Genomic DNA, 72,089 nt, shown 5'->3' with positions numbered 1-72,089 from the left:
CCTCCAATTAAACAAGATTGGCCAAAATCATCGACCTAAACAAAAGCCTTATTACCCTAGGCATACCCCTGTAGACTTATTATTTGAAGAGCCCTAATAATGAGCCAACAGCTATGATGGAGCCTCCCTCTATGAATGGAATTTAGATGGAATATCAAATTTACAATGTAATCTACAATATACTCATGTACTCTAATGCCTGCAAAATTAGAGGAAACTCTGAAAGGACAATAGTTTCCCTTGTAGTATCCTCATCCACACGACAATTAAGAGGATGGTGGGACAATTACTTTGCCCAACACCAAAGAGACCTAATAGTAGGAGAAGTTAAAAGGGATTCTGATGGAATGGCCATAACTTACCCAAATGGGCAAACCCTAGAGGACTTTGTAATGTCCTTGTGCCTAAACATGATTAATCATTTTATTGGAAAAATGGAAGATGTGAATAATAAAATAAAAGAGCAACTTATAAATTTGAAATACAGAACTCTTTCAGAGTTCAGATGGTATAAGGATGTCTTTCTCTCAAAAATCTATAGGTTATACAATCCTAAGGAAGACTACTAGAAAGAACAATTCATATCAGGATTAGCTTCGGTCTTTGCTAAAAATGTTAGAATTCACCTACGAAGTGAGGGAGGTGATCAAATAATTTATCAAAATTATACATATGGAGAATTGATCCAATAGATTAACATGGTAGGTCTAAATCTTTTCAATGACCTGAAAATAAAGAAGCAATTGAGAAAAGAAAAATCTGCCTCAAATAGGGAACTAGGGAATTTTTGCTATTAGTTCAGGGTCAAACCGCTAGCACCCTACAAGTAGAAGAGCTCAAAAGGTTACTATAGGAATCAAAAAGGAGATTATAAAAGATCTAAAAACCATTTCTTTCAGAAAGAAAAACCAAAACTCACAAAAGCAAAGATGGTTTGTTTTAAATGTAAACAAGCAAGGAGTTATGCCAACAAATGCCCAAAGTTTAAACCAAGGAAACTGAATGAACTAGCAGAATTAGAACATGAAGACCAAGGACTTTCTACAGAAATCCAATGCTGTGAGCAGACCAATGGCTTGTGTATTTATGGAGACTCTAGTAATAAGTGAAGTATTGAATCATCAGACGAGGAGTCAAGCATAAACATGCTAATCACTAGAAGAAAAATTCTTCTTTCACATGATTGATGACATAGAAAATCTTGAAATTAAGAGGAAGCACCTAACTTGGGCCATTCAACAAGCCAAAGCCCCTAAGAAAAGCCTAGATGAAAAACAAGAAAATGTTTATTCTTTCAATGAGCTTATGAAAAGGGTAAAAATTGATAAACCCAAAACTACAACAATTGATGACCTAAAAACAGAAGTTAACAACCTAAAACAAGAAGTCAAACAATTAAAGGATAGGATAACTATCATAGAAACACTTAAAGAAGAAGAAGGGATTGATCCAAAAGAATCCGAAGAAAAGAATTTGTTTATATGATGGAACAAAAGCCTCCAAAATGGTATTCGAAGATTTTCATAAATAAAAGATATCACTATGAATATAGTAGCCCTAAATGATTCTAGGGCTGACATAAACTATATAAGAGGAGGGATAATTCCAGCAAAATACTTTAGTAAAATGGCTCAACAAGTTAGTGTTGTAAATGGAAGGAGGCTAAGCATTCAATACAAAATCCCATCAGCTCGTGTATGCAATCCAGGAACCTGCCTAAAAACCTCCTCCATCATGGTCAAAGGACTAAAGCAAGAAGTAATTCTAGGAACACCATTCCTACTATTTAACCTACCCTTTCAAGTAACCAACAAAGGAATGGCTACTTATATAAAAGGCATAGAAGTCATATATGAATTCTGCGAGAAGCCCAAGATGGCAGAACTAGACTGGCTAAAACAAGATTTGGGACAATAAAGTCAAGTTCATAACAAAAATCCAATAGGAAATACAACTAGAAAGAGTGTCAAGGATGTTAGGAGAACCTAAGGTGAAAACAGAGATTAAGGAATTCCAAAGAAAGCTAGAAAGAAAAATATGTGGTATAGGCAAGCCCATTCGATAAGCCTTCTATATGAAGATAATTTCAATGAAAGCCAAATCCCTACTAAGTATAGACCCATCCAAACGGTAGACCGACTATTAGAAATTTGTAAAAAAGAAATTCAAGAATTATTGAGTAAAGGTCTAATCAGGCCCAACAAGTCTGCTTGGAGTTGTGTAGCATTTTATGTAGCAAATGCAGCAAAAGTAGAAAGAGGAGCTCCTAGATCAGTAATATACTATAAGCCTTTAAATAAGGCACTAAAATGGATAAGATATCCTATACCCAATAAACAAGATTTATTGAATAGATTATATGATGTAGTAATATTTTCCAAGTTTGACATGAAATCAAGATATTGGCAAATCCAAATAGAAGAAAATGATAGATATAAGACAACTTTCACTGTTCCATTTGGACATTTTGAGTGGAACGTCACGTCATTCGGACTAAAAAATGCCCCATTAGAATTCTAGAGGATAATGGACGAAATATTTGTTCCATATACTAACTTTATTTTAGTGTACATCGATGATATTTTAACCTTTTCTCCTACAATAAAAAGTCATTGGAAGCACCTAAACATATTCCTAGAAATTATTAAGAAAAATGGATTAGCAATATCAGCTAAAAAGATGAAACTGTTTCAAACAGAAATAAGATTCTTAGGGTATAACATAACAAAGGGAATGATTTCATGTATCAAAAGAGTAATCAAATTTGCTAACAAATTTCCAAATGAAATAAGAGACAAACAACAATTACAGAGATTTTTAGGATGCTTAAATTATGTAGTGGACTATTACCAAGACCTAGCCAAAGACAGGCAAGTTTTGCTCAAAAGGCTTAAAAAGTCTCCCCCTGAATGGGCAGAAGAATTTATTATAGAAGTAAAAAGAATTAAATAGAGAGTTAAAACATTGCCATGTTTGAATATCTCTCACCTAAAAGCATCAAAAATAGTAAAGACAGAGGCATCCAACATAGGATATGGAGGAATACTAAAGCAAAGTATCAACGGAAAAGAAGCAATAATAAGATTCACCTCAAGAACATGGAATGATTGCACATTTGATGAAAAGGAAGTTGTACATGAAAGCGATACACTCGAGATGAAATGGGGGAGCTGCCTGGGGATTCTCAAGGTGCTCCTTCCTTTGCCTTGGTGGTTGTTGCTACTGCAAATCCTTTTCCTATTGTTCTTGATACACCGGTGGTGGATATTCCTTTGAAGGTACTTCCGATCAAATGGGGAGAACCGGCGGTGCTGTTCTCAAAAGAAGATATTGAGAGATCTCTCTCCCCTCTCCAATTTGCTTTGCTTGGAAAATATTCATATGGTCATCCTTCCCTAGCGGAGATGAGGGAATTTCTGGTAGGTACTTTTAGACTCCAAAAAGCCATTGTGCTCACTGCATTAGATCTGAGACATGTGCTTCTCAGATTTGAAAGTGAGGAGGAATACCTTAGGGTTTGGCTGAGAGAGGTTGTTATTATCAAGGATTTTCTACTAAGATTTCTAAAATGGACGCCTAGGTTGGAGTTAGGTTGGGAACCGTCAGTAGTTCCTCTTTGGATTTCTCTACCAATGTTGCCGATTAATTTGTACAATGACAAGTACCTAAGATCAATTGCACAGGTAGTAGGAAGGGTGCTAAAAGTTGATCCGGCTACTACTCGTTTGACCAGAACAACCTCAGCTAGGGTTTGCATGGAGGTGGATCTGCTGAAAGAAAACCCTGGTCGTGTTTGGGTTAGGCTCAGCAAGGAAGGTTTCTGGCAGAAAATTGTTTATGAGAACCTCCTGAAATATTGCACTTTCTGCTTCAAACATGGTCATGGTGAAGGGAATGCAAACTAAAACTGAAGAGAAATTCAAAATCTGAGGGAGAAGTCGCCAAGTCTAAACCCACTTCAGCTAAAATGCCTGGTAATCTTGAAGCACCCAGAAAAAAAAACAAACTGTGAAGCAGGTTTACCAGGAGATTCGAAGAACCCTAGCACCGGTACTAGAAGTTGTTGTGATAGAAAACACATATACAAAAGAGATCCAGGATCAGCAACCTAAAATCCCAGAACATCTAACATTACCTGCAGAGGGGGTGTAGACGTCTTTTGCTACTAAAGATGATATTAGTTTGAAGCCTATTCAGCCAATCAATCTGGAGACAATTATTTTCTTGTAGGAAACCTGACAGGATCTGGAATCTAGCAGAGCTGCAACAATCCAAGTTGGAATTGGACGAGAGACTTTCTCGTAAGGAGTACGACAATGGCCTCAGTTCTGATGCCGAGTTGCTCAATAAAATTACTGAGAGAGCTCAAAATTCTTCATATGCCTTATCTGAGAACAAAGCTGGGCTAGAAGTGGAAGCGAACTGGACATAGGTGGTTCGCAAGAAAAGGCCTCAGAAAAATATGTTCGAAGTTAGAACAAACCAGTTACCAGATCGCAAACTGGCCAAGGTATGACTTCTTCTAGATGTTCTCAATGAATGGTCTTTTTTGGAATATTAAAGGGATTGCATATGATCTCTCTATCACTCATCTGAAAAAACTTTGTAAACTGCATAAGTTAGGGGTAGTAGCAGTTTCGGAACCCATGATTGGGGATGATAGACTTTCCTAGATTTATAGGAGACTCAATATGACTGGTTTTATGGTGAATATCAATAGCAAAATTGTAATTTTTTGGAATAGTCTTTTCTCTGTATAGTTGATTGATGACTATGATCAAATCCTATCGATGAAAGTCACCACCACTACCAATGAGAATTTCATTCTTTCCGTGGTTTATGCCAAATGTGATTGGCTGGAAAGAATGTCTCTTTGGGACAGAATTCGGAGCTTAGCCTCTGGTATTTCTGAACCTTGGTTGTTAGCTGGAGATTTTAATGTGATTACTTGTAGAGAGGAGAAAGTGGGGGGGGGGGGGGGGGGGAAGAAATCTTGATGTGTCTATAATGGAGGATTTTGTGGATCTAATAAATGTTGTAGGACTGATTGATTTGGGTTTCTCTGGAAGCCGATTTACTTGGTGCAATAATAGAGAGGGCTTGGACTATGTTTGGGCTCGTCTAGATCAAGTTTTGGTTAACTCAAGCTGAGTGCAATCCTTCCCTTTAAAGCCTATGACTCATCTTAATCTCACCTATTCAAACCACTACCCTCTAGTTTTTACTGTGGAAGAGGAAAGACAGACAAGTCCTAAATGTTTCTGGTTTCAGCAGATGTGTCTCTCTTATCACTCTTTTCGCACGATGGTCAGGGACTGTTGGACTGAGGAGGTTCATGCCAATCCATTGATGAGTTTATTTCTCAAACTACATAAATTAAGGAGTAAACTCAAGCAATGGAACTGGGAGGTCTTTGGGAATGTTCATCAGGCTGTCAAGGAGGCAGAAGATAGGGTCCAACAGGCTGAATTGAATCACTTACAGATGAACTCTGCAGCTAGCCTCACGGAGTTAAGGGAGGAGATGAAGAAACTTCATGAAGTTCACAAACAGGAGGAAATTTTCTGGAGGTAGAAATTGAGAATTAAATGGTTGAAAGAGGGGGATAGAAACTCAAAATTTTTTCATATGCCTATTAATTTGAACCGAATGCGGAGCAGAATTAGCAAGATTAAAAATTCCACAGGTGGTTGGATTTCTAACCCAGAGGAGTTAAAACAAGGTGTTGTAATTTTTTTTTGTAGTGTTCTCTTAGAGGAAGGAGTAGTTGGTGATGAGGAATTGCTGGATATCATTCCGTATGTGGTTAATCAGGAAGACAATGCCAATCTTTTGGTTGTACCTTCTGAGGCAGAAATTAAAGAGGTGGTCCATGCCATGGACAGAGACATTGCGCCAGGGTCGGATGGTTTTACATGATATTTTTTTGTCTCGTGCTGGGACATTGTTGGAGCAGATGTGGTAGGGGGTGTCCAGTTCTTTTTTAATGGTGTCCAACTTCCGATGAGTTACACTTCCTCATTTATTTCTTTGATACCAAAATGCAAGGTCCTTGAGAGTTTCACAAATTTTCGTCCCATCAGCTTAGGTAATTTCTGCTACAAACTTATTGCAAGGATCTTTACTAAAAGACTGGCAGGTATTTTACCTAAGCTAATTTCACTAGAGAAAGGTGCTTTTATTCAGGTGTGAAACATCATGGATAATGTAGCTTTGGTACAGGAAATGATAATAGATATTGATAGAAAGGTTGTGGGGGGAAATGTTTTGCTGAAACTGGATATGGCCAAAGCTTACGATCGGCTAAATTGGGACTTCCTCTTCAAAGTCCTGAGACAGTTCAGTTTTAGGGAACATTGGATTGATTTGATTAGAAAAATGGTTGTGAACTACTGGTTTTCAGTTCTTTGGATGGAGGAGTCATAGGATTTTTCAGTTCTTCGGAACTGCTGATTTGATTAGAGGCTTGCGGCAAGGGGATCCCCTTTCGTCGTATTTGTTTATCATTACAGAGGAGGTACTCAATAGAAACTTGTCCAAGCTAGGTGTACAGTATCCTATAAATGCTTATGTGACTCACAGGGGCTGTCCTCCTATCACCCACAGCCTCTATGCTAATGACACCATTATCTTCACAAGAGAGTCCAAGTAGGTGTTAGAGAAAGTAATGTCAATAATCCAAAGGTACGAGCAATGTTCGGGTCAATTGGTGAACAAGGCGAAGAGTTGTTTTTTCAATTCAACAAAAGCCTCTCATAGCAGAATTTAAATCATAACTTTAGTCACGAGCTACGTGCTCTCCCCTTCACCTACCTTGGGACCCCCATTGGTAAGGGCCGAGTGAAAGCAGAAGCATTTGATGGGATTGTGCAGAAAGTGGCACCAAAAATTTTGGGCTGGAAATGGAAAATGATTTCAGCGGGAGGTAAGTTGGTCTTAATTAGACGTGTTGAGCAGTATTCCGATATACTTGATGTCGGCAGTTGCAACTCCCAAGAAGGTCATCAAACTCCTGGGTCAATTGATGAAAGGATTCCTTTGGTCTAATTCGGAGACAAGTAGTCATAACCATTGGATAGCTTGGAGGAAATCAGCATATTAAAAACTTATCTGATGTCCAATAAGCACTCAAGTTGAAAGCTTTGTGGCGAGTGTTGTTCCAAAATTCATTGTGGGCAGAATTTTTTAGAGCCAGGGTGCTGAAGGGTAGTCATTTCTATACAGCCATCTCTCTGTGCTATACTTCTCATACCTGGAAGGTGGACATGGAACTAAGAGATGATTTAGTCCTTCTCTCGAGGTGGTTAGTGGGAAGGGGCAAAATCAGCTTCTGGTTGGATAATTGGACCATGGATGGTTCTTTAATTGAGGAAGTCATTCAACTAGATGGTCTTAATTTGTACTTGAGAGTTTGTGATGTTGTTGATGAGGTAGGAATTTGGAGTCTGGATCAGGTTAGGGGGTTTCTTGAGGATAAGGCTCTCCGACAGATTCAGAGGTCAGGTGTGAAGCTCTATAACAACCAAGACAAGATAGTTTGGCTTCCTGAAACAAAAGGAGAGTTCTCTGTTAAAATAGTTTGGTCCTTCTATAGGGATGCTCATCCTACGATGGATTGGTACAAGTCAGTTTGGAATGCTCTATTGCCCACCAAGATAAGCTTCTTTGTCTAGAAACTTATGGTGGGGAAGGTAGGGGTGGAATCTGATATAAAGGAGTTGGGGACCCCTTTTGTATCCAAATGTGTCTGCTATCGTGATCACTCAGAGGAGAATGTTAATCATTTGCTGGTACATGGTTGTCTAGCTCAAAAAGTTTGGCTTTTCTTTAGCAGATTGTTTGGGCTTCCCTTCAGGGGTAATGAGAGTATTAAGGAGATCCTCTCTGTTTGGTTTTCAGAAGCCTCAGGAAAAAACCAATGGGCTATTATAGTAGGGCTGATTGCTTGTTTTGCAGTCTAGGAAATCTAGAAGGAAAGAAACAGGTGTAGAATGGAAAATAAATTCAGATGCTCTAATATGGTGATTTGGTTAATTGTGCGGTGGATTCATGAGGTATCCTCTCCTCTACACCTCACCCATAGAGTGAGTTTTACTCAACAACTCTCTTTACAGGGTTTGGGGTTATGAATTCACCCAATTAAAAATAGGTACATCAATGTGGTGCATTTATTACCAATTCTGGAGGGTTACTTTAAGTTGAATGTTGATGGTGCTTCTAGAGGAAATCTTGGCCCCATGTGGTGGAGGGGGTATCATCAGAGATGGAAGAAATGGTTTCATTAGTGCTTTCTCTAACACCTATGGTTTAGACTCCAATTTAGTCGTAGAGGCTATGGCTTTGCTGGATGGCTTACACCTGGCGGTTGCTCTTAATCTAGAGAAGATAATGGTGGAATCAAATTCCCAACTTCTAATTGATATTCTCAATGGTACTTGTACAGCCCCTTGGAAACTTTGGTTTTGGTTGTCTTAGGTTCAGGAGCTTAGGAATAGATTGGAATTCTTTTGTGTCCATATTTACAGAAAGGCTAGCCAACCATTAGATGCTCTTGTGAAGCTAGGTTGCTTAGAGTCTCAAAAAACTGTTTATGATTGCATAGATACACTTCCTTCCTATGTCCAACACTAGATTACAGCAGATTGTTTAGGTCTTCCTTTTTTGAGAATTCGTTGATTTTAGGTTGCCTGGACACTTAATGTTTATATGAGCCAGGCTCCCTTTGTATAAAGCGAGGGGTAAGGTTTCACGTCTCCCCCTCCATAGTTTTCTTCATATTAATAAAATTTTAGTGGTCAACCCTCCACCAGGAGTAAATTTTGGGGTTCAAAAAAAAAGGAACATGGAATGATTCCCAAAAGAACTATTTGAAAATAAAAAAGGAAACACTTAGTATAGTCCTTTGTGTGTCCAAGTTCCAAAGCGATCTAGTAAATCAATACTTTATCCTACAAATAGATTGTAAATCCACAAATGAGATCTTAGAATATGAAAAAAAAATCTAGTCTCATGACAAATATTTGCTAGGTGGCAAGCCATATAAAAGGAATTGATAATTCTTTGCTTGATTTCTTGAAGAGGCAAAAGGAGAGAACTTATGGAAGAGGCAAAAGGATTTAGCCCCTTTATTCATTCTAATATAGACACGGTCATCTCAATTAATCAAGATGAAATAGCTCCCATCTTAGAAAGTCCTGATCAAGGGCCTGAAATCTTAAAGGTGAATCAAAAATACTTTTAGGAGAATCACTTCCCAATATGCTCCTTAAATAAGGATCAGAAGTATTATGGAGCCATCCTTATAGAAATAGGATCGGCCCGAATTCAGCATTGCTATAGAAATTATCGAGGAGACAAAATAGCTTATTCTAAGCTTGTCATAATAAAATTCATAACCATGGCAAAATGGGGATCCCCAAATCGGTGTAGATTCTTTCAAAGGCCTTTAGAACAAAGGACTAAACACTTTAATTATTGGGATTATTAATCTACTTGGTATAAAGTATTCTTAATACAAAATACACCCATTAAACATTCATGGTTTGTCCGATTCTTAGAAGATTTTCAGCATTGTTACTCCCAGTGTGTATACACGTGGTGGTGTCAGTGGGGAGCAACTGAGGAAATTCTGCCTAATGATAACCTGTTGTAAAGATACAAACAATTTTGAAAGGTAGAATACAGTTTTGAACACATCAAGCAAATGGAATTATACAGCTCTTGTGAGAAATAAGTAAGAGAAATATTCCCCAACCTATCTCTGGGAAGTGCGCATCAAATGGCAATTAAGGCCATTAATGAGGAGAAAGACTTTGACTCAGATGACTTTATCTCCATATCTAGACAAAGTAATTAAATTAATCACTAAAAGACAATAAAAAGGCACCACCCTAAAATGAGAGCAAAGTAATAGTAAAGTTGACAGATAGCAAAAAGCAGAAGCATCCAAAGCACCTGGATGCATAAAAGCAACAACCACGCCGAAAGTTACAGAGCACTCATGATGATATACGTAAAGCTACCGAAAATTACGGGGGCTGTCAGACTAATGGACATAAAGTCAGAGCACAAAGCCAAAGCCACTACATAGCAAATATATTTGCTCTTATAGGAGGGTCAATATAAATAAAGGCCCCTCTTCCAAAGAAGGTGTGGAGTTGGAGTGAGTCTCACTACAGGAGGGTATGTTTTCTTAAGTCATTCTAATGTGTTACAGTGTTTGTAAAAGTGATGTTTCGAGTTCCCGAGTCCTTATAAGTGTGCGACTTAGTTATTATGAGTCTGTTCACAAGTTCCATAACCACTATAATATTCTCCCCACTTGTAATATTATAACCTTGTTTAATATTATAATTTAAATTTTATTGTCATTAAATTCTTTTTTATTTCTCTTAATATTAGTTCCATCCTTTCCTTTCATTACTATTCATTGTTATTGTTCATCGGCACTGTTCACTATTACTATTCACGATAGTTTTATTTCTCTTACATTTGTTCTTTTCCTTGATGCAATTTAGCTGCATTTTTCTCATTTTCTAGGACCTCGTTTCTTATTTAGTTTCATTTAGAGCTACACCAGAGAGACCTAATATTAGGAGCAATTAAAAGGGATTCGTGGAATGGCCATAACTTACCCAAACGGGCAAACCCTAGAGGACACTGTAATGGCATTGTGCCTAAACATAATTAATCATTTTACTGGAAGAATGAAGGATGTGAATAATAAAATAAGGGAGCAACTTATAAATTTGAAATGCGGAACTCTTTCAAAGTTCAGATGGTATAAGGATGTCTTTTTCTCAAAATTCTATAGGTTAGACCCATACGGGGGCCCGTTTGGCTTGATTACTATTTTTGTCCATATACATGCACTTATTATCTCTTTTTTGTTATAATAATAATTGTTTATTCTCTTATGTTTATTGCACATTTGCTTATTGTTTTGTTTCTACTATTTGCTTATATGTTCACCTACTTGCTGCACATCACCCTATGTTAGATTTAGCATCTCATTGTCCTATAGGAGAGGGCCATACGCTTAAGCCTTAGGACCAAAGTACCCGTAAGCTATGCTGAAATCCCTCAACCAGCCACCAACCTAAGAAGCCCATTCATCCAATAGGTGCAGGTTTGAAGGGTGGCGACCTTCTTGGAGCCTTGAGTCTAGATGACAAACCCACCCCTCATACATCACACTCTACATGTCAGCCTAGTTAGTTAGGGTGTCATCCACCTTAGCTTTGTTTGCTTACATGCCATTTGTGGGGCCCACATAAAATATTGTCATAAAAAGAAAAGATGAAAAATAATTAAAAGGTTAAGAGTCCAATAAAACTAAAATAAAAAACAACATAACATTAAAAAATTAAATAAATAAAGGTAAATAAAAAAAGTTAGAAAAAGGAAAAAATTAAAAAAAGAGAGACAAAAATTAAAATAAAAAGGCGTAGGAAAGGTTAGTCAAATACACATGAAAGAAGATTAAAAAAAATTAAAATGATTAAAAAGCCAACAAATTGAAAAAGAGAAAGAATAGAAAAAAGGAAAAAGAAAAAAAAATTAAAAGGAAATAAAAAATCAATAAAAATAATCCCAAAAGAATTAAAAAATTAAAAAAAAAAGTAAAAAGATAAAGTGATAACAATAAATCCAAAAAAATTAAATATAGAAAAATTAAAGGTGAAATCTTTAAAAACCAAAAAGAAAAAGAAAAATATATAAAAAATGTAAAGAAAATTAAAACTAGAAAAAGATGAAAGTAATAAAAAATTTCTAAAAATCCAAAAATAAAATAAATTGTAAAAAAAAAGAAAGAAATATAATATAACAATTACAAATAGAAAATAAAAAATTACAAATATATGGAAAATCAAAATTAATAATAAAATAAGAAATACAAAAAAGAGAAAAAAGAGAAATACAAAAAAGAGAGAAAATGGAATAGAAATGGAAAAAAAAAGAGTGAAAAAACAAACAAAAAACAAAAAAGGAAAATTTAAAAAATAAATAAAAATGAAAATAGAATAGAATAAAGTTAAAAAAGAACAAAAACAATAATAAATTATAAAAGAATATGTACACAAAAATCAAAAGCAAAACAAAAAGAGAAGATAAAGAAATGAACAAAAATTAAAAAGAAAAAGAGAAAAAGGAATGATACAAAAGAAAAAACAATGAAAGAAAAGGAAAAACAAGAAAAGAGAAACATAAGAAAGAAAAAAAAAAGAAAAAGAAGATGGAAGAAACAAAATCAAGTAAATAAGAAAAATTCTACATATTTCTTTTTGATAATTAAGAAAAATTAATCATAGCAAAAATTAAAAGAAGAAATGAGACAAGTGAAGGAAGTGCGTAATTTGGGAATGATGGTCTTTAAGGAATTATGCATGTATCTAGATACCAAGCAACTTGAGAAATTCAAGATACCCAATTTTGAGAAATATGATGGAAAAGGTTGCCCGCAAACTTACTTGGAAGGTTTTTGTGGATATATGTTTTAGTATGGTTTTGATGACAAGCTCTTGGTCCAAATGTTTCAGAAAAGCCTAACTGGAAGAGAAAAAAAATCATGGAAAGGAGTATTTGAAGCATTCTTAGACCATTTTTCTTACAACATGGAATTAGTGCTAGATCGAACAGATCTTGAGTCCATGACTAAGAATCCTAGAGAGTCTTTCATAGATTATGCCTATCGGTGGCGTGAAATGGCATCCAAACTATGTCATCCCATGCCCAAGGAAGAAATGGTTAGACTCTTATAAGACTTTGAAAGATCCCTACCATACTTTGTTGGTTGTACAACTGCATAAGGATTTTAGCGAAATAATGAAATAAGCTGTTAGAATTGAAGAATCTCTTAGGCATGGACTGATTAACCCACTGATGATTGGAGTAGGGGCAACCACCTCTGATCCAAAGAAGCCTGGAACCAAGTATCAAGGAGAGAGTGAAATACAATTTATACGATGCCCCATGCCATCCGTGACCCAAATCCACATCTAGACCTAGATTTAAATTTTAAATCCAAACCAGATCTAGATCTTACTTGTTACCTAGATACAAATCCAGATCCAACCCTTAACACAAACCCATGTTTAGATTCAAACCCAAATCCAAATTCAAACATAGATCCAAAATCCATGATCCAAGTATAAACACAAATCTAAACCTAGCCCTAGATCCAAGATCCATGACCCAAGTAAGACAAACCAAACCTAAACCAGATCCAAACCTAATCCCAAACTTAGATACTGATCTTAGATACAAACACAAATCCAAACCTAGTTCAATATCCAAATCCAAACCTAGATCTAGATATAAACCCATATCAAGATCCCAGACCCAGACCCTAGATCCATGACTCAAATGCAACCAAATATTTAAACCCAAACCAGATCCAAACCTAAATCCAGACATAGATACAAATCTTAGATACAGACACAAATCCAAACCAAGTTCCATATCCTAATCCAAACTTAAATCTAGAGATCCAGACCCCAAACTCAAATACAATCACAGATCTAAATCTAGGCCAGATCCAAACCTAGACAAAAATCTTAGATACACATTTTTGTTTTTCCCATTATTTTGTTGCATGCATATGAGTGTCTATCATTTGAAGTTCAAAGCTCCCTTAAGATAAAAAAGGGGGAGATAAAGAATAGAAGAAAAACAAGAACAAGGCAAGGTTAATCTAAAGGTTTTTGGACATGTTGCTATTGCTTTATAATAACAATAATATAGGCGTCCTATTTCTTTGATTGCTTAGTCTTATTTAATAAAGATGATCACCTAATTTTTTACTATCCATTTTTCATTTTGCATAATAAATTCTCTGGTGTTTTATTCAGAGAAATATTTGTTCCCATGGATAATCACTTTGTGACCCAACAAGAACTTGATGAGCTCAAGCAGATGATGAGCGCATTGGTTTCTAAGGTTGATTGAATGATCACTCAAACCAGGGAAAACCCACACAAGACACCCCCATCAGGCATACCCTTACTCTTGTCGGCCCTCACAACATCCACACCTACACCCATAACCTTCAAACCCCCACCTCAATTAGTGTCCTCACTCTACAAACCATCAACTTGTAGGTGTTCACCTGGTACAGTTGAAATACCCAAGGGACCATTCATAATATCAATTCCACCTCAAACAACTCCACTATATGCATCACCATCTAAGCTGGCTCCACAGACATTATCATCATCTTTGGCCCAAGCAACCCCAAATAGCCAACCATCCCGAAAGAAAGAGAGAAGGGTTCTCAGCCATTTACCATAGGGGTGAACACTATTCAGTTAAAATCAAAAAAACAAAATGAAAATTTTGGTTTCAGTTTGTTTGATTCAGTCTTTTCGGTTTTTGGTTAAATAGGTTTGGTTAATTTGGATTTTGACTAATTCAGTTTTTGGTTTTGGTTTTTAGAATTAGAAATTTGGTTAACCAAATTAACCAAACTTTCTATTATTATATGTAATATATAATATATAATATGTAAGATATAGTATATAATATGTAAGATATAGTATATAATATGTAACATATAATATATAATATATTTATATATTAATATATAATTAATAAAATTTGATTTCATAATATATATTTTATAATATATATTATATATTATATGTTATAATATATAATAAAGTATATATTATTAGAATTTGGTTTTAACCAAAATAACCGAAAACCGAACCAAAAATTTTTATTTCAGTTCAGTTTTAATTTTTTAGTTCAGTTTTTTAAATTTGATTTATTCGGTTCAGTTTTTAATCAAATAAACCAAATGCTCACCCCTAATTTACCATGCTCTTGTGCTCAATTCTACCCTTGCTTGTTATAAAGGGATACCTTTGACCAATAACCTAGAAGCCCTTGTCGGAGCCAAAGCCAAAAAATTATGATGAAAATGCCTTTTGTGCTTATCACCAAAGACTAGGGCACACCACTGATCATTGCTGGCGATTAATGTTTGTTATCCAAGACTTCATCGATAAAGGTATATTTGATCTTGCTAGTGAAATTCTAGGCATGGAACCACCACTACCAAAGATGTTGCTTCACTAGAGACTTTATATCACATTTATTTTACTACATTAGGACCACTAAATAGTTATTAAATTTTGTTTTGCTTTTATCTTTTTAGAAAGGAGAATGATCGTCGTACAAATCATCTTTTAAATCAATAAAAGTTTTAACTTGTTTGTTTCATTTTATTTTTCTACCTTTTTCGCTTTTGATGGTGTAGGTGCGGTGGTAAGGCGATGGAGGTTAGTTAAGTCTCTGAAGGTCCAGAGAGGATGACGGGAAAGAGAGAATGCGATGCAGAATATTGGTTGTAGAGGATGGTGGGAGAAGAGCATAGAAGGGAGTGTGTGTGAGAAATAGAGAGACAGAGTGAGAGAGACTTCTTTTGAAAAACCCGAGTGTCATGGTTATATGGTAGTGTTTCACATGGGGGAGAGTTGCTCTCCTATTATAAATGGGATCTCGAGGCTATTAGAAGAAGATCCCAAAAGAGACCTTTCCCTATTAGGAAAGGGGATCTTTATCCTCATGTTAGCTATAAGTGAACACTACTAAGGTTTCGCCATGTGTCTATCAAGATTCTCTAGGGATAGAGCTTCCTTTCCCTAAGGATTCTCACATAGCACATGTCAGCTACACCCCCTCCTAGGTTTTCTTGTAGACATGTGTCAGGACTTATGATCGACTAATGCGTTTGGATGTTTTTGTAAGTTATCTTTGAAGCATTCTGTTGTGGCTTGTTGCAACTATGTAGAACACGATTTGCCTATGAATATTGCTAGATTTGTCTTTGTTTATCGCTCATCATGGCGTGAGCTACCATTCTATGCTCACCGCAGGATGTTAGTAGTGTATTAAGTTCGTCAAAGAGTTGCAACATCATTCTGGACTTATTGCTAGTCTCAGATAGCACATTGTGCTCATTGCATGTCCCAAAAGGCATTTCATGCTCATTACAAGTGTAGGATGGCCTTCTATGCACATCGCAAGTGTGTGACCCTTGCATCACTTTGATAAAGTGCCATTGTGCCATTACAGAGGTGTTCCGGTTGGGATTTCTCCGTATGGTGTTTTTTTTAACACCTTCGTCATAGTCCCGGTGATGGTAAACTACATGTACTTATAGATGGGACAATAATTTTTAATAAGAAGGGGACTTCCCAACCTTGGAAAGAGATGGAGTTGCCACTTCCCTTGGGAGGTTGTATTACTATTGTTTTGTTAAACATGGACTTGAAATAAGCTTCAAAGTTATGGTGTTGTGAAACAATGATTGTTGATCGAAGGTTCATTGCTATAAATGCTTAAGGAGGGAATAACCCTATCAGGCCAAAGCACCAATGTCCATTCCCAAGCAGTCATAGATAAATCCATCATTAATAGATCAAAAATAGGGCAGCCATAAGGTTGAAGTCGTTGTGATGGAATACACACTCCTTTGGATACATTTCTTGAGCCAGCATAGAATGATGGTGTCATAACAACCTAGTTCTTTGTTGATTAATAGGGAAAGGATTGGAGGCCATTATTGGTTGTCATTATTCCCTGGAACTCCTTTCCATTATTTAACACCGCTAATTATCTCATTAAGTTGATTCATTGGACCTTCTTAGTCAAACCAATCAAATTCCCATGAAACTTTTTCCCAAAGGGCTGGAGAAAGGTTTTAGAAAAAACAAAAAATAATAACAAAAGAAGAAAAAAAAAGAGAAAAAAAGAATAGGATCACTCCCATTCGAGTAACCTTAAAATTTCCAACTGTTGAATCTATCAAATGACATAAATACTCTTGTTGTTAAACTTAAATTGTGCTTGAAATGTAGTTCTTCCCTATGGGCTTATGCATGATGTGAAGAAACTAGAGATACTCTTTTGGCTATTTGCTTTATCATTTTTTTACTTCAAATCCTCTTTTATTTTTTTAATCCACTAGTTATACCACTTTGAGCCTTTATAGTGCCCATTCATTCAAAATAAACCCTCGTAGGATACGGATGTCAAATATTCAATTATGCGTGTGAATCTCAATCAATTTTCTAGAAAAAAAAAACAAAAAGAAAGAAATGAATATGAAAAAATTAGGACAAATACACAAATTAAAACAAAAAATGAAAAGAAAGAGAAAAAAGAAAAAGAAAAGGAGGTAGCAAGGATAAACTATGGTAGATATGATAGTCAAATCAATAAATTGGTCTTCGATAATAGCATTCATATTCATTTTTCATTTGAACCTTACCTATTTATATTTCTTCCTAGAATAATGTTTTATTTGATCAATCGGGTTTATAACCCATAGTATTGAAAGACATGAAGAGTATTTCTTCATCTTTAGCTATAAGAGTGTTAAATTGAGAAGAAATAAAAGCACAAGACTATAACCTTGAGTAAATCCCCAGATGTCAATTAAAGCATTCAACACCTATTGTAGGTAAGTTTCTTAAGCCTTTTTATCCTTCATTTTGGAACCCTATCCTTGGCTACGTTTCATCCTAATTAGAAGTCCTCCTTGATCGTTGAGAAATTGCAATTAGCACTAAATAGACCTAAGTGGGATGGCAATGAAGGAATTAAGAATGATGTTAAAAACCCGAAAGGGAAACCCAAGGAGTGGAATTGAAGAATTATAAAAAAAAAAAGAAAAGAAAAAGGTTGTACCTGGTGATTCTACAAAACTAGGGGCAAAAGGGGTACAATCCATTAGGGAATTGAATATCTAAGTGAAGTGATTTGAAGCATGGCAAAATTACCACTTAAACCAATTTGAGCAAATTCAACTTTATTTCTCGTTTGAAGCTTTCCATAAGTACCATTGTTTAACAAATCATTGGCTTCATTGCCTTAAATTGAGCAACCAATCCATTTGTAATATATCATTTTTAATTGATCCAAACTAGGGCAATCCCCCTTTTGGTAAGTGTTTTTTTTTATATGAGTCTTTGATTAACAATCTCTGCATATATAATGTTTATGTCTTTGAAGATCAAAGTATTTTGATCATTACCTTCCAAGAAAAAGGTAGTTACTTTTATTTCTTATTCATGTTAGAATAGTTCTTGGTTGAATTCTATATTTTGAGCATTCATTTGACTTCCTAAATGCGTCCCTTTTGCGTATCGTCTTTATTATATTTGGATTTCAATAATACCTCATTTTTCATAGACTTTTTTTGTTAATACACTATGTTTCCTCATCTAATTAATCATTTATAAATTTCCTTTGGAAGTCCATAATAGGGAGAATTGTGTTTTTTAGTTAATCATATCGTATTTTTTAATTCATCGGGATGAAGAAATCATTCATTTTTTAGTTAGTCATATTAGTCTTCCACCCTACAACATAGAAATTAGTGTTTAATCATATACATATCAATTCTAAAATTCCTCGTGACAACAAAGTCACTCATGGCATTAAAGTCCCTTGTATACCATAGATTGTTATATGCATGGAAACATATTGTATATCAAGCATAGAAATCATTTATTTTAGTTAAAAAACACTAATAATTTAAAAATTATTAACTTCTCATTTAAACTATATCCATTCTAAAATCAATTGCAACATTAAAGTCTCTCACGGCATTAAAGTCCCTTATGGCAACAAAGTTTTTCATGGCATCAAAGTCCCTTGCGACACTAAAGTCTCTCACAGTTTAAAATCCCTTATGGCAAAGAAATTAACATCGTTTTGCATCATGGTATAGCATAATTCTTGCTAATTTCCTGGATTATAGTGGATTGTTATTTGCATCGTAACATAGCACATCTTTTATCATTGGTCGTGTTTTTGCAACATGGCATACCATTACTTTTGTTGATTCCCAGACATACAGCATATTATTATTTTCATCATGACATAATGCATCTTGAACATGAAAATCATCAATGTTGCAGTTAAGGGGTATTAATTTCTCATTTTTCAGTAAAAAAAGTAATTGATTTATCGAATTATATCTGTTTCAAAGCCTATTATAGCACTAAAATCTCTTGTGGCAACAAAGTCCCTTGTGACACCAAAGTCTTTCGTGGCATTAAAGTCCCTCGTAGTGAAAAAATTAACATTGTTTTGCATCATGGCATAACATGTTTTTTGTTGATTTCCCAACTTATAGTGTATTATTATTTGTATCATGACAAAGTGCATCTTTTATCATTGATTGTGTTTTTTCATTATCGCATAGCATAATTCTTCCTAATTTTTTAACCCATAGTGGCTTGTTGATTCCACCATGACATACACACAATTTATCATCATCAGTGTTTTATTTTTAATTGAAACTCAACATATCATGCTAAATATATAAAATAAATAAATAAAATATATAATGATGGGAAAGGAAATAATAATGAGAGCTTGGTAGCAAGTTCTCCACCACTTTCTAAGCACATGGTAGTGTGTCCAGGATCAAAGGGATTTGGGTTGCTAGTGCTTATAACAATAAGAGGGTTCAAAATAGAATTTTGGGTTAGGTAAATAAAGGAATCTTGGGTTGAAATTTCATGGCTAGATATTTTGTAAGGCCCTAGGTCTAATGGTAGTGGTTGATATAACAATTGAGGTGTAGAACTTGCTTAGTAAGTTCTAGACACAATACCACATGCTTAGAAAGTGATGGAGAACTTGCTACCAAGCTCTCATTATCATTTCCTTTCTTATCATTATACATATTATTTCTTTTTATATATTTACCATGATATATTGTGTTTCAATTAAAAATAAAAACACTAATGATGATAAAATGTGTATATGTCATGGTGGAATCAACAATCCGCTATGTTAAGAAATTAGGAAGAATTATGCTATGCGATAAGGCAAAAACACAATCAATGATGAAAGATCTAGACTCTATTGGTATTCATTTTACTCTAATATCCTTGTCACCACTGGGATTTGAGGGAGGTGAAAAGGGTTGAAATAGTTGGTTCCCTTGAACTAGCTTTGGTAAGCCTTCGAAAGAGCTGGGATTTGAAGCTCATTCCTATACTTCGTATGCTACATACATCTCTTTCTTGTTATCGTGGACTCTGTATTTTTGTTTAGAAGAAATCTATTAATAAGTTCTTTTTTTAAACAAAATCGATCATTTGTTGCCGCCAGAACTACAAATATTTTATATGTCCTATATCGTGGACTATGTAAGTCTTTTTCCCTTTTATTTTAGATGCCCTATAAATATTAATAGAATCCGGCATCGCCAGAACTATTCCATTGTCGCTAATCTCTCTTCTTCTCTTCCATTCTCTCTCTTATTTCCAGCCGACTTTACTATCAAGATGGTATTAGAGCGGGGTTATTGATTGTGAGAGTAGATTGAACAAGTTTTCTTTCTATTTTGATTTGTTGAATCTGGACTAAACAAAACTGATCTAAGACTACTTTGGGGGTTTCAAGAAGTCATAATGGAGTAAGTGGGGGAATGGATATGAGTTTTCCCATGGTTGTAATTCCCTTCAATGGACTAAAATACCTTGAATGTTCTAGGGGAATAAAACTCTACATCACTGCTAGGGGGAAAATAGGATATATTAATGGGAAAGTGAAGGAACCGAAGAATGAAAATGCTGAATATGATAGGTGAAACCAAGAAAATAGTATGGTGATGTCATGGCTCTTGGTTTCCATGCTGCCACAAGTAAGAAAAACATTCATGTGAGCTGAAATAGCTTATGAAAAAATGGGAACAAGCAAAATCTACTTATTCAGAGCAAAGGCACTATGCCAAGATATACCAACTGCAAGCTGAATCCTCTACTTGCAAGTTGGGGGAGAGGAGTTTTTCATTGTACTACTCATATCTGACATTAATCTAGAAAGAACTAGATCACTATCAAAATGTGAATTGGAAATGTGATGAAGATGCAAAGGCATACAAGTTACTTGTCTCTCAGTAATGGGTATTTGCTTTTTTTTTGGGTTAAACCCTTCATATGAGTCCATTAGAGTACAGATCTTTGGAAGTAAAGACTTGCCATTAGTTCATGAGGTTTATGCCTTAGTCCAGTCAGAAGATAATAGAAGTGTGATAAATTGTGTAGAGGGGGAGCCAGTTGCCCTATCTATCCGAGGAAGTACAAATTTTAGTGTCGAAGGCTCCTTTAAGAAGGGTGATTCTCAAAAGAGAGGGGATGACAAGAGTAAACTCCAACCGTTAGAGATCAAAATCGTTGAGCCCTTTAATCACTTCTAGAGCGCAATATGAACCGCCAAATGTAACAGTCAGAGCTCTTCTTCTTTACAGTAAAAAAAGAGTGTTGAGATCCAAGGTACTTAAGAGATAAAATAGAAGTCCATAGTCAGCCTTGCTCATTTAAGAACCTCCAAGAGAGTTGATCATAGATAAACCCTATTCTTCAAAGAGACATCTTAGAAACCCAATCCACCATTCTCCTTTCTCCTCATGAAATTGTGCCAACCATATAAATAAGTATGAAACTGACCAGGAGAGTAACCCCACCAAAAGTCTCTTGTAATGGCCTTGCTTTTTGAACAAACCTATTGGGGAACCTGTTGAGTGGCCATCGAGTAAGAAGGGATAGCAGTGATGGTGGATTTAATGAGTAATTCCTTGTCAACATGAGATAGCTGCTCATTGTGGACCTCTGTTGGCTATCCAAGCTGAAGCTCTAGCCATCTCAAAGGGTCTAGAATTCGTGAAGAGATTTCAATTCTCTCAATTTTTTTTTTTGGGAATATGGCTTTGTTAGTATCATCGATCAATGTTTTAAAAACCCAATTAGAGGATGACCCGTTTTTGCCTCCGAGTCATGGGTCACCGATTTGATTGTGTGTGTATAATTATGTTACATATAATATATGTATTATTTTATATTTCGTTTAGGTTTTTTAATTTTTTATTTATAAAAATATTAAAAATTGTGATTTGAGGCAAAAAAGGGTTTTTTTGAATGAAAATAGTGGAACAAGGTACCAATAAAACTTTAGGATGCATAGATCTACAAAAGTTAACCCAAAATCAAAATAAAAAAAAATCATTCCAATTGAACATCAGAATGCAAAATTATAGTCAAGTGTACACATAGTTAATAAACCTACAACCGGATCATTGGATTGAATAAATCAACGGTTAAACTGCCCGGGCCGGATGTTTTTTGTCAAGGCATTTATGGTATTACATCTTTCTCGCATATTATAATCGGACACGGATTTTATCGGATCGGGTCGTGTATATGAACCATCCGGTTGAGATAATCGGTTCGGGTTGCGGATCAACGGGTATCATTGATAGCCCCTTTAGTTTTACTACAAACTATGAATCGCAGAGTACGCCAAACAACAGGAAAGCAGCTAAGCGCACGAAGGGGTCTGAGCTCAAGCACAAGCACTGTCGAAATGAAAGTGATGTTGAGACCTTCTCGTTTCCCATCTCTAGCACCTCCAATTCTCTGCAATCCTAGGCTCTCTTTGATTTCTTCTCTCAACCTGTCAGCGTCATTGAGCCTTCTCAACTTCTCTACATCTGCTTCATTACTGCCATTTATTAACATGAACTTCACACCCATTTCACCTTCTCTTCATTTCAGAAGGTTGAGGTGGGCATCCCCCTTGATGGGCAGATCAAGATTGGAAAGAAGAGGTCGGTTTATTCTGTTAAATCCGTCATTTTTCTTGTTCTGTTTCGATGTTTTGTTTGTGTATTTGGTGCTTCCATTTTAGGGTGAGCTGGGTTTTCCTTTTCCCGCCGTCTTTTGTTGATTTTTAATGAATCTTTTTAATTTTTTTTAAATTTATCCAGTATTTAAAGATAAATTTTGGCCATTCTTTCCTTGGAATTGGTTGGTTATTGTTTTTATTATAAATGCCAGCTTTCCCTGTACGGATGTATCTGTTTTATTTTTTGAATCTTTATTTAGTGCTAATTGGTTGTGTCTAATATAACTCCATTCTGATTCCATTATTCTAGTCAGTGGTTAGAAATTTCAGTTTTTCTTTTTTAAATGATTTATACTAGTCTATATCATTCATTCATTCATTCTTTCTGCTTCTTCTTCTTCATTTGATATTCTGTAATTTCTTTTTTTTTATTCTTTTTGTTCAGCTACATTTGGTGCTGTGAACAGTGTAGGAGGTAGAGAGATACTGGTCCAGCACTTGCTTGTCAGTGAAGACAACCTTAAGCTTCTTTTGGAGCTTCAACAAAGAGTTTCCGGAGGTTATCTCTCATAATCATATATCTAGATTTTTTATCAACAACTCTTGTGAACTTTATTGATTATGGGAATAAATCATTTGCAAAAGAATGTGTGCTTAGCACCCCTTAAGAAAGTTAGGTCATCCCATGCTACCTATCTGTGTAGTCTCATCCTCTTACAATCTTTTCCCCTCAACAGTGCATTGCACAAGGGATAGTGTAATTTTTCTTTCTGTTATGAGATAGCCATAGATTAAGGTTAGATTGCGTAATTGCAGAAATGAGCGTTTACTATTTCCCATCCAAGAATAAAAATCCTTTTTTTGGTTCATATATTGCCAAGGGTATTGCAATTTTCAATACCTGAAAGGCATTCATATTGATACAACAAATTTTCCCCCTATAGCATGAGTAATGAAGTTTAGTTTCCATATTTTCCAATATAAAAGGAGTATACTTAGAGTAGGATATTTTACAGAGTAAATTACATAAATGGTACATGTGTAAGAGTTGAAACAAGAGGTATATGTTAGGAAACTTTGTCTACGCTTATAAGTGTCTTAATGCACTTAGCTTGATATTGAATTTGAGGAAGTTATAGTGGTTCATGAAAATGGCTATTTATGGAAATGGATTTCCTTAGCTTAGGGAGTTTGTCATCTCTCACTTCTACATAAGGGATATCCAAAGCAAATCTGGAAGTCATGTATGTTATCAACATAACCATATCTCTAATAAGATTGGAATAACTCCAGCTATCTTTATGTTGCTGAGTATAATATCAATTTCATTCTTTCATGTCATTCTATTGTTCCATCTAGGAGAGGATTTGAATGACTTGGCTGTGGAGTACTCGATTTGTCCATCCAAAGAAAATGGAGGGATGCTTGGTTGGGTGCGGAAAGGACAAATGGTATATTACTCAATTTAAATCTTGCAACAACTTTTTAAATTACCAAGCCATGTTCCACTCCGAATTCTCAAAACCTTTTTATGTTTTTATTCTTTTTCTTTTCTTCTTTTTTTTTCCTGTTTTTATTAATGTATAGAAGTATAGTTACAAAGTTATAGGTGCCAACAACCCGAAAGAGAAATCTTCATGAAGGTAAGTCCAAGGTTCAACATTTCAATGTGATACACTCCATTTTGGGCATATCATTTCGTATCTTTTGACTCCTGATACACCTATTTTAAGGGAATTTTGAGAAGTCTTTTTTTAATAAATAAAGTATATAAAAATAGCCCATTCTATAAAGTAAAAAAAAAAACTAAAAAAAGAAAGGTTCAAAGTATTGATATACCCCTTCCGGATTGGGGTGTATTGATATTTTGAACTTTGGATCAACAATGCACCCGGTAAACTATGGGAATCATCCAACTGCTTGAGCATCATCACTATGGGTCTGTTGAAATAAATCACCCTTATGTGTCTGTTGAAACCACATACCTACACACATCAATCTTCAGCTGATGACTTGATGAGAAAGAAGGTGATTAACCTGGTGCATAAACATGCCAGATATTGATGAAAGTTCCATCAAGGATAATTTATTTCATCACATTGTATTATTTAATTTATTCAGATTTGTTGATAAACAATTTGTTTGAATTGTTTGTCATAAAGAATGGTCATTGAATCTTGACTAGTTGAGCTAGAATGTGTGCCCAAGCTGTTCTACCTGGACTATCAGACACACTCTGAAACAAATTTCACTTTCACCATCTTAACTCAACAAAGCCTTATCCCAACCATGAGATCTGCTACATGAATCTTGTTCTACCATTCCACTATCTTCAGTGCCATGTTGAATTGAAAGCTTCCCCCCCTCCCCCCTCAAAGTGGTACAAGTCTTCCTTATGAGTTTCTTATTATTTTTTGGCAAGTAAAAAGGAAAACTTTAATAAAAATTTAAAACCGTACAACAGAAGGATGATGAGCTAACACCCTAATGCATTTATCCTCTCTTTTCTTTCTTTTTCTCATTCTTTCTATGCTCTCTTTCTTGTCTTTTGATTCTCTATTACTAATTTGATTAATATCTTTTGGTTAGCATCTCTTTTAGCTCTAAATAACATGACCATTCTACTCTATTCAGTGTCATCCGCCATGTTGAATTCAAAGAGTTTTTTTTTTTTCTTAAGTGGTGCAAGTCTTCCTTGTGTTTTCTTCTTAACATAAACCTATGATGTTTCTTTTTGTTCTTCTTTCTATATTCTCTTTCACCTCTAATTCTCTATTACCAGTTTAATCAAGACCTTTTGGTATCTCGTTTAGCGTTCATCCGGGATTTAAATCACTTATTGGGACCTTCCACACAACCTACATAAATTTCATCTTTGCCTTTTTCAATTAGTTTTTTTGATAGGACCTTTCCTTTTCATTTGTAGTTTTAACTTTTTTTTGTCCTTTTCTCCATGGATTGTTTTTTGTCTTTTTGTACAATATCACTTTATATCCCTACCAAATTTAGTACTTCCTCACTGTTCTCCATTATTATTCACTTTGCTAGGTTTCAATGCAAAATTCCAAGCAAAACCCTAATTTTTAGAATTTTTGGGTTTTTTGATTTTCTCACATAAAGGAAGGTTTGTCCTTTTGTGATCAAACTGCCCAAAACCTCTTCAAAATGGATTGTCATATTCTAAGTTTGCATACACTTTTCATAGAAAAGTTTCTTTTGTGTACCTATTTTCTTGGTTCTGAAAATTTCATTGGTCTAGGTAGAAACATAGGGCCTGTTCATTTGTTTTGAAGTCTGACATCTGAAAGTGCAATAATTACATTAAGAGGTATATTGGTATTGGTGAACTTTTCTTTCCTCTGAATTCTGAATGCAGAGAATAATGTTCTGAATTCTGAAAATTATCAGATATCCATTTTGACCCCATATATGAATGTTTTTATTTGTCTTTTTGGGGGTATCATTTGAAAACAAAAAGTTGTATGATTGCATTTTAAGAGATAAGAGATAAGAGGAAACAAACAACCATTTTTCTCTTAAAGTTAAAAGATTCCTCTTAAGAGATAAGAGTTAAGAGGAAACGAACATGCCCTTAGAAATTGATGGATTATTTGGTCCAACCTAGAAATCTTTATAGGTCATATTGAGATTCTTATGTAGATCCATTAAACTCTCATAAATCTGTAATTCTCCTTGTTGAGTCATTCCTTCAAATTTTTAGCATGCTAGCTTCCATGGGGTTATCAATCCCACATCACATGTCTATTCTTAATTTACGGGTCCTCAAATCATTTCTCACTACTTTAACCCAATCCCTTTTTGGCCTGCCCCTAACTCTTATCGATCTTAAACTTACAACAGAACTTTGGACTACCTATCCCACCTTATTTTGCAAAGTGGGATATTTGTATTTGGCAACCTTCTTGTGAGACAATGGATATATTTTTAAGGGTTAAAATGTAAATTCACAACTAAAAATGGATAGCTAGGTCAATCACAAATAGTGAAATTAAGACCTCGCAACAATATTGGCAAAATGAGACGATGGCCTTATAGGAAGACACTCACTATAGAGTGAGGCCACCTCGTAGAACAAGACAGAACAAGATCTCACGAGGCTAAGGGACCCGACAAGAGAGCCTTGCTGAGTTGTGAGGAAAAGCCTCATGAGGCAGAATCTTGTGAATTTGGTGCAAATGGAATTCAAGATCACCGACTCGTGACCTTGCGAAGGCACTTAACCTCGTGAGGCCGGAACATAGTTTCAACATTCAAAGGTTGATGACTCAACGACCTTGTGACCATATTCGACCTCATGAGGCCAGGCTCGAGTCTCAATACTTAGAGGCGATAAACATGACATAGTGGTTACACCCGACCTCATGAGGCCAGGTTAGAGCCTTAACACTCAGGTGCTGCTTTGAGATTGTCAAATGCATGATTGTTGTTCCAGGGAAACCACAATCGACTGTCAAACAATGGATGGAACACTGGTTGTCTTCATAGAGCTACCTTGGCAAATTCATCCATGACTCTCTTCCTTATTTCCTTAGCCACATCAGGTATGACTTGGTCTCGGGTCAAAAGATTAGGTTTTGGGAAGATATTTGGCTTGGGAAGTCCCCTTTGAAGGAGACTTTTCCCTCCCTTTACACCCTCTCCAATCTTAAAGGTAGATCAGTGTCAGAATTTATTAGTCCCGCCTTCTCCCCTCTTCAGTTGAACTAGAACTTGGGCTTCGCTAGAAACCTTAGAGAATCTGAAATAACAAGTTTGTCTACTTTGCTTACATTTCTAAATCCTGTGGTTCTTGGGGACGGGGGTGTGGACTCTTAGTCATGTTGGGCTCTTCACTTGTAAATCTTTGTTTAATTCACTTGTAGCCTCCTCTTCCTCCCATTCCCCTTCTTTCCCTGTTAAGGAAATCTGGTGTTCCTCCATTCCTCCTAGAGTCGGTTCTTTTTGCTGGGAAGTGTATCATGGCTGCATTAGCACTTGTGATAAGCTCTAAAGGAAGAGACCAAACTGGTGTTTGTCCCCCAATTGGTGCTGCTTATGTAAGTTAAATGGTGAGACTACTTTTCATCTGTTAATCTCCTACCCCTTTGTCAGCTTTATTAGGGATTGGTTTGCTTCTCTTTTTGGTTGAAGATGGCTACATCCTGTCAGCTTGGAAGGGTTATTTGCACTTTAAATTGCAGTTGCACAAATAGAAGAGGCAGTCTTATGTGGTGATGTACCAAGGCAGCAGTAGTTTTGGGCTCAGCTGTAATGTTTGGGGAGTTTAGACATTTGGTGTCTTTTGTTTCTTCCACAATGTTTTGTTTCTCTGCTTTCTTTTAAAATTAATAAAATCCTTTCATGTGCTACTGGTAAAAAAGAATACACGATTGACTGTACCTGGTGATCGCACTAACACATGTTACTTTCTTAGAGGGCCTTGAGACGTGTCTTTGGGGGAGAGAAAGACAAGATCTGTTCCTTAGGCGTTGGTTGAGACTGAGAACACCCAACCTCTATGTCTCCATACACACAGCCTGTTTCTTGGCTTTTATAAATAAGTGAACAAGCTAGGCACGTAGGGACATTGATCCTTAGCCCACTTCCATGCAATTCCCTAACATCCCAATCTTCCATTAGACTTTGTTGAAGATTAATTAGTTTTATGTTGTTTTTTTGACTAGATGTTTTATGTTAGTTGTTAGATAGGAGGTGGGGACCACAATAGTTATGCGAGTCTAAATTTTATTTTGTTTTTGAGTGTTATATATGTTGTTTTATGTTTTGCCGCCCTATAAGGGCATAGTTGTCTTTGGGCTGTTCTATTATTTTAGTATAAATAATAAGTGAAGGGGGTGGCCAGATTATTGCTCTCTTTTCTTTCCAACTTCTCTTCTTCTTTTCTTCTCCTTCTCTCTTCCTTATCTCTTCAAGAAACTACTTTTCTTTTACATTTTTTTTTTTTAATTCAGCAGATCTCTACTTGGTATCAGAGCATCGGCTAGGGTTTCTTGAACCATTCTCATGCAGCCCTAGATCAGCCGATTGCATGAAGTAGTAAAGGGCTGATCGATCTACTATAGATTGCCCAGTTCTTGGAGTTTTTGTTGGGATCTAGTCATCAGGAAGGTGATCTACTGTTCGACATCAAAATCAGGAAGAACTGGAGTACGGGGAAGAGTCCCAGAAAAGTTGGATTCTTTGTTTTTGTCGGCAAGATATGATTTGTGGCAAATTAAGAAAGATATGATTTGCTGCAAATTTAGAATGATTTGATTTGATTGATTACAGATTTGAATAAATTTAGGAATGATTAGATTTGAATAAAATTAGGAAAGTCATATCCTAGGATTAAGGGAAAGATTTAATCAATTCCTAATTGAGAGAGATTCTAGGAGTAATTGAGAGAGATTCTAGGAGTTTCTCTCCTATCTTTTCTTATTTAAGTCGTATGCTCAACATGTTTTATTAACACATTATCAATACTGAAGTATTTCTTCTTCTCTCCCTCTTCATTTCTTCTTCTCTTTCTCTTTATTTTTCCACATGGTATCAGAGCTTTAGGGTCCGATCATGAATTTTAAGGCCGCCATGGTTGGCTTTGGTTCAGCCTCTTCGGATGCTACTAGTGGTGCGACATCTTCGGAGGGAGGTATTCAGTCAATGGCTATCTCTCTTTCTGAGAATTCTCTTCAAATTACCATTCACAAATTGAATGGAAAGAATTATCTTGAGTGGTCTCAGTCCATATGGTTGGTGATTGACGACAAAGGGAAACTCGGCTATTTGAATGGCGAAGTGAAACCGCCAGCCACTGATGATCCAAAGTACAGGCAGTGGCGTTCTGAAAATTCAATGGTTACCGCCTGGTTGATCAACACTATGGATCCTGTGGTTGGAAAACCATTCATGTTCCTACCGACTGCTCGTGATGTGTGGGAAGCTGTTATGGAAACCTATTCAGATCTGGACAATCATTCACAACTGTTCGAACTAAATACCCGAATGTGGAAAATGTAGCAAGGTAAGCGTGAAGTAACTTCTTATTATAATGAGATGATGGCTGTTTGGCAGGAGCTAGATTTATTTGAAGAAGAATGGGAAAGTTCGAGTGATAGTGCTTGGTACAAAAAGAAGATAGAAAGAGGCCGGGTCTTTGTCTTCTTGGCTGGTTTGAATAAAGAACTCGATGAGATTTGGGGACGTATCTTAGGGCGAAAGCCCTTGCCTACTATAAGAGAAGTTTTTTCAAGAGTGCGTAGAGAAGAAGCACAGCGGCAAGTGATGTTGAAGAATGTTAATGAAACAAAAACTGAGAATGAAGTGTTCGCTCTTGTGGCCCGAGGTGCAGACGTAGATGGAGATAAACGAGGAGGAAAGCAAAGGCCTTGGTGTGATCATTGTAAAAAGCCATGGCATACTCGGGAAACCTGTTGGAAGCTGCACAGGAAACCGGCAGGTTGGAAGAAAAATCAGACAATGGCAACAAGTCAGGGGGAGATGTCCGCGCGCTTCAAGTAAGCAATTCGGATCCAGGGCAGCAATCATCCTCAGAGTCTCTTCCTTTCACAAAGGAACAAATAGAGCACTTATATAAAATGTTTCAATCTCAATCATTAAGAAATTCTAACCCATCCTGCTCTCTAGCCCAGTCAGGTAATTTTTTCACTATAGCCATTGCTTGTACCAAATCTAATGGCTCCTAGATATTAGATTCAGGTGCCACTGATCATATGACCGGCACTTCACAATTCTTCTCTTCATATACACCCTGTGCAGGGAATCAAAATGTTAAAATTGCAGATGGTTCCTTTGCTACTGTTGCTGGAAAATGAGGAATTGTGTCTATTTCTCCTTCTCTAAACCTTAAAGATGTTGTACATGTTCCTAACCTATCATACAATCTCTTATCTATCAGCAAACTAACCTTTGATCATAATTGTCGGGTTAATTTTTGGTCTTCTTGTTGTGAATTTCAGGATTTAACCTCGGGGAAGATGATTGGGGGTGCTAAACTGGATGGTGGTCTCTTATATGTTGCAGAACCAAATTTCCTGTTCGTGAGGTGTATTGTGAGGGTTTATGGTGCTGAAAGTGGAAGACAACAGTGGTGTTGTTGCTAAAAGTGGTGAATTGTGAGTGTTGTTTTTGAAACCTATGATAGTGGGTACCCTAGTAGTAATCAATCGTTGGTGTGTATGGTGACTAATTAGCGAAGTAGGGTAACAAACTAGTGGTAGAATTTCTTCCCTTTTTCCTTGTGTAGTCATGGGAGAATGCAGTGAATGCAAGTCTAGTGTGATGGTCCCTTCTGATTATTTGAATGTGCAGATGACATCTATAAAACTAAATGGTGAGAATTATGTGCCTTGGGCTAAATTTGTTGAGGTTTTTCTGAAAGCTAAGAAGAAAGTGAAGCATGTGAGGGAAGATAAACCCCCAACTGATTCTCAGGGATATGATGAGTGGGAGCAAGAGGATCCGCAAATTATGACATGACTATGGAACAGTATGGAACCCAAACTTAGTGTGAACTTCATGTTTTTAGATACAACCAAGGAGGTCTGGGGTCATGCAAGGAAGCTTTATTTTGGACAAGACAACACTACTAGGGTTTACCAATTGTACCAAGAGTATTTCAATTTGCAATAGGGGAATTGGTCTTGAAGATTATTATGCAAGTATGAGAAATCTGTGAAATGAGTTGAATGTGTAATACCCTCTTACACTTGATGTCAAAATTCAACAACAGAGAGAGCAGTTGGATGTGACTAGATTTTTAGTAGGGTTGAAGTCTAAATATGAACTTGTAAGGGCATAGATACTAGGTTGATTTGCTCTTCCCTCTCTTGAGGAAGTATTTGCTTGTCTCCAGAGAATCTCGGTTGGACCCAAGGAGAACTCCACTATATTATATAGGTTTGCATTGCAGTAACGAGAGGGGGAGGCTGTGGAGGTAGAGGACTCAGTAATGGTTAGAGGAGGTATACACATTGTGGTATGGAGGGACATACTATCAACTTCTGCTATGATCTACATGGCCCACCTTCAACCTGGGCAAATCATGCAGTCGTAACTAGTTGTGGTTCGAGACAGGAATCTCAGCAAACTGATTAGATACTCTTTACATCTATAGATGCCTCTAGAAAGGGATTATGAGTGTTCCACGGGATGATTATGAGTGGTTCATTCAGGGTACGTCTCAGCAGAACACAACTACCCTTGCACACTCAGGTATGGTTTGTCTGGAGCTTCCGATCATATGATTGGGACTCCAGGTGTGTTTTCATCACTTTATTCGTCTTCCACATCACAATCTGTTACTCTTTTTAATGGTTCTATATCTTCCATATGTGGTGTTGGTAATGTTGACATAGACTCATTATCCCTATCTTCAGTTTTATATGTTCCCAAGTTTCCCTTTAACCAGATGTTTGTTAGTAAATTGACTAAGTCTCTTAATTGCTCGATCACTTTTGGGTGTGTGTTTTGTTCATAATTTTGGGCCTAGAATGGACAAGTTAGATGCTCGATCCACTAAGTGTATCTTCCTTGGCTATTCTAGGACCCAAAAAGAGTATAAGTGTTATAACCCCAGTTCCTAACATTCTTTTGTGTGTCCTGATGTTACATTCTTTGAGTTTGTTCCTTTTTTCTCCAGGTCGGATGTTTCTTCTCTTCCGTCACTATCACCTCCTCTTCCAGTTCTTGTTGAGGACCCTATTCCTCTTGTTCCAGTTGTGACCAAGTCTTTGTCTCCAGTGCAACTACTTGCTAGACAACCACCCATCCAGCAAGTGTATACGCATCGTTAAGTACCGGCTCCTCCTCTAGCTTCGTCACTGTCGACAGATCCGACAGTTGTTCCCACCCTAGCCCCACCTCCTGTTTCTGACCTTGATCTTCCTATTGCTTTGCAGAAAGGTAAACGCAGTTGCATTCTTCACCCCATTTCCAATTATGTTTCTATATCTCACCTTTCAACTTCCCATCGCCATTTTGTTTCTATGTTATCCTTTGTCTCTGTTCCGAAGTATGTCTAGGAAGCTCTCACTTTTCCAGGGTGGCGCCAAGCAATGGAGGAGGAACTCTCGGCCTTGACTCGTACTCATACGTGGGACCTCACCACTCTTCTGCCTAGTAAGCATGTTATAGGCTGTAAGTGGGTATACACTGTTAAATATTTGCCTAAGGGGAGTGTTGAACGGTTGAAAGTTCGATTAGTTGCCAAAGGTTATTCACAACTATATGGTATTGATTACACAAACACCATTTCCCCTGTTGCCAAATTTGGTTCTGTTCGTCTTCTGATCTCCCTTGCTGCTATGTATGATTGGCCCTTGTTTCAGCTTGACATCAAGAACGCCTTTTTACATGGTGATCTCCTTGAGGGAGTGTACATGGAGCAACCGCCAAGGTTTGTTGCTTAGGTGGAGGGTGATAAGGTATGTAGACTTAAGAAGGCTATTTATGGGCTTAAACAATCCCTTCGTGCATGGTTTGGTAGATTCAGTGAAGTAGTGAAGAAGTTTAGCATGAAACAATGTCAGGTTGATCATTCCGTATTCAGCTATGAGTCCAGTGCTGGAAAGATCCTATTGGTGGTATATGTAGATGATATTGTTATCGCTGGCGGTGATAGACCAGGGATTGACAAGTTGAATACTTACTTGCATGATCACTTCCAAACGAAGGATTTTGGCAAATTAAGATACTTCCTAGGGATAGAAGTAGCGAGGTCCAAGAATGGTATTAATCTATGCCAGAGGAAATATGTCTTTGATCTGTTAGAGGAAATAGGGTTGTTAGGTGCCAGACTAGCTGAAACACCCATGGAACCGAATGTTAAGTTGAGTCGTGATGCATGTGAGGAGTTTGAAGATCCTGGAAGGTACAGAAGGTTGGTAGGTAAGCTGAATTACCTAACCATCACTCGACCCGATATCTCATTTGTAGTTAGTGTAGTGACTCAGTTCATGCAGAATCCTCGAATTCCACATTAGGAGGCGGTTCTAAGGATTGTGCAGTACTTGAAGGGAGCTCCAGGTTGTGGTTTGTTATATAAGAGTGGAGGAAGTCTTGAGATAGAGGGGTACACGGACTGATTGGGCCGATTCCATATCTGACAGAAGATCCACTACAGGGTATTGCACTTTTCTTGGTGGCAACTTAGTGACATGGAAGAGTAAGAAGCAGACAGTGGTAGCAAGTAGTGCAGAGGCTGAATATAGAGCCATGTCACACACAACATGTGGACTAGTGTGGTTGAAGCATCTCTTAGAGGAAATGGGGTACTTGATTGACATGCCTATGAACCTATATTTGTGATAATCAAGTTGCAATTAATATCTCCTCTAATCTAGTGTTTCATGAAAGAAAGAAGCATATAGAAGTTGATTGCCACTTTGTACGTGAGAAGGTGCTTTAAGTACAACATATGCGAACACAGGAAATCAATGGGTAGATCTGTTTACCAAAGGGTTGAGTTGGGGAAGAGTGGACTACATATGTGACAAGCTGGGACTAAATGACATATACTCACCAGCTTGAGGGGGAGTGTTAGAGTCAGTTGTAGAAGGGTAGTATAGGCTTTTTACATTAACTTATATGTTAAATGCAATTATGAGTAGATCTTAAGTTAGCTGATGTGTCTTTACATTAAGTTATTATTATTATTATTATTATTATCAAGAACCATGGTAGTTATTCTACAATCCTTGGCACACTTTACTTTGCCCAGTAATTGATTGTTGTAATAGTCTAAATCCTTATAAATTGGCCTATTTGTGACCTAAATCATGCTTTTGAATTGGCTCTCAACATAGAGAAGCAGCAGCTGGTTACAACAATGAATTTGAAGCTAATGAGAAGAAAGTACAAATTTGAAGATAAAGAAGATGATTTCTTGCATGTCAATGCCCATCCTAGAGCTAAAGTTGTAAATGAAGAATTTCAAAGTTGTAAACATTGAAGATAAAAAGGGTGCGGGCCAAGAAAATATTGGAATTGTTGAAGAGGAACTTCCAACACCCATGGTCAGCTTGAGGTTAATGATCAAGAAGAGATAAGATCATAAGAGTGGAGCAAGTTGAAGAAATTCAGGTGCAAGATGCAAATGTGTTGATTGTAGTAGATGTTATTAAGGAAGTAAGTCACGACTTTACCTTACAAGTTCAACCGGAACCAACTCAAGAAATTACAAGTTGACACAGTACAAGTTCCACCAATGTCAATAATGGCAGAAGTTCAAGAGTTTGCTGAAGAACCAAGGGTAGCTAAAGACATAGGGATGGAGATTTCTCAACTAGAGATTGAAGGAAAAGTTCCAAATGCTGCAATTGAGATTTTGGATATGAAAATTCATAGTGATAAGCAAGGGGAAGATTCACCACAGGTTAGGCTGATTGGTGATGTAAGTGGTCAAGAAGCTAATGTTATTGATTATTTAACAATGAAGGTTATGGAGTCAGTGTTACAGACATACACTGCTTTCAAGATCCATCTATAGCTATATGTGTGACATCTACTCTACACTCTACAGTCAAAGTGTGTTGAAGTAGCCATGGGAATTACTACTCCTTTAGTCATGGATGTACATCAACTTTTCATCCTCATGTTCTTCAAAACTCGAGGATGAGTTTTTTTGAACCAGAAGAGAATAATGTGGGAGCTGAATAATCAAATTTGGAATTTTCTGATTTTTTGTCTTTCTGTATATTTGGACAGTATGGGTATTTTCGTCATTTTGACCAGTCCCATGTGGGTTTGGGCTATAGCATCTTGTTCCTCTAGCTTAGTAGTGTTTCTCTTTCAATTTTCAGTTTATTTGCATTAGTAGGTAGAAAGTTATTACGTTTCTTGATGCACAAGACAAGGGGTGGCATTTTTGTAATTATGGTGAACAGTATTCCGGGCCTCTCCATAAGTAGATGTATTCTCTTCTTTTGAAGCTAATGAATGAAGATTTCTTTAGAGCTCTCTTGCAAGTTTTCTGCATGGAGTGATTCCTACAAATCCTAGAGTGATTCTAGGACCCTTGGAGTGATTCCTTGGGATTTCTCTCTTTTCTCTTCCTCTACCCTTTCTCCCCCTCCCCCCCTCTCTCTCTCTCTCACGTTCTCTCTTCATCTCTCTTTCTGTCTTGTGATAGTTTGTTGCTAGCCCCACTGCATTAAGACATCAGCTGTTTTGGGCTCAGTTGTAAGATCTGAGTTGGGGTGGGATAGCAGGGGTATGCTCACAATCTATATTTGTAATGCAAAGCTGCAACCTCTTGTTGTACTGTTTTTTCTTTTATCTAATAAAATTCTGTTATCTGTTGCTGATAAAAAATTATGTGAGATTAAATAAAATTTATGACCATAACCATTGATACCTAGTTGGGTATGCGAGATGTTGCTTCTCTATTAATAAAATTTTCCAGTGAATCATAAGAAAAGGCAAACCATTGATACCTAATTAAGTTTCTTCTGCTGACCGTTTGTCACATCTGGGCAGCGAACCAAATATCTCCAATTATCTGACCTGGGGGTTTTGATACAAACCTCCAAGGGGACCCTTTGAATGGCAAGGCTTGCCACCTCACAAGAGCCTTTGCTAACTGGAAAAATAGAAAGAGAACTGTTCCCTTTGTTTGCACAAGGGTCCTCTCCCCCTCCCCCATGTTTATATTATTAACAAATTATGTCTATAGAATTGTCCATGGATTCTCTTTTTTGGTTCAGTATATCCAGTATCTTTGTCTCCATAGGTTCTCATTTTCAACATACATTAGAGCCAAGCTAGTATGATGGATTTCTTGGTGTCACCAGGTACCAGAGGTTGAGGAGGCTGCATTCAGTGCACCTTTAAACAAAGTTGTGCGATGCAGGACTAAATTTGGGTGGCACTTGTTGCAAGTATTGTCTGAAAGGTATGTCTGAGAAACCTTTAATGGAAAATTCTACTTGATATTCAAAAAATACATTTTCTAATTATCATTTTATTTTGTACTTGTTTGGGGAAACTAATGCTTCTAGGGAAGAACTTATACTTCAAGACATTGACCCAGAGGAGCTTCATGCAAAAATGCAAGACCAAAGTTTCTTTGAAGAGGCTCAATTGATAGATGTTCGTGAACCTGAAGAAGTGTAAGAACTGTAATTTCATTTTTCTGCTAAAAATGAATTTTGTAATTCCTTTGGTAAAATTATCAGCCAATTGTTGACATAGCTTCAGACAAATTAAAGAGACTTCACAAGAAAATCACAAATAAAGTATTGATCCACATCAATGTTTTTCATTCATCCTATCATGATGTGCTAGATTATGAGTATTGTTAATAGTATTCTGATTATCGAGGTATAGTCTTAAAGGACCATCAGAAATAAACTCCAATTTTTTTTTTTTTTTTTTCTAGGAGGATCTTCATCTAGAGTAGCTTTGCAACACCATGTGCTATGACCCGATACTCTACCTCTACACTAGGTCTCACTACTACTAATTGGATCTTGCTCCTCCAGGACACTAGATTTCCAGCAACAAATGTACAGTGGCCTATTGATTTCCTATCATCAACACAAGCATCCCAATCTGGATTAATATAAGCTTCCACCCTGGAGTTTTCTTCAAATAAAACAGTAGAAATCTGCTGATTTAAAAAATTTTGTATTAAAAAAAATCTGTAAAAGAAAATATATTTTCTTGAAGAAGAGAAGAGAGAGAAGAAGAAGAAGAGAAAGAGATTTGAGAAAGAGAAAGAGAGCTTAATTCTGTCCGCCCCCTTCACTAGTATTTATATTAAAAATATAGTGGAGTACAATGACTAATATGCCCTTATAGGGTGACAAGCATCTAAAACAACATAAAAGACTTAAGAAACAATCAACAAAGGACCTAACATAAATGCTGTGATCCCCACTTCCTATCAAACAATTAACATATAAAAATTACTGTTAAATCTACACAAAACTGATTAAATCTCAACACTCCCCCTCAAGTTGGGAGTAAGTGTCATACATTCCTAACTTACATAAATCATGTTCAAGCTTGTTCCTTGCAACCCTTTTAGTGAGTACATCAGCCAACTGCAATTTTGAAGAGACATAAGGGAAGCAAACTTCTCCGATTGTTACCCTTTCTCTTATGAAGTGCCTATCAACTTTAATGTGTTTTGTCCTATCATGCTGAATTGGATTGTGGGCAATATTGATTGCAACTTGATTGTCACAATATAACACCATAGGTTCCTTTGTTTTAACCCCAATCTCATTCAGTATGGATATAATCCAAAGTAGTTTTTAGACACCATGAGCCATGGAACTATATTCAGCCTTTGCACTTGACCTAGCCACAATTGCCTGTTTTTTACTCTTCCATGAGATCAAGTTTCCATCCACAAAGGTACATGTCCCTGATGTAGATCTCCTGTCATATAAACAACCTGCCCAATCTGCATCTATATGAGACTCTAGTTTCAGATTTTCATGGTTTGAGAAAAGAATACCTCTGTCGGTGTGCTTCTTCAGGTATGCAAGTGTTCTTTCAATGGCTTCCTAGTGCTGAACCCAAGGTGCATACTTGTATTGGCTCACAACACTAACAACATAGGAAATATCTGGACGCATCATACACAAACATAATAGCCAGCCCACCATTCTCTGATATCTCTCCACATCCTTAAGTAACTCACCATCCACAGCATTAATTCTATGATTTGGGTCAATACGAGTGTCACCTGGTTTGGTTCCCAACTTTCCAGTCTCCTACAGTAGGTATAGTACATACTTTCTCTGAGAGATGAAAATCCTATGCTTGGATCTTGAAACCTCAATCCCCAGGAAATATTTTAGCTTACCAAGAACTTTGATTTCAAACTCTTGCTGTAATGATTTCTTGAGAGCATCAATCTCCTTCAGATCATTTCCTGTAACTACTACATCTTCCACATATACAATCAGAATTGATACAAGTGCATCTCTCCTTTTCACAAAGAGAGTGTGATCAGACTAGGTTTGTGTGTACCCAAAGAGGATAAGTGCCCCTCTAAACCTGTCAAACCATGCCCTAGGTGACTGTTTTAGGCCATACAATGATTTTTTTTAGCTTACAAACCTTTCTTTTACCAACATTTTCATAAGACCCAGGCACCCAGTTGGGGTGTCCATATATACCTCCTGCAAATCTCCATTGAGGAATGCATTTTTAACATCAAGCTAAAATAGGGGCCATGAATAGGTGGTTATTAGAGACGTGAATTTGAACTGAACTCATCTTAGCAACCGGTGCAAAGGTCTCCAGATAATCAGTGCCATAGGTCTGTGTATACCCTTTTGCAACCAACCTTGCCTTGTACCTCTCTATACTGCCATCAGGCTTGTACTTCACAATGAACACCCATCTACATCTGACTGTCTCCTTGTTTGGAGGAAGATTGACTATCTCCCAAGTCTGGTTTTTAACCAAGGCTTCCATCTCTTTTTGCATAGTTGTTTTCCACTCAGGTTTGGAGAGTGTCTTAGTAGCATTCCTGGGTATAAATATAGAATCTAGGGAAGAAAGGAAACCTCGGTAGGAGGATGATAAGGTTTTATAGGAAAGATGGTCTGAGATGCAATGGGTAGTACACTTTCTCTTCCCTTTGCGAAGGGCAATGGGAAGATCAACTTCCTAGTGAGAGAGATTTAGAGGAAAGCCCATTCCACCCAAGGTTCAAGCTTTGTGTTGGGAGGTTTTCCTTGGAAAGGTGAATACTTGTGACATGTTTCAAAAGAGGAAGCCAAATAAATGCCCCTCTCCTCATGTGTGTATTCTTTGCTTGGCAAATGGTGAATCCCTACCACATTTACTGCTTCATTGTCCTATTGTGCTCTTTGTCTGGGACTCTCTTTGCTCTCTCTTTGGTTGCAGGTGGACTACTCCCCAGGATATAGTGAGTCTCTTCAACTCAAACTTCCTAAGGCAACCGAAAAAAAGAGGAAGGGTAATGTGGAAAGCAGTTAGGGCAGCACTAGTGTGGACTGTTTGGGAGGAAAGAAATGCAAGGATCTTAAATGAAAGGCGAAGGTCAAAAGAAGAAATTGTGGATTCTATTAAAGATAAAGGTTGCAAGCTGGCTAAAAACACTAGATCTCTTTCAAAGCTTTCAAATGACTGGCATTACAAGAGCATGGAATGAAGTTGCACACTCCACTAAAGGGAAAAATAAAAAAGTGATGGACTGGAAGCTCCCAGGTGGCAATAAAATAAAGCTGAACTTTGATGGGAGCTCTTTAGGAAAACCGGGACTGGCAGGTTAGAGATTGTTCACGGAAAGTATTGGCAATGTACTTGGGTCTTCTAGGGGTAGGAGATTCAATAAAGGCTGAGCTGCTAGCGCTGTTACAAAGGTCTAAAACTCGCTAAGCAAGCAAACTTTCAAAATTTGGAAGTAGAAAGGGATTCAAGACTGGTTATCTCTTGGACTACTAGAACGTGTAATGGTCCCTGGATATGTAGACACACTCTGAGAGAGATAGAAAGTCTGGCAAGGGAACTCAATGCCTCATTCACTTGGATTAGAAGGACTGCAAATGGAATGGCTGATTCTTTAGCTAAGCAGGGGGTCTATAGGCAGCAGCTGTTTTGGGATCAATTGGAGGTTTTTATTTTTTTATTTTTTTTTGCTTTGTTGGAATGTTGGCTGTATTGTAATTTGGCTCCGGCTTTTCGCTGATAAATAAAATTAATTCTTCTTTGCTGATCAAAAACAAATGTGTCCAATAGAGGTGTTATTTCTCAATATAAGATTCCTGTGGAATTGAGGATTTCATACTATATCATTGTTCTCCAACATCAAGTGGTCAGCTATTTTTGCTTCTTTGTTGCAAGCTATTTCAAACAGCATCGGAAAGGATTCCATACTATATCATTCCAACTTCCAATTAGTTAATTGAAGTATTGTCTCTTAGACTAACTTCTTTACTCCCCTCATCCAAAAAGATGTGGGAACCCTTGCCCATTTCTCACCACAACCAAGTGTTTGTCCTAGCACATCATTTTCAAGAAACAACCTAACATGAGCATGAAATGACAATTCAGGATCCATGGTCATAAGAGTTCAGAAAAAATTTTAATGTCAGCTGCCAACCTAACACAACCCACTTTTATCTGGACTTGGAACCAGCAATGTATGACAAGCTCAACACTGGTGGAGTTATGCGAGATTCCATATTCTTCTATAAACTAATTCCACTACCATGTGGATCAAAGTTACCACCAAAGCTAAAGATTAAACCCTTGGTAGGGGAGATAGCTTCTCACTATAAATTCTAATGGCCCATGCCTCCATTGAGAATCAAAGGAACACTACATAAAAACCATTGATGAATTAGCAGCTCTTCCACTTTTTTTCCAAATACTGGAAATTTAGTTACTTGTAGAAACTGATGATCTTGATAAATTGGTAATTTCTGAATTATGATATCCAGGTCCTCTGCAAGGGGGTGCCATATCATGTCAAATACTTCAATTTTGAGTGTAAATTCCATATGACACATTATCCAATCATATCTTTGTTTTATCTCACTAAGACAGGTTCTGAGATCTCAGCCAACATTTTCCAATGCTTTCTCTAAAGAAAAAAAAAATGTCCAACAAGAAATAAATCTAAAGATGATATTACTTCCAAGAGTATTGAAATGTTTTTTGCAAGTTTATGGCAATAATTTGTTTAGCCAATTATGGGATATCTTTTTCACCTGCTACTGTTTCTGTTTGTGTGCTTAATTATTTGGTGGGAACAGTGCCCAGGCCTCTTTGCCAGGTTTTCAGGTTCTTCCCCTTCGCCAGTTTGGGAGTTGGGGCCCAGAAATAACAACTAAGTTTAATCCTGACAAGGATACATATGTTTTAGTAAGTAAAGTTCTCCAGAAAACAAAATGTTCATTTTCTTTTTCTTTTACACAAGGAAAGTAATTATATTCATATGTTTAGATTGTTTTGTAGTTAATTCACTTTGTATGGAATTTAAGTGTACCAAATTCTTTGTTCTTGTTCTGACATTAAGTCCCACTGCTTTGAAGTTGCAATTGGCTTGTTAATGATAACTTTTCTTCTTACATATATATTCAATTGCACTTCCTAAAACAAGGTTGTAATTTTTTTTACTATGTAGCATGATATACATACTTTATAGTATATGTATATTATCATATACAACTATTATGGGGCTTCATCTAAATCATCAACGGTTTAAGCCACAAAATAAATAAAAAAGAATGATGAAATGACCACTTATGCTTGATTTTAAGAAATAATGACAAGATTTTTGTTCTCCCTGGTTCAAAGGAAAGAAATGCATAGATAAAAGAGATGTGATTCAGATCAATAAATCTGTAAATAATTCTCAACTTTCAGCAAGAAAAAAAAAAGAGAAGAGAAGATAACAGTAGAGAGAAGAAGAAGAACATGGAGAAGAAAGAGAGGAGGAGAAAGTTCAATCCTTCTCTCCTAGCTCTCTAATCTTTTATTAAACTTGTTTAATTAAGACTAATTACAGATCTGCCCTTAAGTGGGTGACCAGATCATCACTTAAAAGAAATAAAAACAATATAAGAGAACATTACTAAATAAAAGTAAATCACTACGGCCCATTCGGCCCAATCTTTGTACACTCCCCTTCAAGTTGAGCATAGATACCAATCATGCTCGGTTTGCTTATATAATGTATTGGCTTCCCTTTTGGAACACCTTTTGTCAAAACATCAACTAATTATTCTTTAGAAGCAACAAATGGCAAGCTGACTGCCTCTTACTCCTCCATGAAACAATGTTCCTTGCCACCATAGCACAGTATCCTGAAGTAGATATCCTATCATCAATACATCCAGCTCAGTCAGCATTGGTGTATACTTCCAACTTCATGTGGCCATGCTCAACAAACAAGATACCCTTCCTCGGAGTACCTTTTAGGTAACACAAAACCCTCTCTATAGCTAATAAATTTGTATATATGGGGGAATGCATGAATTGACTAATGACATTCACTGCATAGGAAATATCTGGTCGAGTCATGAGAGATATAGCAGTTTCCAAAGCTGTCTCTGAAACACTTCCCTATCAGTCAACAGTTTACCATCAGTAGTTGAGAGTTTATGATTTAAGTCGATAGGAGTGGAAGTCGGTTTAGGCACCAAATTTACCAATTGTTGCAAGTAAATCAAGGACATACTTGCGTTGAGAGATGAAAATATCATCCTTGGATCGAGCAACCTCAATTCCCAGGAAATATTTGAGGTCACCCAAGTCTTTGATCTCAAATTTAGTATTAAGAAATCTTTTGAGATAAATCACTTCCTAAGTATCATTACCAGTAACCTCAATGCCATCAACATAAACAATTAGATAGGTCACCAAGTAGTCTCTCCTCTTAACAAATAAAGCATGATAGAACTGAGTCTATGTATAACCGAAAGCAACAAGAGTAGCTCGGAATCTCTGAAACCATGCTCTAGGAGATTGTTTTAGGCCATAAAGGGACTTTTTCAATTTATGCACCGTCCTTTGCATTTCCTTTCCATACATAGAGGTAAAGACGTATAAACTTCCTCATGTAAATCTTCATTCAAAAAGGCATTTTTAGCATCAAATTGGTGAAGAGGTCAATCAAAAGTAGTAGCAAGAGATAGCAAAACTCGAACTAAAGTCATTTTTGCCACAGGGGCAAATGTCCCTAGGTAATCAACACCGTACATCTGAATATAACCTTTAGCAACCAACCGAGCCTTGAACCTTTCAATGGTACCATTAGAATGATATTGATAGTGAATACCCATTTACATCCAATCGGTTCCTTCCCCTCAGGAAAGTCCACAATATCCTAGGTATGGTTCTTATGCAAAGCGTCTAGTTCAGTCATCATAGCATCCCTCCATTCAGGTATAAAGCTTATGGGGCAGACCTAGTGACATCGTGTAGAAACAAAGGCAAGAAATGAATAATAGGTTAGGGAAAGAAGGTTGTAGGATAGGTGTTTGGAGATGCAATGGGTTGTACACTTCTTTTTGCCTTTGTAAAGGGGTAGAAGAAGGCTGACCTATTACCTTAGTAGTAATGGGAGGTGGAAGAGGCTTAGTTAAAGTAGTCGAGGAGAAGGAGAAGAAGAAGAAGAAGAGGAAGAAGAGGTAGAAGAAGAGTTTTGTCGAAGAATACAGGTGTGTTACTATTCACACCCTAAAGAGGCCTTCTTAACTTTTTGAAGAAAATTACAAATGGGCCCTTGAATAGGTGCCCAAATACAATAAAGGATGAAAGGGCATAAATGCCCTTACGCTCTCAACACTCCCCCTCAAGCTGAGTATATATATTTGTCATGCCCAGCTTGTTCAAATTGTTGTTAAGCTTTGGTTTGGAGACACCTTTAGTAAGACAATCGACCAATTGATCCTCAGACCTCACAAAAGGTAAACAAATATCTTCACTAGCAACTCTTTCTCTAATGAAATATCGATCAACCTCTATATGCTTTGTATGGTCATGTTGAACAAGATTGTGGGCTATGTTTATGACTGCTTGATTGTCACAATATAATATCATTGGAGTATCAATCTTTAGTCCCATTTCTGTCAACAAGTTCTTTACCCATAACAATTCGGAAAATCCATGAGCCATAGCTTTGTACTCTACCCCTTCACTAGATCGAGCCACAATTAATTGTTTCTTACTTCTCCAAGATACAACATTACCACCCACCAAGGTACAATAACCAGAAGTAGACCGCCTATCATCAATAGAGCCTGCCCAGTTAGCATCAGAATAAGCCTCTACCTTGAGATGCCCATGATTAGAACACAACATTCCTTTTCCTGGACATCCTTTTAAATAGGCTAGTATTCTATTCACTACTTGCATATGAGATGATTTAGGCTTGTGCATATATTGGCTAACCACACTTACAACATATGATATATCTGGTCTAGTCAAACACAAGTAGAGAAGGCGACCGACAAGTCTTTGATACACAAGTTTGTCAGGAAGGACATCTCCATCATCAATTCCCAACTTATGATTGGGATCAATTGGAGCTTCAATTGATTTACAATCCAATTTCCCTACTTCCTGAAGCAGATCAAGGATATATTTCCTTTGAGAAATATAAGTTTCCCTCTTTGACCTTGCAACCTCAATCCCTAGGAAATACCGAAGATTTCCAAGATCTATAATTTCAAATTCAATAGCAATAAAAGACTTTAGTTCAGTAATTCCAGAGATATCATCTCCTGTGATAATAATGTCATCAACATATACTATCAACATAGTCACTTTTCCATTCGCTCTCCTGATAAACAAGGTATGGTCAGCTTGAGATCGAGAAAAGCCAGTTTTTAAGATAGCTTTTCTGAATTTGTCAAACCAAGCTCTAGGGGACTATTAAGGCCATAAAGGGATTTCTATAAACAACAAACCTTTCTTGCACTTCTAGGGATGTTCTCTCCAAGAGGAAGTTCTATGTAAACTTCTTCCTGAAGGTCGCCGTTAAGGAAGGCATTCTTAACATCCATTTGATACAAGGGCCAAGAATAATGGGAAACAAGAGACATGATAACTCGAATTGAGTTCATCTTGGCTACTGGAGCAAAGGTTTCCTGATAATCAATGCCATAAGATTAAGTGCACCCTTTTGCCTCAAGTCGAGCCTTATACCTTTCAATTGAGCCATCAGCTTTATGCTTTACTGTGTAAACCCACTTACATCCAATAGTAACTTCGCCCACTGGAAAAGAAACAATTTCCCATGTCTGATTTTTCTCAAGCGCCTCCATTTCTTGGTTCATAGCATCCTTCCAATGAGGGAACTGCACTGCCTCAATAACACTGTGAGGGATAAAAACAGAAGCAATGGAAGAGTTATAGGCACAATAAGAGGGAGATAAGGTATTATAAGAGACATATTTTGAGATAGGATATTTAGCACATATCCTTTTAGCTTTACAAATCGCAATTGTAAGGTTACAGTCAGAAACCACACTAGCATGCTCAGTAATAGGTTCACCGCAAGTATCAGAAACAAGAAGTGGTTTAGAATCCAGATTACTTGAGTTTGGGAAGTCAGATTGTAATGGACATTCAATCTCTGGAGTCATCATCTTTTTTCGTCTAACGAACCACTGGTGCCAAGACCGAGGAATAGGAGGCACAAGAGGTGTATTACTACCACCACAAGGAGGAAGAGAAGGAGAAGGATCGACAATGGTAGTTACAACTGAAGCAGGAATCGATATACAAAAAAGTGTCTGATCTTCACTAGCATTCTCCCCCTGAAGACAGGGACGAGAAGAAGAAAAGAAGGGAGTAGACTCAAAGAATGTAACATCTTTGGACATACTTTTTTCTAGAGCCAGGGCCATAATAAGGGTACACTTTTTGGATTGAAGAATATCCCAAGAAGACACTTAATAGACTTTGGATCAAATTTCTGAAAGGGATGAGAGATCCATCATATGGATGGCTGAACCCTGTAGGAAAGTTGGGCGAAACTTCAAAAATTTCTCTCTCCCATCTGGGAATCGCATTCCCTATTTTAAAAAACTGCATTTTCAAGGATCAATCTTGAACCAAACCGGACCAGATCTGAAACCAAAAGGGAGGAGAGGGATATACCTGATACGAAGTAGCAGTAACTCCCAATGAAGGTGTTCACGCCCAAGGAGAAAACCAAAACCTGCTTCCACTGAAGATGACAAAATGTGAGGTGAAGTAGGATCAGCAAGACGGCTCTTCTGCAAGAACCGAATTCTTCAGCAAGAATGGAATAGAGGGCTGGTGAGCACGACTTCAAATTGCTTCTTCTACCAAGAAGCAATATCAAGAACAATTCTTGATCACTCCCACAAGTGGAGATCGAACTGGGTAGGGGCGGCAAGAACAGGGAAGAACTCTGTAGATTGCTGAGTTGTGTCTGGTGTGTTTTTCATGTCCGCCCTGCTCTCTTATTTATAGCCTTTAAAGAGACAACCTCCTAATCTGATTAGGAGTTTCCTGATCCAAATCTTTATTTGGATCTGGACTCTTTAAGTGGATAAGACTTATCCTCTTATCCTTATCTGCTGATCCAAATCCATATCCGCCCTTATTTAATTAATCTAATTATCCTAGTTCGAAATTGGGCTTTAGGCCCATTAAGTTTATGTGCTCACTTAACCTCTTAACCTGCTGTCCAGTTGGCTCTCTTTGTATGGCGTGGGACCCAAACATTGATCTACACATCAGCCACATGGGTTCAACCTAGCCTTTGTTACAAGGCCTAGTTGAATTCACTGTAGAAGACAGTGAACCCCTGGAGTTCATCACTATGGACTCTCAATGGGCCCAACATTTACACTAAATGGTCCTTGGGTCCAGCCACCTTATGAAAACCCAAGGACTGTGGGCGGATGCAAGATTAGCCTATCAGATATTACCCTCAATGGTCTTACACTTAACCTCTCAGCCCATAATGATCAAATACTGCCTGACAAGAGAGGACCTCTCCCTCGGTTGCAAGGAACAGTGTTGCACTCTCTACTCACATGGATCCCGAGAATTAAAACCTTTTGCAAACATTTTGAAATCATAATATATATATATATATCTATATATATCTATATATATGTATATCTCTATATAAATATATTCTGCAAAAACAAATTTCAACGATTGAAATCAACTGCCAGCAGATTGCATCCCCGATCATTCATTTTGTCTGACAAGGGGCTGATCCTGTCACTATGATCGCCCACTCAAATGAACTCTCGGACTGTCCCAACATACCCAGGTTTTGACCCGTTTCAAGGAACTCACTGATTGACATATCAAAGACAGCCCAATTCGACACATAGTGCAGTACCACAATCGAGTCCCAACATTCCAGTTTTGCTCATCTATCTCCAAGGTCTAGGGCAATACTGGAATTTTGGTTTGGTTCAGGGTTTCAAGAAAACCCACACTACATGTACCTCAGGTCTCACCCTGGCAGCTGAGACAAGCCACCCCAACCAACTTGGCGGTACATCAGTGTCAGTCTTGGCAGGATAAATCTCCCTAGATCTATCCAACGACTGTGAAGATTCTAAACTGTAAAGAGACTGGGCCGAATGGGCCCTAACAACCACTCTTGTAATATCTCTTATTTTATGTTGATGGGCCACGCTTCATGGGCTTGTTATTTATTCTTGTTTTATTTTCTTTATGTAACTACCAAGCTGGCCGCCCACTTAACTCCTTCTCTTACCTCTTCTCTTCGCCATCTTCTTCTCATGTACAACTATTCAGACCTGTTTTATTCTGCTAATCACTAAGTTTAATCTTGATATTAGATGATTGATTTACATCTTGGTATCAGAGCGGGTTTCGTTCCTCTTCCTTTTTTTTCTTCGTTCCTGTACACTCTAAAATCAAGAGTTTATGGAGAGATAGGTTCTCTATAGTATAGAGAATCACTTGCCTAGTTGGTAGAGGGGTTTGGAGAGTTTAGTTCTGGCTAGATTTTGCCAAGAAGTGATGCTGTTTTGTTGCTGTTCGAAACCCTAGCTGACTAGAGATTTTCGAGGTTACCAGGAAAGGTGCAGCTTGGGTGTGGCGCTCTGTGCTTGGAAGGTGTCTTGTGATTGCTAAAGGAGGGTGGTTCAGGTTTGGAAGAGTTTTTTGTTAGTCTGGTAGGTGCGGCAGCATCTTCTCTCTTCCTCCTATCTGCTGGACGGAGCAAAACCCCAGTTTTTCAAGCACCCAAGTTCTGGTTTGACTTCAAGTAAGTTTACATAGTCAAAATTTCAGTTCTTTGATTTCCGTTTGATTAATGGAGACATATGGAAGTGAGTTCAAGCTGGTGTCGGTTTCTGGACCTGCCTCAGTAGATTCCGTTTTGACTGGTGTTACCACAATTAAGCTAGATGGGACAAACTATCTTGCTTGGGCACAATCTATAAAAATCTATGTTTGTAGTAGAGGAAAACTCAAGTATTTCACAGGTAGTAAGTTGAAACCTGAAGAGACATACCTTGAATTTGAAAAATGGATGCAAGAGAACTATACTGTTATAGGATGGTTAGTTAACTCTATGCAACCCCATATAAGCTAGCACTATCTTTGGATGTCTTCGGCTAAGGAGATATGGGACAGTATAACTGAGACCTATTCACAGAAACTGAATGTAGCCAGAGCGTACAAATTGAAAAGTGACGTGAAAAACCTGAGACAGGGGGAGAAGAGTGTAGCAATCTACTACTCTATACTAAAATCCCTATGGCAGGAAACTGATGTTATGGAGATAGTGGTATGGGAGAGTAAAAAGGATGCTGAAATGTATAGAAAGTTGGTGGAGAGAAATAGGGTGTTTAAGTTTCTCACTGGACTCAACCCAGAGTTTGATATTATCAGACAAAATATTTTGGCCAGGGATGATGTTACTCTTTCACAAGCCTATGCTATGATAAGTAGTGAGGAGAGTAGGCGGCAAGTTCAGTTGCAGAATCCACCTACAGAACATTTTGCACATGCGGGAATGAAACCAAAGGGCCCTACTGAGAAAAGAGAGCAGGTGTGTGAATATTGCAAGAAACCACGACATACAAAGGACACCTTCTAGAAACTTCATGCTGGACTTCTCCCTGATAGGTTTAAGAACAATAATAACCCTAAGAAGAGCAGTCAGGTAGGAAAACCCAAGACTGCTAATGTTGCTACAGTACCTGAAGGGGGAAGTAAGGAGAGTGAAGAGAAATCAACCATTGAGCAGTTGGCTGCAATGAAGCTGGATTTTGAGAAGTATGGGAGGCTCCTAAAATCACCTGGAAGCTACAGTTTCTTCAGCTCACCCTTCCAACAATACATCATCTTCATTGGCTTTTGCTCACTCAGGTACTCATGCTTCTGCAAATCATGCTTTAGTTTCAGGTAATTATAAAATCCCTTGGATTATCGATTCTAGTGCATCAGACCATATGACCAGTCTATCTAACCTTTTTTGCTCATATCATCTTCTCTCTGGGAAAGAGAAAATATCCCTTGCCGATGGGTCCCTTGCCCCCATCTCTAGTAAAGGTGATATAAAGACCTCTGACACCCTGTTCTTATCTTCTGTTCTTCATGTCCCTAAGCTTAACACAAACCTCTTATCTGTTAGTAGCTTAACAAAGTCCATGAATTGCAGCATAACCTTCTTTCCCACTCATTGTGTTTTTCAGGACCTGCAGTCTCAGAGGATGACTAGGAGTGGCCATGAGGCGAACGGAATATACTTGTCGGACACACCGGATCAAGCTTTGGGACCACCTCATGGAGTTGCCTTAGAGTCAGTCGTGTCAGATTTTGTTAACAAAATTTTATTATGTCATTTTCGGTTTGGTCACTTGTCTTTTTCTGCTTTGAGTCATCTGTTCCCAGATATGTTTAAATGAGTGTCTTTATCGAGTCTTCATTGTGAATCATGTGAGCTGGAAAAGCATTGTAGACATTCCTATTCAATTAGCAATAAAAGATCACTTTCTGCTTTCCATATTGTTCACTCTGATGTGTGGGGGCCATATCACACGCCAACCATGGGGGGTTACAGGTACTTTATCCTTTTTATTGATGATTATTCACGTTACACTTGGATTTATCTCATGAAATCCAGGGATGAAGTACCAACTATTGTGAAAAATTTTCATGAACTCATCCTCACCCAGTTTAATACTCGTATCAAAATATTCCGCTCTGACAATGCTAAGGAGTATTTTGAGAGAACCCTCTCCACCTATCTTGAAACTTTTGGGGTTATTTATCAAAGTTTTTGTTCCTACACTCCACAACAAAACGGGGTGGCGGAAAGAAAGAACAGGCATGTGGTTGAGGTTGCCAGATCCCTCTTGTTTGCATCCCATGTTCCTGTAAAGTTTTGGGGCGATGCTGTTCTTACTGCTACCTTTCTGATCAACCGTATGCCCTCCTGGGTCCTTGGCTTTAAAACTCCTTTTAGTCTTCTTTTCCTGGATGAGGATCTCTTTTCTCTTCCTCTCTGTGTGTTTGGGTGTACTTGCTATGTGCGTATTCATAGTCACCAAAGGCACAAGTTTGAACCTAAGGTCATAAGTGTGTGTTTCTGGGATATGCTTCCACACAGAAGGGTTATTGCTGTTTTGATCCAGTTCGTGGCACCCGCTTTGTATCTCGGGATATCACCTTTGCCGAGTTGACTCCCTTCTTTAGTATTCCTCCCGAGGGGGAGAAATCTGAAGAGCCCTTTGCTATGTCTCCAGCTGTTCCTCTTCCCATCCCTTGTGAATCTGATCATGGGGTGTCCACCTCTTCCACTCGGCCTACCTCTGATATCCCTCCTCCTCCTCCTGCTCCTGCTCCTGCTCCTACTCTCCAAAGGTGGTACCAAAGGCAAAGATTCAGACATGTGCAGGTTGTTTCCACTCCTTCAAAAGAGCATCTTGCCACTTCCATCATTCTTACAGGTCAGCCCTCTACTGACCCATCTCTGACTGTCCCAGACCTTGATCTTCCTATTGCTCTTTGCAAGGGCAAGCGGAAGTGTACAACCCATTGTATCTCCAAATACTTATCTTACATCCTTCTCTCCTCTTCCTGCTACTCATTTCTTGCCTCTGTTTCTTCCCATGTGATACCCAGGTCTCTACCGGAAGCATTATCTCAAGCTGAATGACGGGATGCTATGATGACTGAACTTGATGCATTGCATAAGAACCATACCTGGGATATTGTGGATTTGCCGAAAGGGATGGAACCAGTGGGTTGTAATTGGGTGTTTACCATTAAGTATCACTCTGATGGCTCTGTTGAGAGGTTTAAGGCTCGACTGGTTGCTAAGGGTTACACCCAAATGTATGGCATTGACTATCTCGAGACATTTGCTCCTGTTGCTAAGATGACTTCAGTCAGGGTTTTACTTTCTCTAGCAGCTACTTTCGATTGGCCCCTACTCCAGTTTGATGTTAAAAATGTCTTGAATGGAGACCTGCATGAAGAGGTCTATATATCTCTACCTCCAGGAGTGTATGGGAAAGAAATGAAAGGCAAGCTGTGTAAACTACACAAATCTATTTATGGTCTCAAACAATCTCCTTGGGCTTGGTTTGAGAGATTTCGCGCTGCTCTTGTCTCCTTTGGCTACATTAAAACACAATCTGATCATACACTGTTCTTGAAGAGAAATAACTCTCTGGTGACCTTCTTGATTGTTTATGTTGATGACATTGTGGTCACGGGTAATGACATTGAAGAGGCCAGTAAACTAAAAGGATTTTTCAACTTTGAATTTGTAATCAAAGACTTTGGAGATCTTCGGTATTTCTCGGGCATTGAAGTTGCTCGATCTAAGGATGGTATCTTCATATCTTAGTGCAAATATGTCTTTGATCTTCTTGCTGAAACTGGTAAACTTGGAGCTAAACCCATCTCCACTCCCATTGATCTTAATCATAAGCTTTCTACCACAGATGGTGAACCTTTGTCTGATAAGGGAGTGTTTCAGAGACTGTTTGGGAAGTTGTTATACCTTTGCATGACTCGGCCAGATATTTCCTATGTAGTAAGTGTTATTAGTCAGTTTATGCATTTTCCCAGAGATACTCATCTAGCTGCTACAGAAAGGGTTTTATGCTACTTGAAAGGTACTCCAGGGAAAGGTATTCTATTTGCTAAGTATGGTCACATGAAGCTGGAAGCCTTTACTGATGCAGATTTGGCAAGATGTATTGATGACAGAAGGTCCACCTCTGGTTATTGTACTCTGGTTGCTGGGAATATTGTGTCTTTGAGGAGTAAGAAACAATCAATAGTTGCTAGATCCTCAGCTTAAGCAGAATATAGGGCAATGGCTCATGGTGTGTCAGAATTACTATGGCTATGATCCCTTCTAGAGGAATTGGGGGTGGACTACGAGAAACCAATGATGCTCTATTGTGACAACCAAGCTGCTATCAACATTGCACATAATCTTGTTCAACATGACAGAACTAAGCACATTGAGGTTGATAGGCATTTCATAAGAGAAAGAGTCTCTTCAGGAGAAGTTTGTTTACCATTCATCACATCAGAAGAGCAACTGGCTGATATCTTGACCAAGGGAGTTCCAAGGGGGAAATTGACACACTATATAAAGGTGGGCATGATTTACATCTATGCTCATCTTGAGGGGGAGTGTAAAGAGACTGTGCCGAATGGGCCCTAACGGCCACTCTTGTAATATCTTTTATTTTATGTTGATGGGCCACACTTAATGGGCCTGTTATTTATTCTTGTTTTATTTTCTTTATGTAACTGCCAAGCTGGCCTCCCACTTAAGGGCATTCTTGTCATCATCAAATTTTTAGATCTTAATAAAATAGGGTTAGAGGAGAATGGAGAATAATAAGACTCCTTCTCTTACCTCTTCTCTTTGCCATCTTCTCTTGTACAACTATTCAGACCTGTTTTATTCTGCTAATCACTAAGTTTAATCTTGATATTAGAGGACTGACTTACATCTTAAACTAACACGAGTCTCATAAGTGTCCAGTTTAAGGGTGTTACACAGAAACACACCACAATGACATGAATCGATTATGTATTTTATTCATTTACAATAAATGTCAAAAGATACATCAATCTAATTGGAGCTAAGGTCCAATCGGGTACAAGTCGGAGTCCCATACTTTCCACGTGTTTCTCAAACACTTTTTGTGTCAGTGGCTTAGTCAATGGGTCTTCCACATTTTCCGCTGATGCTACCTTTTAACATCAATCTCCCGTAGATCCAGTGTTGTCACACAACAGTGGAATGGGTGATGTGCTGAATTTCAAATTCCAGAATGAACACCTTCATTCATTAGGCAGCCTCACTTATGGCAATGTGTTCGGCTTGGGTTGTGGACTATTATTCTTACTAGTCAGGACCCTGTCGTGAAAATGTAACCAGATGTAGACATTCTACCATCTGTATTTGGCTATCAGTTGGTATCAGTATACACTTGGATCTGTAGTGAACTACCATCGAATACCAAACAAAACTATTTTGTCCTTCGAAGGTATTTTAGTATGTTTTTCATAGTGGTCCAATGCTCCTGCCTTGGGTTAGATTGGTATCTGCTTGCCACATTCACTACCTGAGAAATGTCAGGACGAGTGCACAACATGGCATACATGATGCTCCCTATGGTTGAGGTATAGAGAATCTTTTTCATGCCCTCAATCTCTTCGGGAGTCTTGGGAGACATACCCTTGGAGAGAGTGACTCCATGCCTGAAAGGAACATTTCCTTTCTTGGAGTTCTCCATACTATATCTCTTGACTATCTTGTCAATGTAAGCAGACTGGGATAATCCTATTATCCTCTTCGATCTATTTCTATAGGGTCGAAGACCCAATATGTAGGAGGCTTCTCCAAGATCTTTCATGGAGAATTGCTGTGAAAGTCACACTTTCACCGTAGTTAACATTCCTACATCATTCCCAATGAGTAGAATGTCATCTACATACAGAACCAAGAATGTAACTTTATCCCCACTGGTCTTCCTATAAACACAAGGCTCATCCGGATATTACTCAAAGTCAAACAGTTTGACGGTAGAGTTAAACCAGGTGTTCCAACTCCTAGAAGATTGCTTAAGACCATATATGGATCGATTAAGTTTACATATCATGTGTTATTGACCTACAGCTATGAAACCTTGCGGTTGTTGCATATAGATATCTTTAGTAAGATCTCCATTCAGGAAGGCGGTTTTGACATCCATTTGCCAAATCTCATAGTCATGGTAAGCTGCTACATCTAGCAGGATCCTAATGGATTTAAGCATGGCCACAGGCGAAAAGGTTTCCTCATAATCGATTTCCTCTTTCTAAGTGTACCCTTTCGCCACAAGACGAGCCTTGTAGGTCTCAACTTTACCATCAGGGCCCTTCTTCCTCTTATAGATTCATTTGCAACCAATTGCCTTTACCCTAGGGGGCAGATCTACTAGAGTCTAGACTCCATTGGTCTCCATTAAGTCCATCTCAACTCTCATGGCATCTACCCGCTTCAAGGAATCTATGTCCAACATAGCTTCCGAATAAGTCACGGGATCCTCCTCATTGGTCCCAATTGCCTTTACCCCAGGGGGCGGATCCACTAGAGTCCAGACTCCATTGGTCTCCATTAAGTCCATCTCAACTCTCATGGCATCTACCCGCTTCAAGGAATCTATGTCCAACATAGCTTCTGAATAAGTCACGGGATCCTCCTCACTGGTCGTTGCTTCCACTAAGTAACTTTCTTGGTTATAGCCGTAACGAATGGAGGCCTGGAAACCCGGGTAGATCTTCTAGGTTGGTTATTTTCTAGAGTTGGTGGGACATCTCCCACTACCCTGGGCTCTCCTCATCAAGAACAACTTCCTAATGATGATTATCCAAGATGTAATCTTCTTCTAGGAAGTGGGCATTTCGACTGTAAAACACCTTTTACTCTTTTGGATCATAGAATAAGTAACCTACAGAGCCTTTGGGGTAGCCTATAAATAGGCAACGACTGGTCTTGGATTCCAATTTGACAGCACTAATTCTTTTAACATGTGCTGGACAACCCCAAATCTTCATGTGTCTTACACTTAATTTCATATCGGTCCATAGATCATATGGAGTCTTAGGAACGGATTTGGTTGGAACCCGGTTCAGCACGTAAACCGTAGTCTCTAATGCGAAACACCAAAAGGATGTAGGTAACTTTGAGTAGACGAGAAGTGATCGGACCATATCTAATAGAGTTCGATTTCTCCTCTTTGACACACCGTTCAATTGTGGTGTAGTAGGAGGAGCTAGTTGTGATACTATCCCATTGTCCTTTAAGTAGTCCCTGAAATTGTCAGAGAGATATTCGCCACCTCAATCTGATCGAAGGGTCTTAATTTCTCTCCCTAACTGTTTCTCGACTTTTTGTCTGAATTCTTTTAACTTTTCAAAAGATTCAGACTTATGTTTCATTAGGTACACGTAACCATTACCATGAGTAATCATCGGTAAATGTTATAAAATAAATGTGTTGGTTTCGTGTCCTAACATTTAGGGGACCACATACATCATTATGTATCAGGTCAAGTGTGCTTGTAGATCTTTCAGGCTTACCGGTAAATGGTCATTTCGTCATCTTACCCTGGAGGCAAGGTTCATAGGTTGGAAGATCTTCTACAGTTAGAAAATCCAAAGGACCATCCTTTACCAATTTTGTGATACGATCTATATTAATGTGGCCAAGTCGGTAATGCCACAGGCACGTGGGATTAACTGTATCACGAGTCATCTTCTTGGGGATTATCACGAGTCCTCTTCTTGGGGATTATTTCTTGATCCAAATCTTTATTTGGATCTCGACTCTTTAAGTGGATAAGACTTATCCTCTTATCCTTATCTACTGATCCAAACCCAGATCCACCCCTATTTAATTAATCTAATTAACTCAGTTCGAAATTGGGCTTTAGGCCCATTAAGTTTATGTGCTCACTTAACCTCTTAACCTGCTGCCTAGTTGGCTCTCTTTGTATGGTCTTGGCAGTGTAGCCGGCCAGAGATAGTGAAAGAGGAGAGAAGAGAAGAGAAGAGAAGAGAAGAGAAGAGAGAGAGTTTGCAATGCAACAGTATTGGCGGCGCCAGTGTTTATTTAATATATATAGGGCGATAGAAATAACAAGGGGAAAGACCCTTGTGCCCCTGAGTACAATAACAGACATAACAGAAATAAAAAACAAAATAAAAAAACAATTTAATTAGACAAACAGGCCCTAACAACTGCAACTAAGTTATTCTAACATTATTCCAACACTCCCCCTCAAGTTGGAGCATAGATGTCAATCATGCCCAACTTGTCACACAAAGCTTTGTGCCGCACATGATGAAGACCTTTGGTGAAGATATCTGCAAGTTGCTCTTCTGAGTTGACATATGGTGTGCACACTTCTCCACTTTCAAGTTTCTCTCTGATAAAATGTTTGTCCACTTCAATGTGTTTTGTCCTATCATGCAGAACTGGATTAGCAGCAATATTCATGGCTGCTTTATTGTCACAGTAGAGTGAAGTAGGATTGTTTATTGCAAAACCCAGTTCACCTAACAGATTTCTTATCCACATGATTTTCACAACCCCATGAGCCATCGCTCTATATTCTGCTTCAGCACTGGATCTAGCCACCACACATTGTTTTTTGCTTCTCCATGTGACAAGGTTTCCTCCTACAAAGGTACAATAACCACTGGTGGACTTTCGGTCATTGACTGCTCCTGCCCAATCTGCATCAGTATATATTTCCACTTTTAAGTGACTGTGTTTCTGGAACCACAAACCAGCCGCAGGAAATTTCTTGCGATATCTCAAGATCCTCTCTACAGCCTCAAAGTGAGTTGTCATCGGGTTGTGCATGAATTGACTAAGGACACCCACTGCATAGGCAATATTAGGCCTGGTCATAGACAAATACAGAAGTCTCCCCACCAGTCTCTGGAACATCTTTACATCTTTCAAAAACTCTCCCTGACTGTCTCCCAGATGGTGATTAGGTTCAATAGGTGAGTCAGATGGTTTTACCCCTAACTTGCCTGTATCTTCTAGTAGATCTAATACATACTTCCGTTGGGAAATAAAGATGCCCTTGTGAGAGCGGGCAACTTCAATTCCAAGTAAGTACCGTAAGGGGCCTAGATCCTTCACCTCAAATTTAGTGGCTAAGAATTTTTTTAGTCTCTGGATTTCAGCCTTCCAATTTCCTGTGATCACTATGTCATCCACATACACAATAAGTGCTGCAATTTTACCTTCACCTCTTTTTACAAACAAGGTATGATCTGATTGGCATTGTTTGAATCCCATTTGTTGGACTGCTACATGGAACTTATTAACCAAGCCCGAGGTGATTGTTTCAATCCATATAGGGACTTTTTCAACCTGCACACCTTTTGTTCACTGCCTCTGGCACAGAACCCTGGGGGTTGGGTCATGTACACCTCCTCTTCCAAGTCACCATTCAAGAAGGCATTCTTGATGTCCAATTGGTGAAGATCCCAGTCAAGATTTACTGCCAAGGGAAGGAGAATCCGGATGGAGTTCATCTTCGCTATAGGGGCAAAAGTCTCTGCATAGTCCACTCCATATACCTGTGTGAAGCCTCTTGCTACCAGTCTAGCCTTGTACCTTTCAATAGTTCCATCAGCTTTGTGTTTCACTGTGAACACCCACTTGCACCCCACTGGTTTCTTCCCCTCAGGAAGATCTACTAACTCCCACGTACCATTTTTATGTAAGGCATCAATTTCTTCTTGCATTGCATCTGTCCATTCAGGTTTTGACAAAGCTTCTGCCACGGTCTTAGGGATGGGAACACTGTCCACAGGGGAGAGGAAGGCACGGTACGAGGGTGAAACATGCTCATAGGACACAAAGTTAGAGATAGGATGATTAGTGGTACAAGATCTAACACCCTTTCTCTTAGCAATAGGAATATTAAGATCATTGGGGACATGCAAATCAACATGTAAAGGAGCAATTGGAGCAAGTGTACCTGGCTGATGAGACGGATCTGCCTCGGGTGAATCCGATGATGTTGGTTTTATAGTGTCTGGCTCCACGGTTCTTGAACTCTGCTGGCTCTTATGACGACGATGGAAAACCCGGAACGGAGGAGGATCGGGTAAAGGAGGTAGTTGAATCTGAGTCGTCGCCTGTTTCTCCTCAACCCTACTCTCCCCCTGAGGAGAAACCGAGAAGAACGGTTGACTCTCAAAGAATGAGACATCAATGGAAACATAGTACTTACGGGCAATGGGATCATAGCAACGATACCCTTTTGAGATGAGGGGTAACCAAGAAAAACACAAGGAATAGCCCGGGGGTCAAGTTTACCACGAGTATGTGATAGGTTGTGGACAAAACAACGACACCCAAAGACACGCATTGGAATGGTGGACAACGGGGCTGTAGGGAACAAGAGCTGATGTGGGGCCTTATACTCTAATAGCCGAGAGGGCATGCGATTGATGATATATGTCGCACACAATACTGCATCCATCCAGAACTGTTTCGGCACATTCATATGAATCAGCAAGCCACGAGCAACTTCGAGTAGATGACGATTTTTTCGTTCAGCCACACCATTTTGTTGGGGTGTCTTGGCACAAGAGCTTCGCTGAAGTGACCCACTCGAAGCAAAGAAGTTCGTGAAATCACTATGGAAATATTCCTTTGCATTGTCCGACTAGAAAATATGAATTTCCGTTTGGAACTGAGTGAACACCATGCGTTGGAAATCTTTCACAATTTGTGGCACTTCATCTCGAGATCGCATAGGATAAACCCAAGTGTATCGAGAATAATCATCAATCAACGTAACAAAATACTTATAACCAGTTGCAGTAGGTAGAGTAACAGGGCCCCAAACATCAGAATAAACAATATGAAATGGAAATTCAGATCTTTTATTTCTTAAAGGTAAAGAGCTTCTACAATGCTTACTCAACTGACAAGTTTGACACTGTAACTGACTCATTGACAAGGACTCAAAAATCTTTGGGAACATAACTTTTAACGACTCAAAAGAAAGATGACCTAAACGACTATGCCATAAATAGGCCTGACTCTCACTCGCCGAACTTGTGGACTCAGTCGCCACTAGACCAGCATTATTCTCCAACACGTAGAGACCATCCACCATGCTTCCTCTACCAATCGTCTTCCCCGAGGTCAAATCCTGAAACACACATGAAGACGGAAAAAAAGTGACTGAGCAGTTCAAAGAGTGAGTAATACTACTAATGGACAACAAATTAATAGGTAATTTCGGAACATGTAGGACATTTGGAAGAGTAAGGCCAAGTGGGAGAGATATGGTGCCTCGGCCAGCTATGGTAGAAAAAGAACCATCTGCCAGTCTTACCTTATCTCTCCCAGAGAGAAGGTTTATATGTCTGGAACAAATTTGACTTACCGGTCATGTGATTTGAGGCTCCGGAGTCAATAATCCAAGGTGAACCAGTAGTATGAGATGACACATGGAAGGCTGTGGCATTACCTGATGTAGATGCAAATGAGGTAGGAGTAGGCCCAGAATCCACCTGGCGGAGAGTCCTACCATACAATTCCAAATGTTCACGGAAGGAATTGATAATATCTTCCTTAGGGTCAGAACCGGGATGTCTCTCCTGAGTTACGGAAGGACTAGTCTCTGTCGATGCCAGATTAGCTGAGTTATACCTTCTTTGATTCTGTTGGCCTGGTTTCTTGCCTTGATCCGGTGCTGACTTCTTACCCAAATCCTGTGCCCATTTAGGTTTTCCATGGAGATCCCAGCATGTATCTTTAGTGTGTCGTGTCTTCTGGCAGTGAGTGCACCAAAGCTTACTTTTATCTTCTGTTTTTTTCTGAGTGTCACCCCTTTTAAAACCACCTCCGACATTTGTATCTGAATTTCCCCGGACCGCTAGGGCAACTGACTCCCCTTCTACACCATTCATCACACTTCTTCTGCTATCTTCTGACTGCACCAAGGCATACACCTCCTGGACTGATGGCAAGTCTTTACTACCCAAGATCTGTACCCTGATGGACTCATATGACTGATTCAGCCCTAGGAGAAAGGCAAACACGTGTTGCTGTGATACAAGTGACTTATAGGCTTTTGCATCTTCATCACACTTACAATTCACATTCTGATAGTGATCAAGTTCTTTCCATATTGATGTCAAATCAGAATAGTACATCGAGAGACTCCTCTCCCCCTGCTTGCAAGTAGAAGATTCAGCTTGTAGTTGATATATCTTGGCATAGTGTCTTTGTTCTGAATAAGTGGACTTCGCTTGTTCCCATATCTCACAAGCAGTTTCAGCCCACATAAAGGTCTTCCTTACTTGTGGCAGCATTGAAACCAAGAGCCAAGACATCACCATACTGTTCTCTTGGTCCCACCTATCATGCTCAACACTTCCATACTTCGGTTCCTTTACTCTCCCATTGATGTATCCTATTCGCCCCCTAGCAGTGATGTAGAGTTTTATACCCCTAGACCACTCAAGGTAATTCAGACCATCAAAGGGAATGACAGCCATGGGAAAGCTCATATCCATTCCCCCACTCACTCCATTGTGGCTCCCTGAGATTTCTGAAGTAGCAGAATTCTCAGTCGACATGGTCAAGCAGTTACTCAGTCCCACACACCGGATTTAGGACCCCTCCTTACTCCACAAAGCAATGCTCCACTCAGTTCACACCCACACTAGGGTTTACCAACCAGATTGTGCACAAACCATACCAAATTCTGGACAAAACTGAGATAATATTCGGCAGTTTCAGACCTGCCTATCAGAATTCTAGAATGGCTAACAGCCACTAATCAGCAAGAGAGATCCTTCTTGCTTATAGTCAACTCAAACCATTGAGAGGACAAGTCAGCATTGACCTACAGTTGTCTTAACACATCAACAGGATCACACGATCCAAGACAACTAGGGTTACACAGGTTCGATAGCATTCAGCCGCCCCAGATTCATAGGGTTTTCACTTGGCCCATGATCAGGGAGAGTAAAGAGGAGAAAAATAGAGGAAGAACTGTACCAGTCGTAGCTATCCTGTAGTCCAGAATCAGATTTCCTTTCTGCTAGCCTGTAGTAGGGTTGATTGATCTTCTCTTGACAGTAGGGTTGATCGACCTGCTCTCTTTTAATCAGTATTCCTACTCTGATACCATCTTGGCAGTGTAGCCGGCCAGAGATAGGTGAAAGAGGAGAGAAGAGAAGAGAAGAGAAGAGAAGAGAAGAGTTTGCAATGCAACAGTACTAGCGGCGCCAGTGTTTATTTAATATGTATAGGGCGACAGAAATAACAAGGGAAAAGACCCTTGTGCCCCTGAGTACAATAACAGACATAACAGAAATAAAAAACGAAATAAAAAAACACTTTAATTAGACAAACAGGCCCTAACAAATGCAACTAAGTTATTCTAACATTATTCCAACATATGGCATGGGACCCAAACATTGATCTACATTTCAGCCACATGGGTTCAACTTAGCCTTTATTATAAGGCTTGGTCGAATTCACTGTAAAAGACAGTGAACCCCTGGAGTTCATCACTATGGACTCTTAATGGGCCCAGCATTTACACTAAATGGTCCTTGGGTCCAGCCACCTTATGAAAACCTAAGGACTGTGGGCAGATGCAAGATTAGCCCATCAGGTATTACCCTCAATGGTCTTACACTTAATCTCTCAACCCATAATGATCAAACACTGCCTGACAAGAGAGGACCTCCCCCTCAGCTGCAAGGAACAGTGTTGCACTCTCTACTCACATGGATCCCGGGAATTAAAACCTTTTGCAAACATTTTGAAACCGTAATATATATATATATATATATATATATATATATGTATATCTCTATATAAATACATTTGGCAGAACAAATTTCAACCATTGAAATCAATTGCTGGCAATTTAGGTTTCCATACGAGAGATTGCATCCCCGATCATTCACTTTGTCTGACAAAGGGGCTGATCCTGTCACTATGATCACCCACTCAGATGAATTCTCGGATTGTCCCAACATACCCAGGTTTTGACCCCCTCTAAGAATCTCACTGATTGGCACATCAAAGACAGCCCAATCCGGCACCTAGTGCAGTATCATAATCGAGTCTAGGGGTCAGGTGTAACATTTCAGTTTTGCCCATCTATCTCCATGGTCCAGGGCAATACTAGAATTTTGGTCTGGCTCAGGGTTTCAAGAAAACCCACACTGCATGTACCTCAGGTCTCACCTTGGCAGGATAAATCTCTCCAGATCTATCCAACGGCTGTGAAGATTCTAAACCAACACGAGTTTCATAAGTGTCCAGTTTAAGGGTATTACACAGAAACACACCAAAACACATGAATCAATTATGTACTTTCATTCATTTACAATAAATGTCATTAAGTACATCAATCTGATTGGAGCTTAGGGCATACACTATCTAACACTGAGTCAGTGTGTACCCAAAAGCAACAAGAACAACTCGAAATTTGTCAAACCATGCTCTAGGAGATTGCTTAAGGCCATAAAGAGATTCTTCAGTTTACAGACCTTTCCTTGCATCTCCTTCCCATACACCCCTAGAGGTAAAGACATATAAACCTTTTCATGTAGGTCCCCATTCAAAAAAGCATTCTTTACATCAAATTGGTGAAGAGGACAATCAAAAACTAGCAAAACTTGAATTGAAGTCATCTTGGCTACTGGGGCAAAAGTTTCTAAGTAGTCAATACCATACATCTGAGTATATCCTTTAGCAACCAAACGGGCTTATATCTCTCAACAGTACCATCAGAATGATACTTAATAGTGAACACCCACTTACAGCCAACCGGTTCCTTTCCCTCAAGCAAATCCACAATTTCCCAAGTATTGTTCTTATACAAAGGATCTAGTTCATTCATCATAGCATCCCTCCATTCTGGTTTGGACAAGGCATCTGAGACAGATCTGAGAGTCACATGTGTGGAAACAGAGGCAATGAAGGAATAGTAGGAAGGGGAAAGAAGGTTGTAGGACAGGTGTTCGGAAATGCAATGAGTTGTATATTTCCGTTTGCCTTTGCAAAGGCCAATAGGGAGATCAAGGTCAGGGAAGGTATCCAAAGTGGTAGAAGAGGGCTGACATGTTACCTCATTAGTGATGGGAGGAGCAAGAGGCACATATGAAGGCGTGGAAACAACTTGCATGTCTCCGAGTCTTTGTCTCTAGTACCACTTCTGGATAATAGGATGGGAAGAAAAAGTAGGGGGGTCAGCAGGAGGAGGGGGAGAAAGGATAGACGACTCGATTGGAGGAGACTCTATAAAAGATTCAATGGGAATTGAAAGAGGAACAGATGGTGAAAATGCAAACAATTCCTCTTAATGCCCCCCTTCAAGAGAAGTACCAAAGAAAGGAACAGACTCTGCAAATGTGACATCTCTAGAAACAAAGCGAGTGCCACGAACCGGATCAAAACAGCAGTACCCCTTTTGTGTGGAGGCATATCCCAAAAAGACACTTGTGTGCTTTAGGCTCAAACTTGTCTTTGATGACTATGAACATGAACATAGAAAGTGCACCCAAACACCTTGAGAGGAAGAGAAGAGATCCTCATTTGGGAAAAGCAAGCTAAAGGGAGTTTTAACCCCAAAGCCCGAGAAGGCATTTGGTTTATCAAGTATGTAGAAAGTACAGCATCACCCCAAAACTTAATAGGAACATGGCAAGCAAAAAGGTGGCTCCTCGCAACCTCAACCACATGCCTGTTCTTCCTTTCCGCCACTCCATTTTGTTGAGGAGTGTAGGAATAAGAACTTTAATGAATAACTCCGAAGGTATCAAAATAGGAGGAAAGACTCCTCTCAAAATATTCCTTTGCATTGTCAAATCGGAATATTTTGATCCGAGTGTTAAACTGGGTAAGTATAAGTTCATGAAATTTTTGTACAATATTTGGTACTTCATCTCGGGATTTCATAAGGTAAATCCAGGTGTAACGAGAGAAATCATCAATGAAAAGAATGAAATAGTTGTAACCCCCCATATCAGGTAAATGATATGGCCCCCACACATCAGAGTGCACAATATGGAAAGGAGAAACAAATCTTTTATTACTCATTGAAAGAGATTGTCTACAATGTTTTGCAAGTTCACCTGACTCACAATGAAGACTCGATAGGGATATTCCTTTAAACATTTCTAGAAACAAATGACTCAAAGCTGAAAAAGACAAATGACCAAATCTGAAATGACATATCAAGACTCTATTAACTGACTCTGATAAAACAAACTCTAAAGCTACTCCACTAGGTAATCTAGGACTTTGATCAGAGACATCCAACAAGTATATTCCATTCGCCTCATGGCCACTCCCAATCGTCCTCTGAGACTTCAGGTCCTGAAAAACACAATAAGTAGGAAAGAAGGTTATGCTGCAATTCATTGATTTTATTAAACTACTAATAGATAAAAGGTTAGTGCTAAGTTTGGGAACAGGAAGGACAGGGGATAATACAAGTGAATTAGAGGCTTTAATATTCCCCTTGCCAGAGATGGGAACAAGAGGCCCATTGGCAAGAGAAATCTTCTCTCTACTCGAGAGGAGCTGGTATGAACAAAAAAGGTTGGGTATGCTAGTCATATGGTATGATGCACCAAAATCTATGATCCAAGGAATTCTACGATTACCTGAGGTTGTAGCATGATTTGTAGAAGCATGAATACCTGAATGGGCAAAAGCGGATGTAGAGGGGGTGCCTGAGGAGGAAGATGCAATAGTAGACTGCAAGTGGTTTATCAACTTCCCATATCTCTTAAATTCTGCCTTCACTGCTGCCAACTGTTCCACAACAAATTTTTCTTCACATTCAGATATTGTAGCGACATTTGCATTCTTGGGTTTTCCAGACTGACCACCCTTCTTAAAGTTGTTGTTGTTCTGAAACCTCTCAGGAAAAAGATCTAGATGAAGCTTCCAACAAGAATCCTTAGTATGTTAAGGCTTCTTGCAGCATTCACATATCACCTCCTTTTTTTCATTTAGCCCCTTTGGTTTTATTCCAAAATGTGTAAAATGTTCTGGAGGAGGGGGTCTATAGCTGTACGTGTCGCCTGCTCTCTTCACTGCTCACCATAGAGTATGCCTGAGAATGTAGCACTTCATCCTTGGCCAGGATATTTTGCCTTGTTTTATCAAATTCAGGATTAAGTCCTATAAGGAACTCAAACACCTTGTTTCTTTCCACAAATTTCCTAAAAGTTTCTACATTTTTTGTACTTTCCCATACAAATGCTTTCATAACATCTATCTCCTGCCATAGTGACTTCAACATCGAATAGTAGATAGCCACACTCTTCTCCTCCTAGCTGAAGTCATCCACAGATAGTGTAACTATAAACTCTCTAGTCGGCTAGGGTTTTGGGCAAAAAATCAGCAACTTCACTTTCTTGGCAATCTATAGCCAGACTCTCTCCCCAAACCCTCTACCAACTAGGCACAAAAGTTCTTTGAACAATCAGCAACTCATCTCTCCATACACTCTTCTAATCGAAGGGTGCATGGAAAAAAAAAGGAAAAAAAGGTGGAAAAAGGAAGAGGTGCTCTGATACTAAGATGTGATTCAGATCAATAAATTTGTAAATAATTCTCAACTTTCAGCAAGAAAAAGGAAGGAGAAAAGAGAAGAAAACAGTAGAGAGAAGAAGAAGATGGAAAAGAAAGGGAGGAGAAAGTTCTCTCTCCTATCTCTCTAATCTTTTATTAAACTTGTTTAATCAAGACTAATTATAGATCTTCCCTCAAGTGGGTGGCCAGCTCATCACTTAAAAGAAATTAAGAAAAATGGTTAACAAACCCATCAGAATGAAGGGATGGGAGATCCATCGAATGGATGGCTGAACCCTGCAGGAAGGTTGGGCGAAATTTCAAAAAATTTCTCTCTCCCATCCGGGAATCGTATTCCCTAATTTAGAAAATCGCATTTTCAAGTTTCGTTCTTGAATCCAAAGCTGGACCAGATCTGAAACCAAAAGAGAAGTGAGGGATATATCTGATACAAAGTAACAATAACTCCCAACATAGGTGTTCACGCCCAAAGAGAAGACCAAAACCCATTTCCACTAAAGATGACACAATGTGTAGTGAAGCAGGATCAGTAGGATGGTTCTTCAGCAAGAACCTGAATTCTTCAACAAGAATCAATCAAGGGCTGGGGGCTGATGAGCACCACTTCAGATTGCTTCTTCTACCAAGAAACAATATCAAGAACTCTCTTTGATCGGATCCACAAGTGGAGATCGAACTAGGTAGGGGCGGCAATAACTGGGAAGAATTCTGCAATTTGTTGTTGTGTAAAATCTAAAGAATTCGCCCCCTATTTATAGCCTTCTCTGGATCCGCCTCCTAATCTAATTAGGAAGGAGTTTCCTAATCCAAATCTTATAGTTGGATCTGGACTCTTAAATTGATAAGACTTATCTTATCCTTCAGCTAATCCTAATCAGTTTAAAACTGAATTCGCCCCCTTTTAACTAACTAACTTAAGCCCAATTCGAATTAGGCCTTAGGCCCATTAAGCTTATGTGCTCAGTTACTCTTTAACCTACTGCCAAGTTGGCTCTCTTTGTATGGCGTGGGACCCTAACATTGATTTACATATCAGCCACATGGGTTCAGCCCAGCCTTTGTTACAAGGCCTGGCCGAATTCATTGTAGGAGACAGTGAACCCTTGAGTCCATCACCATGGGCTCTTAATGGGCCCAACATTTACACTAAATGGTCATTGGGTCCAGCCACCTTATGAAAACCCAAGGACTGTGGGTAGATGAAAGATTATCCCATCAGGTATTACCCTTAATGGTCTTACAATTAATCTCTCAACCCATAATGATCAAACACTGCCTGACAAGAGAGGACCTCCCCCTCGGCTGCAAGGAACAGTGTTGCACTCTCTACTCACATGGATCCCGGGAATTAAAACATTTTGCAAATATTTTGAAACCGTAATATATATATATATATATATATATATATATATGTATGTATATCTCTATATAAATATATTTTGCAGAACAAATTTCAACCATTGAAATCAATTGCTGGCAATTTAGGTTTCCATCGGAGAGATTGCATCCCCGATCGTTCACTTTGTCTGACAAAGGGGCTGATCCTGTCACTATGATCACCCACTCAGATGAATTCTCGGATTGTCCCAACATACCCAGGTTTTGACCCCCTCTAAGAATCTCACTGATTGGCACATCAAAGACAGTTCAATCCGGCACCTAGTGCAGTATCATAATCGAGTCTAGGGGTCAGGTGTAACATTTCAGTTTTGCCCATCTATCTCCAAGGTACAGGGAAATACTGGAATTTGGTCTGGTTTAGGGTTTCAGGAAAACCCACATTACATGTACCTCATGTCTCACCCCGACAGCTAAGACAAGCCACCCCAACCAATTTGGCGGCACATCAGTGTTAGCCTTGGCAGGATAAATCTCCTCAGATCTATCCAACGGTTGTGAAGATTCTAAACTAACATGAGTCTCATAAGTGTCCAGTTTAAGGGTATTACATAGAAACACACCACAATGACATGAATCAATTATGTACTTTATTCATTTACAATAAATGTCAAAAGATACATCAATCTGATTGGGGCTAAGGGCATAACTGTCTAACACAGAATTAGGCCTATTAACAACTAAGCAATATAAGAGAACATTACTAAATAAAAATAAATGATTAGGGCCTATTCGGCGCAGATTAAGCGCCCTAATCTTCGGCTCTATGTGCTCCTATTGACCAAAACTCGGTTACACACGTTTGTATACTACCCACCCAGTTGGTCACCTAAGAATTTGCAATGTCAACATTTTGGTGATACTTTAACTTTATTTCTTAACATTATTCAATTTCAATATAATATTTTAGATGGAAGTCACTGGCTTAAATGATCAATTTGGTCATTTTGCAACTTGGGGCAAATTATTTGATGGATAATACTAAGAAGTATCTCAAAATCAACTTGTTCTGATGGCAAAATCTGGTTTCAATCAAGATTTGTTGGTAGGGGTCCTTTATCTAAATATGCTTGTTTATTCTAGCATAGTTGGGAAAACTGGGACCCATCGATGTGTATCCAGACTCTAATAAATAACACATGCTCTGTTATGCAAAGGGGTTTTTATTATCAGTTAATATAGTTGATGGTATTTGTTTTTAATTGCAGTGTCACCATGGAGTGAGGTCGCTACAGGTTGCCAAGTGGTTGCAGACACAGGTAAACCGTTCATCTTTGATTTTTGCGTTTTGTTTAATATCAGCACACAACTCTTCTATATGGCTGTACATGTCCACAAGTCCTTTTCTCCTCGGTACCTATGACTGTCACTGATATTGTTGGTTCCCAAAATAAGAAGGTTGATGTTTTTCATTTTTTAATCACCTGGGTTGGGTGAGAATAGATTAATGGAAATTGAACAGGTGTTGCTATAAATTACAACCCCTTGTTATTGTTCCCAAGTGTTTGTAATATTCAGTGGAATATATAGCTTTTTATTCAGAAAGACACAGTAAAGTTGTGATTTATTAGCCCAGCCCAACATGGTTCTAAAGTCAGACTAGGCTGCCTGTTGTCATTCTTGGTCCAACCATGTACGTTTTCTAATTGTTACCATGCATGGAGGCTATACATTGCTGTCACTTTAGCATGCCTTCAATTTTTTCTGCTGGAGAAGTATCAAAGTTAAATGCTCAAAGTCAATATTTTTTTTTTAATTTAAGTTTCCAAATAGACTGGAAGTTGTATATTAGAAGTTATGTATATATATTCCTAAAGCTTTCTACTCTGATTAAAAAGCCTACGGAGTTTGCATTGTAAGCTTACATGGAAAATAATCCGACTTTCAAAGAGATGTGCTGTTCTACAACATTTTTTAAGCTTGGCCCAGCTGTGGTCCTCTTGGTTTTGTAATTGCACAATGGCTGACTCCAGTTGATTAATGAAATAATCCCTTTTTCAACAAAAAGAAAAAAAACGAAGTGGCATCTGGATGAAATCTTGGATAACCATGGAGGTAAAATGAAGTATATCTGAAAAAGTACTGTTAAATTTTCAAGTATCACTAGAAGTGATGAGTCATTTTTAGGATCTTATTTGGTATAGTATTTTTCATTGTGTAACATATAATTGGTATTGAGACCTGTTCATGGGCTGGGCTTAGGTTTGGCTTTTGTCAAAATTTGAAGCCCAGCCCAAAACAGTGTAAACCTGATCCTGAAGCCCAGCCCATGAACAGGTCAACACACTAAAGGCCAGTATGGCGGGAGTCTAGGGAGTTTGTGTAGCTTCATATGAACTTCAGAAATGGCAACGTTTTCTTACCTATGAAAATGAACATAATTGAGAAGCTTCACTGATCTTGTACTATATCAGTCTTGTAATGTTTAGTTCAAACTTAGGCTGTGTTTGGAAACGATAAATGTGAATGCAAATATGTGGAGTGTAAAATAGTCCATATAAATTGCAAAGTTGGGTTAGTTTTGCATTGACAATTTTACCTTTTTACCAAACAGACTTTTAGCTGTAATGGATTCAAACATGAATTCCAATAAAGCATTATTCATTTTTTAATCAAAAACCCACTTGAATGCAAATTTACTACATCTTATTATCAATGTAAGTATGCATTGGTCTGTCATTTGTCAATGTTTAAATATAATGTTGCCAAATACAGGAAAAAGTGAACCAGACTGCAAATTTACCCTGAACCGGAATTTACACTATTTGCATTGTTTCCAAATGCAGCCTCAATGGTGTAAACATTCATGTACTGAGCGAAGGGTAGTTATCTGCACAGTCCATGCTTGAAGTATTTGACTGACAAATTTCTCTTTGCAGGGCTTCAAGAGGGTATTCAATGTGGCTGGAGGAATTCATGCCTATGCTGTTAAGACAGATGCCTCTATCCCGACTTACTAATCTCTTTTGACCGATAAAGTTTGTATTAATTATGATTTTTTTTAATTTTTAAATTTATTGTAGCTATCAAATTTTGTTAAGGAATGAAATTTTGAGTTTGTATCTTATTCCGCCTTCAGTTTTTCCTTGCTTGCTGAGCTTTGCTGAGCTTCTATTTCCAGATTCTAGCAATATATGCATTGTCTTTTTCTAATTGCTATGTTCTGTTATTTGACTTAGCCGAGATTCTTTTTGGTGGTTGCATCTTACCAGAGGTGGGTGATTAGTTGTCAAGTAATATCAGAGTACTCTTAGTTGGATACTTATTTAAATCAAATTTTAAAAATCGACTTAGAGGCCAAACTGTTTTTGTCTCCAGGTTGTGGGTCACCGGTTCAACTGTTCAGATCGAATGGGTCAGACTGTGCTACCTAAGCAATATGTAAATTAATACATATATATATATATATATATATATATGTGTGTGTGTGTGTATAAATATGTATTTTATCAATAAATAATATATAATTATGTTCTACATGTAATATATGTATTATTTTATATTTAGTTTATGTTTTTAAATTCAACTTTTAATTTTTTTATTTATAAAAGATATAAAAAATTACAATTTGAGGCCAAAAGAGGGGATTTTTTGGCAAAATATTGGGGCAACGCACCTATAGCTCCTTGTTTTGGGATGCATAAATCTCGAAAAAATCCCCAAAATAAACAAATAAAATAAAAAGAAAAGTCACCTCAATTGGACATTAGAGTGCAAAGTTGGCCTCTAAAAGTTTGCACATACATTGGGAGTGTAACCTACGACCTGGTGACTGGGTCAATGGCTGTGAACCACCCAAGTTGGACAGTTTTTTACCAAGTTAATTATTTTTTACTAAACTGTGGGTTTTAGCAGAATTGGAGCCGGAATCAAGGCCGACTGATGGTTTGAATGGTTCAAAGGGCTGAATCAATGGTTGGTTGAAAACATTAATTTAAAGCACTTAATAGGGTCATAGAGATGTAATGTGATGGTTGTTAGCCCTTTGTTGATTGCATGGGCCAACCGATTAGGTGGCCATGTTGGCCGTTGCCATGGTAAACATTACAAGTCTTTTGGGATTATGTTTTGTTTGATGGTAAATAAGATAGTAACAGAAAATTGAGAAAGAAGGGTTTCATCCAGTTGATAATTGGCAAAAAAACTTTTACCAAACTCTCATCGTCATGGATTATATATTTCTTTTATTGGAACAAATCAGAATGGTGGAATAAGTTCATGTAACCAACTTCATGTGGTTTGTATAAGGCTTAGATGATGATTGTTTTTCAGGCTTAGATGATGATTGTTTTTCATTCCTATGTTTGGGTAACATGATGTAATGAGAAAGGATGGGAACAAGATGGGATTAGAATTCTCAATTATTGGGCAGTGGAGCCACACCAATTTGGTGTACCTTTGACTAACCCAGAATAGGACCACTTCTTGGTTTAAATGATGGGTTAGTGGTTCAATCATTTAGGTCAAATGGATTAATGAATGATGTCGTAATTAAATAATAAAAATATTATAAATATATAAAATAAAAAATATAGGAAAATATAGAAAATCTGAGAAAATTGTCAGATCTCTAATATTATATATTCATTATATTAGGAAAAAATAAGTGCCATATATAAGAATTATTTTTTATTAATCACGAAAAAAGGTTAAAATGCAAAAAAAAGTATTAATTTTTGACATGTGACCCATTGATTGGATCAAAAGGTTGGGTGGTTCAATCAATTGGGTCATATGGGTCAATCTGTGATGTCATAATCAAGTAATAAAAATACAATTAATAGATAATACATAAACATTTGTAGAAAATATAAGAATTCTTAAGAAAGTTGAGAAGTATCTATAATAATACTATTATATGTTCATCATATTGAATAAAAATAAGTTTAATTTTTTCAATTATGAAAATGGAAAAGAAATACAAAGGTAA

General features: G+C 38.1%; 2 protein-coding genes across 2 annotated transcripts; both read left to right on the top strand.

The window, feature by feature from the left end:
• The first annotated feature begins 3,161 nt into the window (after positions 1 to 3,161).
• LOC148871736 (uncharacterized) lies at positions 3,162 to 3,905 on the top strand. The gene has a single exon (XM_088970057.1). It carries the CDS (start codon positions 3,162 to 3,164, stop codon positions 3,903 to 3,905), a length of 744 nt encoding a protein of 247 aa, XP_088826183.1.
• Positions 3,906 to 22,311: 18,406 nt separating this feature from the next.
• LOC148871735 (rhodanese-like/PpiC domain-containing protein 12, chloroplastic) lies at positions 22,312 to 70,312 on the top strand. Its single transcript, XM_088971088.1, has 8 exons — positions 22,312 to 22,630; positions 23,093 to 23,206; positions 24,007 to 24,098; positions 36,459 to 36,559; positions 36,666 to 36,776; positions 41,409 to 41,517; positions 68,368 to 68,418; positions 70,039 to 70,312. The coding sequence occupies exons 1-8, from the start codon at positions 22,387 to 22,389 to the stop codon at positions 70,117 to 70,119; spliced, it is 903 nt and encodes a 300-aa protein (XP_088827214.1). The 5' UTR covers positions 22,312 to 22,386; the 3' UTR covers positions 70,120 to 70,312.
• Positions 70,313 to 72,089: the final 1,777 nt, after the last annotated feature.

The sequence above is a fragment of the Nelumbo lutea genome, chromosome 2 (genome assembly GCF_056320005.1).
Source record: "Nelumbo lutea isolate HS-2025 chromosome 2, American lotus-T2T, whole genome shotgun sequence".
In the NCBI taxonomy this organism is placed as follows: Eukaryota; Viridiplantae; Streptophyta; class Magnoliopsida; order Proteales; family Nelumbonaceae; genus Nelumbo; species Nelumbo lutea.
This window is presented reverse-complemented; position numbering and strand designations above follow the sequence as displayed.

Coding starts and splice junctions, on each gene's coding strand:
- LOC148871736 (XM_088970057.1), top strand. CDS start 3,162: ATGGGGGAGCTGCCTGGGGATTCTCAAGGTGCTCCTTCCTTTGCCTTG.
- LOC148871735 (XM_088971088.1), top strand. CDS start 22,387: ATGAAAGTGATGTTGAGACCTTCTCGTTTCCCATCTCTAGCACCTCCA. Junction 41,518..68,367: donor ACAAGGATACATATGTTTTA/GTAAGTAAAGTT, acceptor TTTTAATTGCAG/TGTCACCATGGAGTGAGGTC. Junction 68,419..70,038: donor CCAAGTGGTTGCAGACACAG/GTAAACCGTTCA, acceptor TTCTCTTTGCAG/GGCTTCAAGAGGGTATTCAA.